This window comes from Hordeum vulgare, chromosome 2H, assembly GCF_904849725.1.
Source record: "Hordeum vulgare subsp. vulgare chromosome 2H, MorexV3_pseudomolecules_assembly, whole genome shotgun sequence".
Taxonomy (NCBI): domain Eukaryota; kingdom Viridiplantae; phylum Streptophyta; class Magnoliopsida; order Poales; family Poaceae; genus Hordeum; species Hordeum vulgare.
The window spans coordinates 491,955,355-492,027,443 of NC_058519.1; the positions used below are offsets into that span (position 1 = coordinate 491,955,355).

Consider the following 72,089-nt stretch of genomic DNA (forward strand, 5'->3'; position numbering starts at 1 on the left):
GGTTAGCCGAACATAAGGCAGGACTCACCCCGCAAGCCGAAGATTGTAAGAGCTTGAAGATGGTGAGCCTAGACTGTCGCACTCGAGGCTAGTTCGGGGGCTAGTGAGGGAGTTCGGGATTAAGGGGTTCTTCGGGCCACTTATCTATTCTTGTGGGCCGGACTCGTGGGCCATTCGACTATCGTTGAAGATACTAAGATCAAGGTGGACTCTTTCAAAGACTTGGCATGCAATCCAAGACAACGTGCGGATCCACATATCCCTTTCCTTGATGTAACTATTGTTGTATAAATTCTAGCGCCCTTGGTATCTATATAAACCAGGGGGATGTAGTTCATAGAGGACTTACGCTCATTACGATTACGGTTTTAGACCACAACATCCAATCTCAAGATAGGTAAACTCTGTACTCTCTACTACTTTATCAATATAATAAGAGCGGGATGTAGGGTTTTACCTTCATCAAGAGGGCCCGAACCGGGGTAAAACATCATCTCCTTCGTCCCTTGTTACCCATTCGATCCAAGATCCATAGTTCGGATCCCCTACTCGAGATCAGCCGGTTTTGACACCAACAGTGCCAATATCATTTAGTTTGGTAAGGTGTGCCACAACAGTCTCAATTTCATACCCATGGGAAGGATCATATTCTACTAAGGTAATTAACCAAGGACCAATACAGAATTCATAATCCTTATCGGTAATACATATAGGAGAAGTAGCAAACATATGATCACATTCTGTTTTCTCCATCATAGATTTTTCTTTCATCTTAGTTGGTAGTTTCTTAAAATCATTTCTATCATTACAAGAAACAATCTATCTAGCTATGTCCCCATCCATAACATAACCTCCAGGCACTTCAGCCATAGCAACTCTAGTAGAATAGCTAGCCATAATAGGTGAATCACAATTTTCATCAGTTTCAGCATTTTCAATTTCTTTAGATCTAGCAATATGAGCATCAGGTAATCCCGTTAGTGGAACAGTTTCAGTTTCATCTAGTGTAATAGTAGCATCATCATGAGATTCATCAAATAGAGAAGTAGCATCATTAATTACTTGTGACATATCAGATTAAATAGCAGGTGGTGGTGTCGCAAGCTTACTTAAAATAGAAGGTGAATAAAGTGAATCAATTGAAGGGCTAGATAATAGTTCCTTACCTCCCCCTCGTCTTAGAGGGTACGGTCCTCGTTCTGGAGTATTTTAGTTTATTCATAGTGGACAATATATATCCAAAGTGAACTTAGTAAATAGAGCTATGCTCCCCGGCAACGACGCGAGAAAAGAGCCTTGTTAACCCACAAGTATAGGGGATCGCAATAGTTTTTGGGGTTAATATCTGACCCCAATCAATTAACTCGACACAAGGGGATCCAAAGAATATTTATGAGTCTTAGCAGTTGAGTTATCAATGCAACCACACCTGGAATATCTTTCTGCAGAAAAATATTTAGTAGCACACGAGTTTGATACTCCCTCCATTCCTTGATATAAGTTGTATAGATTTTTTAGAAAAAATCCAAAATATGTTGTATTGCGTTGCACCACTCGTTTGGATATTTGTTTTAGGGATTTGATTAGATTTACTTATATCAGGCAAGCTCCTTTATTTTCTGATGTCAATTAGTCAGGTGTAATCTCAGTCAAAACTTGTGAAATTTTCCCTCCAAGTGCGTTCTTTATTTTCCGTGCCAAAAACAATACACCCTATATTTAGGAACGGAGGGAGTAGTTTTGCTAGTTCGGTAACAGTGGAAATAGTAATGAGAACAATAACAATAGCAATTGTGATGTTTGTAACAGCAACATCAACAGTAGTAACTTAGCAAGATCGATATGAGAAAAACGTAGGCATTGTATCAGTGATGGATTAGTATGTTGCATGACATTCATCATGTAACAGTCACAACCTAGAGCGACATATAACTAGCTCCAATTCATTAATACAATGTAGGCATGTATTCTGCATATAATCATACGTGCTTATAATAAGAACTTACATGCCATCTTTTGTCCTACCCTCCCATGGTAGCGGGGTCTATAAGGAATTCTAAGGGATATTAAGATCTCCTTTTAATAGAGAACCGGAGCAAAGCATAAACACATGGTAAATACATGAACTCCTCATATACTACAGTCATCACCGGAGATGATTCCAATTTCTATCACTTTGGGATCTACTGATCACAACACATAATAGGTGCATATAACTTGCAAGATAGGATCCAGAACAATCCCATATTCATAGAATCAAAATATGTTCAGATCTAAAGTCATGGCACTCCGACCCTAGTGACAAGCATTAAGCATAGCAAAGTCATAGAAACATCAATCTCATAACATAGTGGATACTATGGATCAAGTCCTATTAATATAACTCGATTACATGACAAATCCAATCCAACCCCATCACCGTCCGGCAAACCTACGAAGGAATTACTCACTCCCGGTGGTGAGCAACATGTAACTTTTGATGAAGAGGGGTTGGTGATGACGACAACGACAAATCCCCCTCTCTGGAGCTCCAAACAGCCTCCAGATCAGCCCTCCCAAGGAAGAACACGAGGTGGCGCCAGCTCTGTCTCTCCTTGATGTTTTCTCCACGGGACGGTACTTATGGCGTTGGATTTAGGGCAGCCGGAGTCTTGTGGGACCCACAAGCTCATGAGGGCATCCAAGGGGGCACCAAGCTTGTGGCTCCTGAGTGGTCCCCCTCTGGTAGATCTTGATGTCGGTATTTTTTATTAATTCCAAAAACATTCTCCATAAATTTTCAGCTCAATCCGAGAACTTTTATTTTTAGACAAAAAGAACACCATGGTAGTTCTGCAAAAACAACGTCAATCTGGATTAGTTTCATTCAAATCATGCAAATTAGAGTCCAAAACAAGAGAAAAAGTGTTTAGAAGAGTAGATACGTTGGAATGTATCAATAACTATGACTATTATGTCAAATTCCCAACAATAATTTGGTTACGCACCAATGTTATGCTTGTGAGAAAGATGCCTCTACTAAACCTATGCCCCCCCCCGGTCCACTCTCCATTAATACTAAAAATTTACAATTGCTCGCTATCTTATTTTTCATTTTATTTATCTATCTATCACTATCAGATTTAATCCTTGCAATTGGCGAACTAGGGTATTGACAACCCTCTTGCCTTTGTTGGGCGTAAACATTTGCTTTGTGTGTGTGCAGTTATCGTTCATGTTGTTTGGGTGGCTCTCCTATTGGTTCGATAAACCTTTGTTATTAACCACGGGAAATGCTATGTGCTACTATACTACATCACCCTTCCTCTTTGGAGAATCCCAACACTATCACAAGTAGCAATTGTGCAATCTCCACATCCTTGAATACCAGGCTATGTCACATCCGGGTGCAGAGCACAAACTTAAGCATGTCCACACAAAGTCACTCAATGGCTAGTGCGTCTAAGATTGCACGACTATAGGTTTGTACCTTACATACCCATGTCTTTACATCCTTGCATTGCAACATATATCTGATACTACGATAACATAATATAGACCAATGTGGAGGCAAAAAGAGACACACGGGCCACAGAGCTGACAGAAGAACGACAAAGGGAGGAATTGAAGAGATTGAACAGGGCGGTGCACAAGAACTTCCATGAGTAAGTAAAGGTTATTTCTTTTCCTCGCCAACAATATTACTTGCAATGCCAAGAAAAATAACTGCAGAGTCCTTTTTCCCATCACGAGGCCTAGACATCTACCGCTCCTCCTCCTCCTCCTCCACCACCGCTGCCACAAAAACCATGAGGCTGTGTCGACAAATATGTTTGTGTCCTATGGTTGTGAGATAGGCAGTGAACTTGTAAACTCGTTTGTGACAATGAACCGGCCCACAACATGGGACGTGAGCGGGGGATGAGGCCTCCGTATCCGTTTTGTGTTCTTCATTGTGTTTTCTTTGGGCTTATTGAGAAGTTACTTCAACACAACCTTGTACTCTTTGTGTGGTGTGGTATGTTTTTCGTGTTCTATGTGTGTTTGTTTGTATGAACCTTGTTTGTGGTGGTTGTTTTATATATAAAACGGGGCGGAAGCCTTTCCCGGTAGAGTGAACTTGTGATGCATGTGACATTATTGAACTTGTGATGCATGTGACTTTATTGAATTTGTTATGTATGTGTCAATTGTTATATGATGTGATATGGTATGTGTGAAATAACAAATGAATTGTGATATGTGCCTTGCTATTGCAGGGCTGGCTGCAAAATTATTTTAAAAATCTGATTGCCGAGTGTCACACTAGGACAAAATATTTTTGCTGAGTGTAGCACTTGGCAAAGGAACCACGTGTTAGCGGATGGGAGCATGGGACCATCTATAGACCTTTGTTGAGAGCTGGAGCCCAACACTCGGTAAAAGGTGGCACGTGTGTTAGCAACCGGGAGCACCCTTTATTGAGAGGCTTGTTAGAAGGCTTGACAAAAACACTTTCAGAATTTTAAAAAGGATAATGAAAAATGTTTGCCGAGTTGTCATTAGGGGCATTGGACAAAAGTGGTCCTGCCGTCATGGAGCCATCAACCATAGACGGCCGGGACACATGGCATCTTACTTGACAAGTGCCACCCTACGGGATCTCGACAAAAGGCATGTACGCCAAGTGTTTTCTTGTTGACAAGTACTTTTTTCTTCAAAAGTCCTACTCCCTCCGTCCAAGTGTATAGGGCATGCGCGTAGTTCTAGGTCGTTAATTTAACTACTTAAATATGTATTATTTATAATAAATAATATACCATTAAATTCATACGGGAATGTAGTTTCTGAATATGTAATTTTTATCGCATATAATATATATTTAACTAGTTAAATTGACAACCTAGAACTACGTGCATGCCTTATACACTTGGACGAAGGTAGTAGACAGAGTGCTGCCGACTCCCATTGTTTACCGAGTGTGATACTCAACAAACCTCGCAACTGTGAAATGGAACATGGCAAAGACAGTGGAACTCGGAAAACACCAATTTTCAGTAGTGGTGCATCCAGTGTTGAGAGCTTGGAATGACTCTTATTTTTCAAACACAAAAAAAAAAAATCATGCAACTGACTATTTGTTAATTTCTATGAACTTCCGTGTGTAAATTAAAAAAGCAGTATTGTTAACTACGTCTAGGAGATAGGGATCGTGGGATCATTTTCATGAACATGCTCATGCACAGGATTTTAGGACTAGGAAAGAGGTAGATATGACAAGATCCAATAAGAATCATAAATGAATTGGGTTCTTGTTTAACTCCTTGACCTGGCTATGGAGCACAGTATGTGGCAACTGGCATGCATGAATTGCAGGAAAAGGATTCTCGCAAAAAAAAAAATACAGCAAAGGATTTAAGTATATTATTATAGTAAAATCTGCTAAGTAATCAAGGGGTTTTCTACTCGCTTTGTATCTAAATACTTATAGTTGGAAGAACTAATTTAGTTTTTGCCAACTACAAGTATTTAGATAGAGAAGGAGTACTGCATCCGATGCAGTTCATGAAAGGTTTTATTGGAGTTATTTACAACTGAGGGGGCAGAGTTGCTACTAACTGGAGTATGTCTATGTGGCCCATAGACTTCGTTCCTAGCACCCAAAACAACCAGTCTCTCTAGGGATCGCGCGCCACACACATGCAGGCACAGTTCTCCCGAAACCTTAACTAGGGTTAATTAGATTGGAAGGATTAGTTGACATGCATCCACAGGCTGTAAACTAAGAATTCTAGTACCTCATGCACGTACATGTGTACGGCACTGCATGCATGCATGCATCAATGCATCATGCAGCCGTAGTACTACGAAAGAGCGCATAGATTCCAGTCATGCGTCAGTAAAACTTCAGCATGCATGAGACTTTCTCAAGTCAAGCGTTCGTGTTTTGCAATCATCTAGTCCTGATCAGTTGATCAGTTTACAGTTGGTTTAGTTAAAATTCACATATTTACTTGGAAAGGACAAAGATAATCTGCACTTAAACAGTGTCATGACAGTCACGGGATTAAGGATCATTGGTCTGATTGGTCAGAGAATAATGATATAAGCGAATCGAGTCCCATGTGAGGGGTAGGCTATCTACTGAGAGATATAGCCAAGAACTGCGGTGAGTCGTCGTTCTCCTCCATGGGGGCGTGCACCTTGAGTGAGATCCACGTCCAGCCCCGCCCGGCCATCACCGTGACGCGCCTCCACGGCGAGGCTCCCGATGAGGGGCTCGTGCGGACGCGGGCGAGTCGCCCGATCTTGTGTGGCGCAGAAGAAACCACCAACAGAGGACCCCCAGAATTCGCGCGGAGAGGAACGAGAGGCGCGCGCTTTGAGTGGGGAACAGTCGAGCAAATGATTAGTAGAGGTGTTCACGTACGCACGCACGCACGTAGGACTAGGACTAGGAGTGGTCTGCAAATTACAGCAATTAACCGACTCTGATTCTTACCTAGGAGCCTAGTTTCTGCTGCAGCCGCCCGCCATCGGCTGATTGCTTGCTGCTCCTGGTAATCTGCAGGTGTACGTGTGTGTTTGTGTGGTGAAACACAAGTACTTGCATGCCATGGAAGCTTGTGCCTCCAGCCTCCATTATTTTAACCTTGCCAGTGTACCACATCTCAGTTCATGCATTCAGGAATGCGCTGTTGGTCAGTTGTACTGTTTGGGTCTGGGTGCTGGCGGTTGAAAAAGAACATCCATGTGATGAGTGAAACTACTGAAGGGCCATGGTAGTAGTATGTGAGGCAGTCAAAATGGAAAACACTTGAGGCGAGCTGTCAGAGAGCGGCCGGCATAATAAGGACAGTAAAAAGACAACCTCAATATGTGGTACTCTACGGAGAGCATCGATTTGGCTACCGAGCTCCATGACATCTAGCTATTATTTTTTCGAAAATACGAAAAATATATTAAGTTTCATTCAAAAAAAACGAAAAAATATATTAAGGTCTCCAAGTAGGCAGAAGTATTTCAGTTGATCATGATATCAGTATGCGCTGCATATCGAATTTGTAGGTCATATCTGAATATTAAGAGTATGGACGGTAGACCAACTCCCCTAATAATATAATAATGCTACTAAAAAGGATTAGCTTCCTTATCAAGTGATTAAAGTGGATTCGCGTTGAAGAAGATCAAAGTTGTTTAATGGTTAACGGTGCACAAAGTCAATCATGCGAATCGCAACTGCTAGAGCGCGCCGCACGCAGTGTTCCTATGCATGCACACATGTGACGTGTGCGTGTGTATGAGCACGAATGCATGCCCTGCGTGTGTGAGAAGCACTTGACAACATCCACGCTGTAAAGGAACATATGACCAAATATATCTGAAGTTAACGGCCCGCCGCTGACTTTGCACCAGATAAATATGCTACTACAATTTTCACGCGTATCAAAGTAATCTGTAGTAAAACATAGTATTGAAGAGAGTGCAAACGAATGGAAACTGTTTCGTGTAAACTTGTCTGAATGATGTGTCTCACAATTGTACTACTAGCTAGAGAGAACCACAGTCGAAGTCGCTGTGCCTGTCTGAATTCCCTGCGAAGAGAACCGCCAGGGCAGCTCTGATCAACACCTTCATGAGCTTGGAAGTCGCGACAATGAGTTGTCCGTTGAGGAACGCCTGCACGGAGAGCCTAAGGATCCTCACCCTCCTCTCCTTCACGTATGACACGAGTGCCTTCTCGATGCCCTTGGCGCCGTCGTCGGACTTCGTCTGGGCCAAGCGCCGGGCGATCACGATGGCGTCCTCCAGGCTTGACGAGCCACCCTGCCCGATGAAAGGCCCCATGGCGTGCATGGCGTCGCCGGCGACAGTCACCGTGCCCTCCTGGAACGGCTGGAACACCAGGTGCCACGGCGGCCGGTAGCAGATCTGCGCCAGGCTCATGGTTGACAGGTCGCAGCTTCGCACCACGTCGAGGACGTCCTCAGGGTAACCCTGCATTGCCTGCAGTGCCGCGTGCCGGATGAGCGCAGGATCCCTGATGTTGGTGCGCTCTGAAACCCGAAAACATCGCAAGAGATGAGTAGAGTAACTACTACTCCTATTTGTGACAACTATCTTGATTTTCTTCTTAAGAAAACTATTATAGTATCTTAATTTCTGCCGTCGTCGTACCTTTGGGAGGTCGGCGCTGGATTGCAGCGAAGTACACGGTTTTGTCATCCATGGGTACGAGCCGAAAGCTTATACCCTCTGAGACCAAGTTCAGAAAGCGGTTCCTGAAGCTGTGCCCTTCTGGAATGGTAGTCATGGCCCGTGCTGCCCACATAGGCAGGGATCTCGTCGGCTTCAGGCCCAAGAACTTGGCCACCACTGAGTTTGCTCCATCGCAACCAATCACCACCTGTTGATATCATAAGTTCATAGCGCAAATGATGTGTTTCTGAAAATATTCGTGTGTTTGCTTTTCACTACTTGACTCGTCATCACGTTGCTAGCGTCCAGAGGAGTAGTAGGTACCTTTGCTCTGATAGTTGAGCCATCGCTGGTTGAGACGATTGGACAGCGGGTAACGGCGTCAAGAGAAATTGCTTCAACCTGGCATCCGAAGCGGATACATCCTCCTGGTAAATGTCTGGCCAGTGTTTCCACAAGGTCGCTTCTTTTCAAGCACCGGCATTCACTCTTACAGTTGAAGCCAAATAAACATTCAGACACAAAGTAGTAGTTCGATTACCAATGTCAGAAACAATCCTTAGTAATTCGACACTCTATTCATTCCCTCCTTGTTAATACAAAAGAAATTCATACATTAGTCCTAAGAAAGATGGCCGAATGTACATCCATGAGCTGTCTTATCGAGTGACACTCTTTTGGAAGAAAAACTCGGCTTTAAATTAACAAAATCATCAACTCCCGAGCAATACAAGAACACACACGATAACTCAACGCTGCTGAGAATACCATTTTTACAAGAGAATCTCATAACCATGCGTTAGAAGGACGTATATAAATTAAAGAGCTAGATAAGATAAGCAAAGCTAAGCACCAAGAGAAAAGAAGTTAGCTTGTTTCTGGCGATGATACGGGAAATTCATTTTGCCTCATAGGTGTAGATGTATTCATAGTCTAAATACACCTTTTAAAAGGTTAAAAAAGTCAAGAAAAATGTCCGCATGTACATCTGGGCATCGTACATTCGTGCATAAAGTTTTGATGAAAAGGACATTTTTGCCGTTTGTGTAAAAAAGATAATTTTTGATGCTTGAATATAACTATTCACGAGACCATCTTTATCTCTCATATTAATATGATTGTATGCATTCCTAGTTGGTGGAGAGGCTAGGAATTGAAATTCTTTCCATTTTTACCCTCCCTCCTCCACTCCCTTCGCCGCCGCCGGGGGACGCCACCGGGCTAAGCCCAAGAGCCGACGGCGGTGGCAGGGGATCTCCTCTCTCATGCGTCTCCGGATTGGGGCGGCGGATGGCTGCGGCAGGTGGCGGGTGGCCGGCCCGTCCTTGGACGACGGCGGCTAGGCGCAGCGGGCGGCCCAGTAACGAACGGGGGCGTGGGATGCAGGCGCAGCGGTCGGCCTTTTCGGGCAACGGCGGCGGCGGCCACCTAGGCTGTAGTGACGCGCAAACTGCCTTCAGATCGACAACGTCGGCGTGGAGGGCATGGTGGTCTCGTCAGCAGCACATCCGATCAGATATGTTTTGATCGATGCGACCGACGGTGGTGGTCATCTCTTCCGTCAGAGGTGGTCGGCCTGAGGCTGGGTGTTCAGATCTCCGGGTCTGTGATCCAGTACTGGCTGCGAGTATGAAAACCGAGCCGACGGCGAGCGATGGCGGCGTTCTACGTCGTTGCCTTGATGAAGGCATCGTTGCGTGACTTATGTCGACCCACTCGTACTGCTCTGGGGGAAACCCTAGGATTTGGTCTTCCAGATCGGACAATGACAGCACTGCGGTGGCGTTTCTCTCGTGGGAGCATCGTTTGTGGAGTAGTGCTGGTGGTGAGGCAGGAGGTGGCTTCGTCTTGCACGAAGCTTCGATGGAGATGTCAAGCATGCCTGGCTGACAGGTGCTACGCTTTGTCATGCCTAGTCGGCAGGTGCTACGCACGACAGATCTTCCAGAGACTTCAAGCTGTGTCGGCTGGTGGTACTTGGCGTCATGGGGCTGAGGTGTACCGGCGACAATCCCAACGTGCTCAACAGTTCGCGTGCAGGGGGGTGGTGTCGTTGGACGCTGTGGTGGCGTTGACGGCAGCTAGACCACGCAAGGATGATGTGTCACTATAGCTCTGAGGATGAAGTCGTGGCAGTTAGCGGGGCGGCCTCTGAGAGCAGGCTGGATCGGTGGGTGCCCCATACCCGGCAAGTGGCTTGGTTGTTGCCTCAGGTCTTAGATGTTAGGATTGTCTGTGAGGTATGTGGTACCAGGCATGGACTATCAGCATCCCTTCATCAGATGGATAGGAGTAACACAGTTGTCATCTAGACGGTGGCTTCAGACTTATTGATGTATTTCTTTGTAAGGTCTTTTGTGAAAAAAAAAATGGTTGCATGCATCGCTCAGATGCAGAGGCTCGGGTGATCCTCCTTCTCTAGAAAAAACTATTCACGGGACATTTCCTTATCTTTTTTATACATGCCATAAAAAATGTTTTTTCTTTGCGAAATTTTGTGTGCAAACATAGAATCTTCCGCTGTGCACATGTATATATATATATATGTATATATATATATATGTATATATATATATATATATATATATATATATATATATATAAAGTGTATCTACATCTACAAGCCAAAAAACACCTCCCGATGATACCACGTCTTCTAGGGATACATCTAAATCCACCACGAACTCGATAAATCAACTAGCATGGCGTCGCACACCTCGACGAGAAAACCCTAAACGACATCGCCTACTTCCCCTTCCACCCCCCTCTTGTCATCGGAGCTAGCCGGCTCAGCTCGTGTTGGCTCGGATGATGACTGTGTGGCGCTTTGCAGGCACACTTGATACTTCAGGTTTGGCTACTCGGAGAGCCGAAGGTGGGCTGGTGAGCGTTGCTATGGGACATGAGGGTGGAGGCTCCGGGGACGTCGACCATGGCGCTCGTGACGTTAGGCCAGTTAGGAAGGTTGTGGCCGAAAATGCTATGTATCGCTAGACTACTCCACAAGCAACTGGGTTGGCCCATTAGCGACCCTCCTGCCTTTAAAAGTAGGCGGAATGAAACAGGGAGCCCCAGGATTCGATCAAGGGTCTCCGCTAAGTCTCAATAATGCTTGCTACTGATCCAGCGTCAAATTCGTGGTACAAACTAGGACACGTCCTAGTTGAAACTAAAAGAGCCGATTTATCATTGGTTTTTCCAATTTTTGTTATGTTTTGTTCTTTTTCTTTTTCCATCAAGTTTTCTTCGTTTCTTTTATTTGTTCTTACAGTCTTTTTATTCTCTTTATTTTATCTATCTTTTTCTTTGGTTTTATTTTTATTTCTTGATTTTTAGTTTTTTCTTTTCTTTTTTACTTTTTTTCATTTCTTTCTTGCTTTCCAACAGTTTTGTCGTTTTTCCTTGTTTGTTTACCAGTTTTCACTATTTTCATTCTTTTTTTCATTCGTTTCTTTGGATCTAATTTTATATTTATTATTTCTTTTTAGTTTAGTTTAGCTTTTCATTACTTTATGGTGGATTTTATTTCACATTTTCCTATACACACTTAAATTTTTTCAAATATAAATTTAATTTCAAATATGATTTTAAAATTTCTTGCTTTACAATGTTTTTTCCTTTCCATCTGTTTATTTCTCTTTTCTTCTCTAGTGTTTCTGTTTTTCTTTCCTTTTGCATTTGTTTCTCCGTTGTATTTTTTATTTCCTTTGGTTCCTTTTTAGGTTTAAGTTTTCGGTTTCTATGTTTATTTTGGTTTTCGTTCTAAATTTTTTCTATATGTTAGCAACAATTTTATAATATAAATTTAACATTGTTTAATTACAAATTTAATATTTTTAATACATACTCAACATTTTCTCTATACACATTTTAAACAATTTTTAAATTCTTCATTAACATTTTTAAATACAAGTTTAACCTTTTTAATACATGGTTAAAATTTTCCTATACACACTTTTATTTCGTATTTTTCACATGTTTGATTAACATTTTTTAAATATAAGACTGACATTTTCTAATACACGGTGAACATTGCTTTTATGCACATTTTAACATTTTTCAAATGCTTGATTAATATTTTCTATATGTAATGTTAACATTTTTTGGTCATATGGTCAACTTATTTTCTAAAGGCATTTCAAACTTTACAAATTCTTAATTAAAACAATTCAAATACTTGTTCAACATGTTTCGAAATGCTTGACTGACATTTTTATATACATGATCAATTTTTTTCATAATTGTTTTTTATATGGTCATCATTTTTTATGTACATTGAAATTTTTTAAATACTGGTTGGAAAAAATTTCAGATGCTTGATTAACGGTTTTATATACATGACCAAATTTGTTTCATCAGTTTCTTAATAAGTGTTCAAGATTTGTTTACATACACATTTAACATTTTTTTAAATATATGATAAAATTATATCATACACATTCTGATTTTTCTTATACATTTTTAATATACATGATAAACATTTTCTCTATATACAGTTATTATTATTTAAATTATTTTCCAACATTTTTTGAATTTTTTTAATATAGATTAATCTAGAGTATTTGGATGTATAAATAATAGTAAAAAATATGAAAAATAAAAAAATGTGATAAAGAGAAAATAGAAAACAAGGTTGTTGTTTCTCGCACGCCTGGCCGGCCGAACTGGCTTGTACCCAACCAACCAAATTTTGCTCACATTATTTTATATATCACAGAATGAGAGACACAAGGGCGCCCGCTTGTATTGCCTTATGCGAGCGGTAGCGAGCGCTTGCCAATGCGACACATGCTGCGGCCCAATAAGGGAACGTACATTTTTTTGTTTTTAGTCCTTTACACAATGTGCGGATGGATAATAATGAAGGACACTTGATGGTCGCTGCTCCTATTTTACAAGATTGTCAAGAAATGTTGGGAGATTTCAGGAAGTCTGTGGCAGAACATTGTTTCGGAGAGTCTAATATGGTTGCGCGCCAATACCCCTCGATGTGGGTGGAGGCTCCGCCGGTTTTCTTTTAAAGCTTTTAGCCGCCGATTTGGGTGTGGCTCGATAACTGTGGTTTGTTTTTACTCATGTGATTTCACAAACCTATTTTATGATGTTTCTCGAAGCTTTTCATTGATATTTTTCTTTATGTTTTCTACCTTTTTAGTTGTTCTTTATTTAATTTTTGGTTTCCTTCTTTTAAAATGTGATTTTTTTTAACATTTTCAATTTTCATAATTTTTTAATTTTTTAAACAATTTTAAATTCGCAAACTTTTTTCAAACATGTGAAGTTTTTGAATTTGCAAAGATTTGTCAATTTTTATTTTTATTTTTAAAAGATAAATCATTTATATTCAAGATTTTTTTTTTAAATTTGCGAAGAATGGTTTTTGAATAATGTTTTGAACTATTTTCTATCCATGAAATTTTTAAAAATTCATTAGATTTTTAAAATTCGCCAACATTTTACAATTCATGTGTTTTCTTGAAATTTCAATATTTTCAAATTCATGATTTTTTTTGAACTCTTGAGTTTTTTCAAATTTGTGAAAAAAATTCAAATTCATGAATATTTTCCAAATTTGTTTTTTTAATAATTTTCATGAATCATGAATTTAAAGCATGGTCTATTAGCAAGAAGGTTCTACTAGCAAGGTTGTTAGCGGATTGACCCAACTTATAAGGTGAGGGACACACCTCTATAGGCGATACCAACTTTTACGATGGCTACAAGTGATGCATAGTTATACCTAGATGTGGCTTGACTAGCGAGTGTGAGCTTCGATGTGGGCCTGAAGTGGGTTTATGTGTGCTTTTGCTGTGGGTGTGGCTTTCGGAGGTCGGGGTGCTATACCTGGGCAATGACAGTGACTCCGGCAGTTGTAACCATATCAGCGACGTATCTGGACATCTAGTTATTTCTTCTCTCGAGCTTGTGGGGTCACTTGAGTGCAACCCCGTAGGTGCTTGAAGCCCAGTTGGCCCCCTTTTACGTTTCTTAGGGGGCAGAACTAGGCCCAACCAGATGTTGTGCGCATTCGATGATGGTCCAATAGAGGGTTGGTCGTCCGTGTCAGCCTGGGACTATGAGGCGCAAGGCTCGTATCGCTTGCATCGGTGTTCAACAAGGTGGTCGCGAGTAGGGTCATGTGTCAACTTTTTCTTTTGGGTTGGGCAGCTTTGCGCTCTTCCTCCACGTTCATGATCTTGATGCGGTGTCTAGGAAGGATGGCTCACATTCAAAACCCGTGCAAGGCCTTGGCCGATGCAGGCAAAAATGATGTCTACGGACATTGTTCTTCTCCTTATAGTTGGAGGCGTTGGTTCCGCACCCATCCTCTCTAGATCAGGTGATATCTTCGCCTCTATGACTCCACTTTCTCGATAACCCTTAACTGGTGTTCTTGTGTGTGCAACGATACAAAGGTTCGCTCTGTGGCCTTCCTCACGCCGACGGTTTACCCCAATGTGCCTTTGGCTTCTTTTATACGGATGGCTTTTGGTGTGCGAGGCTATCAGGGGATTTGCTAGGATCGAACAGAAGGTCGTTGGTGGTTTCATCCGTTTGCCAGTGTCTATTGGGTATGATTGATAGTTGTCTAGGATGGTACGTGGGGTGGGAGGTTGGGGTATCGACGAATGTCTTGCATGACCAAGTTCATGCCATTGACGGTTGCGGATGATATTCTTCTCATTGGAGGCTTTGTCTATTCTACCCCTCCTCATTCAATCTAGTGTTATCATCTATCGCTTGTCACAAGGTTTGCGCATTGAGAACGTTGGTCCTCTTGGTGAGGTGTATCGAGACGCTTCGGGAAGACATGTGATGATTGCCAGAATCAAGCAAGCTCCTTTACGTGCTTACCTTGGCCTCACTTGATCCTTCTTTTAGTACCTTGTTTAGCTGGTTGGAGCTCTCTTGTATAGCTAGAATCCCTAGGAGGGTTCGAATGTGTGTGTGCAACTTATGTATGTTGCTTTATCTATAAAACGAGACGAAAGACTTTTTCCGTAAATAAACTTGTATAACATATGGACGCCAACGGTGCACACACAACCACTAGGTTTAGAGGCACATTAATAGTCGTTGTTTGAAGGATGGACAACAGAGGCAGCACCTCCAAGGAGGGAAGCAGTGTCCGATGACGCCCTCGTCACCGACATCTTTACATGGAAGGCTTTGGCGAGTGTCGCATCCCCCAATCATGAAGGTCGAACTCAATACCAACCAATCACCAACAATGGCACATGCCATGAGAAACAAGCATAGGAAGCTACCTTGGAATGACACAACCCCAACACCCATGGGTTCGGGAAACAACGCCAAATCAGAAAACAATCGTCTAAATGAAGCCAGGAAAATCCATCACAGTAAGTCAATGTAGTCGAAAATAAGAACGGAGTGAAAATCACACATGGCGAACCAGCGAAGAAAACTACGAGAGGAGGTGCTGGAAGAAGTAGGGAGGTAGAACATTTGGAAAACGCCTACAAGTAGGGAAACAACATCCACAAACATCATCATCACGGGCCTGTTTGCATGCTGCTGGAGCGAGCCCTACTAATTGCGGGTGCACCAGAGTTTTGGCAGGGTAAACGGTCGCCCGCTTCTCGCCAAATAATTAACGTGGAAATTAACTGGGAAATGGAGCTAGCCTCGGCACACCAAAGAATCAGTATCCATCCAAACCAATGTTGAGGATATCGCTTATCGTTAGTGTCTTAGTGAGCTGGGGATTAGAGATTAATCGGAAATTAGATGAACCAACTTTTGAACCGAAGCCACCATCTCCAGCTACCCACTGGGCAACCGACCGCAAGAGTGCAAACCAGCCCGACTACCACAATGGCGCTTCTCCACCACCTTCTACATTCGACCTCTAAGTAGAGGCAGACGCCAACACCCAAGGCATGCAACATTGTATTAAACTTGTCCAAATATGAAAGTGTTACAGACTCTGACGATAGGTAGGAGTCCAATCGCCGGATTTGGCAAAGCATCAGCGGGCGTGGGCGAGTGTAGGTCTGTAGCTTCCCACCAACCCATTGTAGCATGTCACACCAATTACCAACCGAAACACACAATGCCACATGGGACAACCCTGTGGGACCTTCCCAAGAGAGTCACCCTAACTCGGCCGCCATGATGGGCTTGCCAAGACTCTACCGCGAGAGAGGTGGAAGTCGCCAAAGAGAGAGCATCAAAGAGGGAGACAGAGGTGGAAGAGTGCTATGTCGCCACCACATGTAGGTCGAGGACCGTCAACGGTGGAGGGAAGGGAGGAGAATGTAGGGGGAGGAGGCTGAAGATGTGGCGACAAGGAATCACCCCGTGAGTCGCGATAGCAACCCATGTGATGGGATCGAAACATCATAGAGCTGACACTCATCTAACATAACCATAAATTCTAAGTGATGCATAGGAAAAACATTTTGAAGGCCCAACCTTCTCTCAGTACTCAATGCCTCGTGTTCTCATGGAGTGTTATTGTGGGTAGTCTGGTGTGCGATCTCGAGGCTAATGTTGAAGCCGAAACAATGGCTCTCGAGATCGCTTCTGTGATGCACGACGCCTGAGTTGACCGCTTGGGTAGCACCATCGATGGTTTGTCATGTGTGCGGATTCAGGATTGGTGTGGATGTCGGAGCGGGGCTCCGGAGATCGCCTTTGTGTGGCTCATTGTACCGGTTTCAGCCAATTTTCTGTATAAAAAGTTAGAGCTTTTGCCGGTTGCTTGAGAAAGAAAATGCATTCTTTAATGGAGTGCGGAGTGCGGCGTTTCGGTGCCGAGGCTCATGTGCACCCGTTTAGTAAAAAAATAAAAAAATACTAAAAAAAAATTAAAAATGTAAAAAAAATTGATGATATAAAATTTGATGCGTGAGGTCCGTTTGAATTTTTGTAAAATTTGAACATATGAGCAGCTCTTGGTAAAAAAGACAAATCGAATCAAAATGATGCATGTACACTAAACTTTTTTAAAGATCCTGAATTTGTCTTTTTATCGAGAGCTGCTCAGATGTTTAAATTGTATAAAATTTGGAGCGAACCTCACGCATCAAATTCTCTATTATCCAAAAAAAATTAGACTTTTTTGAATCTTTTTAGTATTTATTTTGATTTTTTTATTCAACAGGGTGCAGATAAGTCTGAACTCAGAAATGGATTTCGTTCTTTAGTGAGCCTATGTTACTAAACTAACATATTGTCAATATCTTCATTACCAAAGAGAATTTGCAAAATGAATTGCACTATCTGTGTGAGATGAGGATCGGTCCATTTTTACGGCCCAACTGTGTGCATCAACGTGATACCCCGTGCAAATGCCATGCTGATGACTAGGTGCTGGCTAAGCAAAATATAGTCTCTTTTTTTAGAATCTAATTCATCATATATGTACTCACCTGTATGATACCTTCTTCACCCTGTCATCATGAATGTCCTTCCTATCCATTCTACAGCAGCAAAAACCAGAGTTATCAGCATGAAAACAACAGAACAAGAATTAGCTTCTTTTGCCCTTTTTGGAAAGGAGGTTGCGACCCCGGCCTCGTGACACAAAACCATAGTAGCTTAGAAACATAAATTCTGCTCGACAGCATTGTACCTGTGACCTGTCAAGCACGGCCATTGTCTGTCTCCCATAAATGGTGAGTTGGTTCCTAGCTAGTTAAAAGTTTATAGCAACAGCAAGAAGCAAACGCAATCAAGGCTCAGACATACCCAGTAAGATTTACGGCCAGTTTCCGCAGCTCCTCGCTAACCTTCAGTTGCTCAAGCGCACGCCATCCATTGACTTTTATGCTGATTCCTGCCCCTGTCGCCCTCAAGCTCTCAGCCTTCTCGAGAACAAGGCTGTCTATGCCTTTTCTGCATTGACATTTTCGGCTAAGCTACTGAAATACAGTACAACACTATTTTCTAATTGAACTCGCTGTGTAAAAGGACCATACATGTGAAGAGCAAGCGCAGTTGCAAGGCCACAGATTCCGCCGCCGACGATTAGAACGCCGTGAAGCTCCTCTTCTCCGGTTGCCATCTCCTTCCTCACTGCCATACAAGCTTCAGGCGAATCAAGAAAATTAATGGAGTTCGTAGGTGGGCAGTGGACATTCTGTAGTGCAGCACAGCTTCAGACTAGCTGTGAATGATGCAAAAATGGGGAAAATTGCATGCTTCCTTGAACCCCTGATGGGGTCAACTACGGATCGACCGCTGTGAGCCTGTGACCATAGGTTGCTGTCATCTCAAAGGATTCCGCTACTTACACAAAGCTACCAATCTTAACCAACTAATGGCCCATTTTGGTTGAATGCAGTGCCAAAGCCAGAACGAGGCAACAGCGTTTCTCCACTATTGCGAACCCAAGAACAGACTACAAATTCAATAGCTTACTTGGATTTTTTATTTCTAATCATCAAAGCCAAATGGCTCGAACTAAGCAGTACAGTACAAGTCGACAATAATACTAACCGAAGGAAAGCTGCTCTCTCTGGCCGAGGTCCCGGCTGCTCTCTCTCTATCTCTATCTCTATCTCTATCTCTATCTCTATCTCTCGGGTGGCCCGCCGCGCGCCTTCCTCTCCCCAGCTCCGGTAAAAATACACACTTAACCAGGCCACTGGCCACCCCCGGCTTCCACGCGCAGGTCAGATCCCCCTCGTCTTGCTGTACTCTATATCTTTTTTCTAAGAAAGATATAACCTGAATTTTAAATTTTAAAGTGTAGAGAGCATGGGCATGCACGTTGGATTTGATGTTTTAGGCTGTCGGGAGTATCATAGCTAGTATCATGCATGTCAACTATGTTAGGTTTATCACTAATTAATTTTAATGAGCTGGCATAAAATTAAATGAAGAAAGAGAGAGTTGAGTATCATATTATGACATCGTATCATATTAAATGATGTATTATTATGTGTCTTGCATGAAAATAAATAAACTACCTTATGATACTACTTCCTCCGTCTCGGTGCATTAGCAATCTTACGAAAATAAAATAATTTCAAAACACTAAGGCACATTACAATAGTACTAGTTGCATGTATATTAATTAGACTCCATCTATTAATTGAAGGACCAATGCTTGTAACTTATGCGGCATTTTTTTTGATTTTGAAGAGGTCTCCTAATTAATAGCACATTTTTAATTAAGAAAGCAATAATGTGATTGGCTTCCTTTGTAATTCAGTTTCTTCTTCTATCCAATCTCTCTGTGCCTAGTTTGCAGCGCGTCTTTTAAGATACCTAATGCACCGAGACGGAGGAAGTAACATATGATAATATGCATTACAAATGTGGTAGTATCATACATTAGTATCATATACATGATACTAGTATATGATACTAACCATTACAACCAGGATGCAGACTGCTTTTGCGGTAACGAGGGACCGTTGGAGCATCTATTTGTTCGCTGCCCACTTGCCAAGCTATTATGGTGATCTATCGATATAAGTTTTGATCTAACTTTCCCCGAGAATAGTACGAATATGTTTGGACATCGAAAATTGCTTTTGAAGCTCAGCCTCTACGTTGACCTTTAAATTTGAAATCCAAGTTCTCGGTAAGTACGAAGTACATGACTTTACTTTATCTGTTTAGGTAAACAATAATAATAGACATGGAGGGGGTCTGGGAGATATCGAGATCTAAGATGCATGCTAATTGATAAGTGTATATATACGGAGTTGGTAGATAGGACGTGTATCTGGCAATTGCACCTAACATTTTCTGTCACAAACAGACACTTGATCACTAACAGATCCAGCCTGCGGTTCCGCTGAGACACGTTTGGGTTGCTCATCTTCAAGGTTGATAAAAGCATCATAATGTAAAAAATATAGTACAAAGTTGATCCTCAAACAAAGTGGTGGTCAGAAAAGATACGATCTAGATAGAATAAAGGTAAAGACACCGGTAGTCATAAAACTTGCAGGTGACAGTCAGTTTGGTGCACAAATTTATAAATACGTGTTTTTTTTTCATCAAACTTGCACGAGCGTGCAAATATGATCATATTTCGCGTATATGTGCGTATCCGTGGCATGTGTGGCATGCCAGCATAGGTATGGCCCGTTGTCAGCCGTTGTTGCATGGTAGATTCACAAAAAAGCTCTTTTAATTTTTTATTTGTGTATTAAGATCCTAAAATGAAAAGGAAAACAAGGAATGAGGGTGGTGTTTCGAAACCATGACGTGATGTTAGTATGCTCGGGTGCACAACCATCGAACCGACAATGATTGATTTTAGGATGCACGAACATACTTTATATCGTATGGACATATATCAAAAAATTAAAGAAAAAACCTAACAAAAAACACGGAGACTCGCGGCTATAACGTGTGACCTCACGGAGTGTAAAAAAATGTAACATTTAAAAAAATATAGGGTATACAAAAATGTTTGCATAGTTTAAGAGATACTTTGTACCATCCAAAAAAACTTAAATGTATATGGAAAATGATAATCATGTATTTGATAAAGGTATACGTCAAAAACATTTTTATACACATTCAACATTTTCCAAATACAGTGTTCACTTTAAATACGGAGTATATGTTTTGATGTCTATTTTTTCATACACATTATCAGTTTCAGTTATACATCTATAAAAAATGATACATGTTTAATAGATTTTAAACACGTGATTAGCACTTTCTCAAATACAAGTTTTTGAGACTTTGTCAAATACACATTAAATATATTTTGGATGCTATAAAATATTTTGTGAACTATACAAACATTTTTTAAAATTTTATAAACATTTGGAAAATGTTATATATTTTTTAAGTACGTGAACATTTTCAAAACGCAACTTACATTTTTAACTAAACAAATATATTTTTACAATACGTAAATAAATTTTCAAATACAACGCACCTTAATGCTTGAATATTTTTTAAATCTCACAAACACCAGAATTTAAGTTGTTTTCTTACATAGAAGAAGAAGAAACAACAACAAAAAAATGTTTATTCATTCTCAACATGATATGGTGTGGTTGTGTGGTGGACTCTTAGTTAAGAGTGATCATCACTCCACGAGGTAACATGTTCGAGCTGTGAGTCTTCATTTTCTCTTGTTAGATTTTTTTCAATTTTTCAGTACATGTTCATACTACGCATAGACTATTCGTGCATACTAAGCATCAATTATCATCTGTTTGGTGGCTGTGCATCCGAGCATACTAGAGACATGTCATGGATTTGAAACACCACCCTCGTCCCTTGTTTTCCATTTTATTTTAGGGTCTCAATACGTAAATAAAAAATCCGATGGCTTTTGTGCAAACCTATCATGTGACAGTGGCATGCAGTGGGCCTTGGCCGCACTGGCATGCCACACAGGCCCCTGATACGCCCGTGTACACGAAATGTGACCGTATTTGCATGCTCGTGCTGTTGAGGAACGTTGCATGGGAAACAAAAAAATTCCTATGAACACGAAGACCTATCATAGTGATGTCTATCTACGAGAGGAGATTTGGATCTACGTACCCTTGTAGATCACACAGCAGAAAGCGTTAAGAAACGCGGTTGATGTAGTGGAACGTCCTCACGTCCCTTGATCCGCCCCGCGAACCTCTCCACGAACCGTCCCGCGATCTGCTCCGATCTAGTGCCGAACGGACGGCACCTCCGCGTTCAGCACACGTACAGCTCGACGATGATCTCGGCCTTCTTGATCCAGCAAGCAAGACGGAGAAGTATATGAGTTCTCCGGCAGCGTGACGTCGCTTCGGTGGTGGTGAAGGATCTACTCCTGTAGGGCTTATTTCGTGCTCCGCAGAAATACGATCTAGAGGTAAAACTATGGTGTCTAGATCTGAGTTGCATATGGCAAAAGTTGTCTCAAATCAGCCCTAAATCACCACTATATATAGGAGGGAGGGGGAGGAGGCTTGCCTTGAGGGTCAAGCCCTCAAGGGTGCGCCGTCTAGGGAGGAGGAGGAGTCCTACTCCAATCCTAGTCCAACTAGGATTGGAAAGTGGAGTCCTTCCCTTCCTTCCCACCTTTCCTTTTTTTCTTTCTCTATGGTTTTTTCTTTCCTTGGCGCATAGGCCCTCTTGGGCTGTCCCACCAGCCCACTAAGGGCTGGTGCGCCACCCCTAGGGCCTTTGGGCTTCCCGGGGTGGCTTGCCCCCCTCCCGGTGAACATCCGGAACCCATTCGTCACTCCCGGTACAATCCCGGTAATGCCCGAAAACCTTCCGGTAACCAAATGAAGTCAGCCTATATATCAATCTTCGTTTCCCGACCATTTCGGAAACCCTCGTGACGTCTGTGATCTCATCCGGGACTCCGAACAACATTCGGTAACCACACATAAAACTCAATTATACTAAAACATCGACCTTAAGTGTGCAGACCCTGCGGGTTCGAGAACTATGTAGACATGCCCCAAGTTACTCCTCGGTCAATATCCAATAGCGGGACCTGGATGCCCATATTGGATCCTACATATTCTCCAAAGATCTTATCGGTTGAACCTTAGTGTCAAGGATTCATATAATCTCGTATGTCATTCCCTTTGTCCTTCGGTATGTTACTTGCCCGAGATTTGATCGTCGATATCCGCATACCTATTTCAATCTCGTTACTGGCAAGTCTCTTTACTCGTTCCATAATACAAGATCCCGTGACTTACACTTAGTCACATTGCTTGCAAGGCTTGTGTGTGATGTTGTATTACCGAGTGGGCCCCGAGATACCTCTCCGTCACACGGAGTGACAAATCCCAGTCTTGATCCATACTAACTCAACGGACACCTTCAGAGATACCTGTAGAGCACCTTTATAGTCACTCAGTTACGTTGTGACGTTTGATGCACACAAGGTATTCCTCCGGTGCCAGTGAATTATATGATCTCATGGTCATAGGAAGAAATATTTGACACGCAGAAAACTATAGCAATAAAACAACACGATCAATATGCTACCTTCATAGTTTGGGTCTAGTCCATCACATGATTCTCCTAATGATGTGATCCAGTTATCAAGCAACAACACTTTGCACATAGTCAGAAAACCTTGACTATCCTTGATCAACTGGCTAGCCAACTAGAGGCTTGCTAGGGACTTTGTTTTGTCTATGTATCCACACATGTATCTATGTTTTCATTCAATACAATTATAGCATGGATAATAAACGATTATCTTTAAACAGGAAATATAATAATAACTATTTATCATTGCCTCTAGGGCATATTTCCAACGGACTCCCACTTGCACTAGAGTCAATAATTTAGTCCTCACATCGACATATGATTTAAATTGTAATAAATCGAACACCCATACAGTTTTGGTGTTGATCATGTTTTGCCCATGGAAGAGGTTTAGTCAGCGGGTCTGCTGTATTCAGATCCATGTGCACTTTGAAAATATTCACGTCCTCTCCTTCGACGTAGTCGCGGATGAGGTTGAAGTGTCGTTTGATGTGTCTGGTCTTCTTGTGAAACCTTGGTTCCTTTGCTAAGGCAATGGCACCAGTGTTGTCACATAACAGATTTAAAGGATCTAGTGCGCTCGGCACAACTCCAAGATCTGTCATGAACTGCTTCACCCAGACACCCTCCTTTGCTGCCTCCGAGGCAACCATGTACTCCGCTTCACATGTAGAATCTGCTACGACGCTCTGCTTGGAACTGCACCAGCTTACCGCACCCCCATTAAGAATAAATACGTATCCGGTTTGTGACTTAGAGTCATCCGGATCGGTGTCAAAACTTGCGTCGACGTAACCCTTTCGACGAGCTCTTTGTCACCTCCATAAAAGAGAAACATTTCCTTAGTCCTTTTCAAGTACTTCAGAATATTCTTGACCGCCGTCCAGTGATCCACTCCTGGATTACTCTGAAACCTACCTGCCATACTTATGGCCAAGCCGACGTCTGGTCTAGTGCACAACATTGCATACATGATAGAACCTACGGCTGAAGCGTAGGGGACGAAACTCATTTGTTCTATATCTTCCGCAGTTGCTGGGCACTGAGTCTTACTCAATTTTATACCTTGTAATACTGGCAAGAACCCTTTCTTGGACTGATCCATTTTGAACTTATTCAAAACTTTATCAAGGTATGTGCTTTGTGAAAGTCCTATCAGGCGTCTTGATCTATCCTTTAGATCTTAATGCCTATAATGTAAGCAGCTTCTCCTAGGTCCTTCATAGAGAAACTTTTATTCAAGTAATCCTTTATGCTCTCCAAAAGCTCCAGGTTGTTTCCAATCAGCAATATGTCATCCACATATAATATTAGAAACGCCACAGAGCTCCCACTCACTTTCTTGTAAATACAAGATTCTCCAACCACTTGTATAAACCCAAATTAATCACCTCATCAAAGCGCTTATTCCAACTCCGAGATGCTTGCACGAGTCCATAAATGGATCATTGGAGCTTGCATACTTTGTTAGCATTCTTTGGATCGACAAAACCTTCGGTTTGCATCATATACAACTCTTCCTTAAGAAAACCATCAAGGAACGCCGTTTTGACATCCATCTGCCAGATTTCATAATCGTAAAAGGCAGCTATTCCTGACATGATTCGGACGGACTTAAGCATTGCTACCGTGAGAAAGTCTCATTGTAGTCAACTCCTTGAACTTGTGAAAAACCCTTTGCCACAAGTCGAGCTTTATAAATGGTCACATTACCGTCTGCGTCCGTCTTCTTCTTATAAATCCATTTGTTCTGAATAGCCTTGCGGCCTTCAGGTAGTACTTCCAAAGTCCACACTTTGTTCTCGTACATGGATCCTATCTCGGACTTCATGGCCTCCAGCCATTTGTTGGAATCCGGGCCCACCATTGCTTCTTCATAATTCGCAGGTTCATTGTTGTCCAACAACATAATCGTTAAGACAGGATCACCGTACCACTCAGGAGCAGTACGTGATCTTGTCGACCTGCGAGGTCCGATAGCAACTTGATCCGAAGTTTCATGATCATCATCATCAACTTACTCCTCAACTGGCGCCGCAGCAATAGGGGTTTCCCCTTGCCCTATGCCACCATCTAGAGGGATTAGAGGTTCGACAACCTCATCAAGTTCTATCTTCCTCCCACTCAATTCTTTCGAGAGAAACTCCTTCTCAAGAAAAGCTCCGTTTTTAGCAACAAACACTTTGCCCTCGGATTTGAGATAGAAGGTATACCCAACTGTCTCTTTTGGGTAACCTATGAAGACGCACTTTTCCGCTTTGGGTTCCAACTTTTCAGGCTGAAGCTTTTTGACATAAGCATCACATCCCCAAACTTTAAGAAATGACAATTTTGGTCTTTTGCCATACCACAGTTCATATGGTGTCGTCTCAACAGATTTTCATGGTGCCCTATTTCAAGTGAATGCAACTGTCTCTAATGCATAACCCCAAAACGATAACGGCAAATTGGTAAGAGACATCATAGATCGCACCATCTCTAATAAAGTACGATTACGACGTTCGGACACACCATTACGCTGTCGTGTTCCAGGCGGTGTCAACTGTGAAACAATTCCACATTGTCTTAAGTGAGCACCAAACTCGAAACTCACATATTCACCCCCACGATCAGACCGTAGGAACTTGATCTTGTTGTTACGATGATTTTCAACTTCACTCTGAAATTGCTTGAACTTCTCAAACATTTCAGACTTGTGCTTCATCAAGTAGACATAACCATATCTACTCAAATTGTCAGTGAAGGTGAGAAAATAACGATATCCGCCGCGCGCCTCCACACTCATCGGACCGCACACATCGGTATGTATGATTTCCAACAAGTCACTTGCACGCTCCATTGTTCCGGAGAACGGAGTCTTAGTCATCTTGCCCATGAGGCATGGTTCGCACGTGTCAAGTGAATCAAAGTCAAGTGACTCCAAAAGTCCATCGGTATGGAGTTTCTTCATGTGCTTTACATCAATATGACCTAAGTGGCAGTGCCATAAAAACATGGCGCTAACATTGTTAACTCTAACTCTTTTGGTCTCAATGTTATGTATATGTGTATTATCGCTATCAAGATTCAATATGAACAATCCTCTCACATTGGGTGCATGACCATAAAAGATATTACGCATAGAAATAGAACAACCATTATTCTCTGACTTAAACGAGTAACCGTCTCGCAATAAACAAGATCCTGATATAATGTTCATGCTTAACGCAGGCACTAAATAACCATTATTTAAGTTCATAACTAATCCTGATGGTAACTGAAGTGAAACTCTGCCGACGGTGATTGCATCAACCTTGGAACCATTTCCCACACGCATCGTCACTTCATCCTTCGCCAGCCTTCGCTTATTCCGCAATTCCTGTTTCGAGTTGCAAATATGAGCAACGGAACCGGTATCGAATACCCAGGCACTACTACGAGAGCTGGTTAAGTACACATCAATAACATGTATATCGAATACACCTGATTTTCCTTGGCCGCCTTCTTATCAGCCAGATACTTGGGGCAGTTGCGCTTCGAGTGACCCAGACCCTTGCAATAATAACACTCTGTTTCAGGCTTAGGTCCAGATTTGGGTTTCTTCGTCGGATTGGCAACATGCTTGCCGCTCTTCTTTGAATTACCCTTCTTTCCTTTGCCGTTTCTCTTGAAACTAGTGGTCTTATTCACCATCAACACTTGATGCTCTTTACGGAGTTCTGACTCTGCGACTTTCAGCATCGCGAATAACTCGCCGGGTGACTTGTTCATCCCTTGCATGTTATAGTTCAACACAAAGCTCTTGTAGCTTGGTGGCAGTGATTGAAGAATTCTGTCAGTGATAGCCTCTTGCGGGATTTCAATCCCCAGCTCAGCTAGACGGTTTGAGTACCCAGACGTTTTGAGCACATGTTCACTGGCAGACGAATTCTCCTCCATCTTGCAAGCATAGAATTTATCGGAGGTCTCATACCTCTCGATCCGGGCGTTCTTCTGAAAGATAAACTTCAACTCCTGGAACATCTCAAATGCTCCATGACGTTCAAAAGCGACGTTGAAGTCCCGGCTCTAAGCCATACAAGACTTCACATTGAACTACTGAGTAGTCCTTCTTGCGTGCTAACCAAGTGTTCTTAACATCTTGGTCAGCCGCGGCGGGTGGTTCATCTCCTAGCGCAGCATTAAGGACATAATCCTTCTTCCCAGCTTGCAGGAGCAACTTAAGATTACGAGCCCAGTCTACAAAGTTGCTTCCATCATCTTTCAACTTAGCTTTCTCTAGGAACGTATTAAAATTCAGGGTGACTGTCGCGTGAGCCATTGATCTACAACACAAGTATTTTCAAAGTGGACTTAGACTATGTTCAAGATAATTAGAGTTTAACTAATCAAATTACTTGCTAAACTCCCACTCAAAAAGTACATATCTCTAGTCATTTAAGTGGTACATGATCCAAATTCACTAACTCAAGTCCGATCATCACGTGAGTTGAGGATAGTTTCAGTGGTAAGCATCTCTATGCTAATCATATCAACTATACGATTCATGCTCGACTTTCGGTCTCATGTGTTTCGAGGCCATGTCTGTACATGCTAGGCTCGTCAAGCTTAACCTGAGTGTTCCGCGTGTGCAACTGTTTTGCACCCGTTGTATGTGAACGTTGAGTCTATCACACCCGATCATCATGTGGTGTCTCGAAACGACGAACTGTAGCAACGGTGCACAGACGGGGAGAACAAAATTTCGTCTTGAAATTTTAGTGAGAGATCACCTCATAATGCTACCGTCGTTCTAAGAAAAATAAGGTGCATAAAAGGATTAACATCATATGCAATTCATAAGTGACATGATATGGCCATCATCTTGTGCTTCTTGATCTTCATCACCAAAGCACCGACACGATCTTCTTGTCACCGGCGCCACACCATGATATCCATCATCATGATCTCCATCAACATGTCGCCATCGGGGTTGTCGTGCTACTTATGCTATTACTACTAAAGCTACGTCCTAGCAATATAGTAAACGCATCTGGAAACACAAACGTTAGTTTAAAGACAACCCTATGGCTCTTGCCGGTTGTCGTACCATCGGCGTGCAAGTCGATATTAACTATTACAACATGATCATCTCATACATCCAATATACCACATCACGTCATTGGCCATATCATATCACAAGCATACCCTGCAAACGCAAGTTAGACGTCCTCTAATTGTTGTTGCATGTTTTACGTGGCTGCTATGGGTATCTATTAGATCACATCTTACTTACGCAAAAACCACAACGGAGATGTGCAAATTGCTATTTAACCTCTCCAAGGACCGTCTCGGTCAAAACCAATTCAACTAAAGTTGAAGAAACCGACACCCGCCAGTCATCTTTATGCAACGAGGTTGCCTGTCAAGCGATGAAACCAGTCTTTCGTTAGCGTACGAATAATGTTGGTCAGGGCCGCTTCAATCCAACAATACCGCCGAATCGAGAAAAGACTAAGGAGGGCAGCAAATCAAACATCACCGTCCACAAAACCTTTATGTTCTACTTGAGATTACATCTACGCATGAACCTAGATCATGATGCCACTGTTGGGGAACGTTGCATGGGAAACAAAAATTTCCTACGCACACGAAGACCTATTATGGTGATGTCCATCTACGAGAGGAGATTTGGATCTACGTACCCTTATAGATCGCACAGCAGGAAGCGTTAAGAAACGCAGTTGATGTAGTGGAACGTCTTCACGTCCCTCAATCCACCCCGCGAACCGTCCCGCGATCCGCTCCGATCTAGTGCCGAACGGACGGCACCTCCACGTTCAGCACACGTACAACTCGACGATGATCTTGGCCTTCTTGATCCAGGAAGCAAGACAGAGAAGTAGATGAGTTCTCCGGCAGCGTGACGGCGCTCCGGTGGTGGTGAAGGATCTACTCCTGCACGGCTCCGCTCGAGCTCCGCAGAAATACGATCTAGAGGTAAAACTATGGTGTCTAGATCTGAGTTGCACGTCGCAAATGTTGTCTCAAATCAGCCCTAAATCACCACTATACATAGGAGGGAGGGGGAGGAGGCTTGCCTTAAGGGCCAAGTGTAGGGGAACGTCGCATGGGAAACAAAAATTTCCTACGCGCACGAAGACCTATCATGGTGATGTCCATCTACGAGAGGGGATGAGTGATCTACGTACCCTTGTAGATCGTACAGCAGAAGCGTTAGAGAATGCGGTTGATGTAGTGGAACGTCCTCACGTCCCTCGATCCGCCCCGCGATCAGTCCCACGATCTAGTACCGAACGGACGGCACCTCTGCGTTCAGCACACGTACAGCTCGACGATGATCTCGGCCTTCTTGATCCAGCAAGAGAGACAGAGAGGTAGAAGAGTTCTCTGGCAGCGTGACGGCGCTCCGGAGGTTGGTGATGATCTCATCTCAGCAGGGCTCCGCCCGAGCTCTGCAGAAACGCGATCTAGAGGAAAAACTATGGAGGTATGTGGTCGGGCAGTCGTGAGAAAGTCGTCTCAAATCTGCCCTAAAAGCCCCATATATATAGGAGGAGGGAGGGGGACCTTGCCTTGGGGTCCAAGGGACTCCCAAGGGGTCGGCCGAGCCAAGGGGGGGGGGGGGGGAGGACTCCCCCCCCCAAACCGAGTTGGACTTGGTTTGGTGGGAGGAGTCCCCCTCCCTTCCCACTTCTTCCCCTTTTTTTTTCCTTTGATTTTCTTTCTCTTGGCGCATAGGCCCCTTTGGGGCTGTCCCACCAGCCCACTAAGGGCTGGTGTGTCTCCCCAAAGCCTACGGGCTTCCCCGGGGTGGGTTGCCCCCCCGGTGAACTCCCGGAACCCATTCGTCATTCCCGGTACATTCCCGGTAACTCCGAAAACCTTCCGGTAATCAAATGAGGTCATCCTATATATCAATCTTCATTTCCGGACCATTCCGGAAACCCTCGTGACGTCCGTGATCTCATCCGGGACTCCGAACAACATTAGGTAACCAACCATATAACTCAAATACGCATAAAACAACGTCGAACCTTAAGTGTGCAGACCCTGCGGGTTCGAGAACTATGTAGACATGACCCGAGAGACTCCTCGGTCAATATCCAATAGCGGGACCTGGATGCCCATATTGGATCCTACATATTCTACGAAGATCTTATCGTTTGAACCTCAGTGCCAAGGATTCGTATAATCCCGTATGTCATTCCCTTTGTCCTTCGGTATGTTACTTGCCCGAGATTCGATCGTCGGTATCCGCATACCTATTTCAGTCTCGTTTACCGGCAAGTCTCTTTACTCGTTCCGTAATACAAGATCCCGCAACTTACACTAAGTTACATTGCTTGCAAGGCTTGTGTGTGATGTTGTATTACCGAGTGGGCCCCGAGATACCTCTCCGTCACACGGAGTGACAAATCCCAGTCTTGATCCATACTAAATCAACTAACACCTTCGGAGATACCTGTAGAGCATCTTTATAGTCACCCAGTTACGTTGCGACGTTTGATACACATAAAGCATTCCTCCGGTGTCAGTGAGTTATATGATCTCATGGTCATAGGAATAAATACTTGACACGCAGAAAACAGTAGCAACAAAATGACACGATCAACATGCTACGTCTATTAGTTTGGGTCTAGTCCATCACGTGATTCTCCCAATGACGTGATCCAGTTATCAAGCAACAACACCTTGTTTATAATCAGAAGACACTGACTATCATCGATCAACTGGCTAGCCAACTAGAGGCATGCTAGGGACGGTGTTTTGTCTATGTATCCACACATGTAAATGAGTCTTCATTCAATACAATTATAACATGGATACTAAACTATTATCTTGATACAGGAATTATAATAATAACTATACATTTATTATTGACTCTAGGGCATAATTCCAACAGTCTCCCACTTGCACTAGAGTCAATAATCTAGCCCTCACATCACCATGTGAATTACATTGTAATAAATCTAACACCCATACAGTTCTGGTGTCGATCATGTTTTGGCCGTGGAAGAGGTTTAGTCAGCGGGTCTGCTACATTTAGATCCGTGTGCACTTTGCATATATTTACGTCCTCCTCCTCGACGTAGTCGCGGATGAGGTTGAAGCGTCGTTTGATGTGTCTGGTCTTCTTGTGAAACCTTGGTTCCTTTGCTAAGGCAATGGCACCAGTGTTGTCACAGAACAAGGTTATTGGATCCAGTGCACTTGGCATCACTCCAAGATCCGTCATGAACTGCTTCATCCAGACACCCTCCTTAGCCGCCTCCGAGGCAGCCATGTACTCTGCTTCACATGTAGAATCTGCTACGACGCTTTGCTTGGAACTGCACCAGCTTACTGCACCCCCATTAAGAATAAATACGTATCCGGTCTGCGACTTAGAGTCGTCCGGATCTGTGTCAAAGCTTGCATCGACGTAACCTTTTACGGCGAGCTCTTCGTCACCTCCATACATGAGAAACATCTCCTTAGTCCTTTTCAGGTACTTTAGGATATTCTTGACCGCTGTCCAGTGATCCACTCCTGGAATACTCTGGAACCTACCTGCCATACTTATGGCCAGGCTAACATCCGGTCTAGTGCACAGCATTGCATACATGATAGAACCTATGGCCGAAGCATAGGGGACGGAGCGCATATGCTCTCTATCTTCATCAGTTGCTGGGCACTGAGTCTTACTCAATCTCGTACCTTGTAACACTGGCAAGAACCCTTTCTTGGACTATTCCATTTTGAACCTCTTCAAAACTTTATCAAGGTATGTGCTTTGTGAAAGTCCTATCAGGCATTTTTATCTATCCCTATAGATCTTAATGCCTAGAATGTAAGCAGCTTCTCCTAGGTCCTTCATAGAGAAACTTTTATTCAAGTAACCTTTTATGCTCTCCAAAAGCTCTACGTTGTTTCCAATCAGTAATATGTCATCCACATATAATATTAGAAACGCCACAGAGCTCCCACTCACTTTCTTGTAAATACAAGATTCTCCAACCACTTGTATAAACCCAAATGCTTTGATCACCTCATCAAAGCGTTTGTTCCAACTCCGAGATGCTTGCACCAGTCCATAAATGGATCGCTGGAGCTTGCACACTTTGTCAGCATTTTTAGGATCGACAAAACCTTCGGGTTGCATCATATACAACTCTTCCTTAAGGAAACCGTTAAGGAACGCCGTTTTGACATCCATCTGCCAGATTTCATAATCGAGAAATGCAGCTATTGCTAAAATGATTCTGACGGACTTAAGCATCGCTACGGGTGAGAAGGTCTCATCGTAGTCAACTTCTGGAACTTGTGAAAAACCCTTTGCCACAAGTCGAGCTTTATAAACGGTCACATTACCGTCAGCGTCCGTCTTCTTCTTAAAGATCCATTTGTTCTGAATAGCCTTGCGGCCCTTAGGTAGTATCTCCAAAGTCCACACTTTGTTCTCATACATGGATCCTATCTCGGATTTCAAGGCTTCTAGCCATTTGTTGGAATCTGGGCCCACCATTGCTTCTTCATAATTTGCAGGTTCATTGTTGTCTAACAACATGATTGATAAGACGGGATTACCGTACCACTCTGGAGCAGCGCGTGATCTCGTCGACCTGCGTGGTTCAACAGAAACTTGAACTAGAGTTTCATGATCATGATCATCAACTTCCTCCTCAACCGGCGTCGCAACGACAGAGGTTTCCCCTTGCCCTGCGCCACCATCCAGAGGGATGAGAGGTTCGACAATCTCGTCAAGTTCTATCGCCAGCCTTCGCCTATTCCGCAGTTCCTGCTTCGAGTTGCAAATGTGAGCAACAGAACCGGTATCGAATACCCAGGCACTACTACGAGAGCCGGTTAAGTACACATCAATAACATGTATATCAAATATACCTGAATTTTCTTTGCCCGCCTTCTTATCTGCCAGATACTTGGGGCAATTGCGCTTCCAGTGACCCATACCCTTGCAATAGAAGCACTCTGTTTCAGGCTTAGGTCCAGCCTTGGGTTTCTTCGGCGGATTGGCAACAGGCTTGCCGCTCTTCTTCGAATTGCCCTTCTTGCCTTTGCCGTTTCTCTTGAAACTAGTGGTCTTGCTCACCATCAACACTTGATGCTCTTTACGGAGTTCAGACTCTGCGACTTTCAGCATCGCAAACAACTCGCCGGGAGACTTGTTCATCCCTTGCATGTTGTAGTTCAACACAAAGCCTTTATAGCTTGGCGGCAGTGATTGAAGGATTCTGTCAGTGATAGCTTCTTGCGGGAGTTCAATCCCCAGTTCAGCTAGACGGTTTGAGTACCCAGACATTTTGAGCACATGTTCACTGACAGACGAGTTTTCCTCCATCTTGCAAGCATAGAATTTATCGGAGGTCTCATACCTCTCGATCTGGGCGATCTTCTGAAAGATAAACTTCAACTCCTGGAACATCTCAAATGCTCCATGACGCTCAAAGCGACGTTGAAGTCCCGGTTCCAAGCCATACAAGACTGCACATTGAACTATTGAGTAGTCCTCCTTACGTGCTAACCAAGCGTTCTTAACATCCTGATCAGCCATAGCGGGTGGTTCATGTTCTAGCGCAGCATTAAGGACATAATCCTTCTTTCCAGCTTGTAAGATTAGCTTAAGATTACGAGCCCAGTCTACAAAGTTGCTTCCATCATCTTTCAACTTAGCTTTCTCTAGGAACGTATTAAAATTCAGGATGACACTTGCGTGAGCCATGATCTACAACACAAATATATTCAAAGTGGACTTAGACTATGTTCAAGATAATTAGAGTTCAACTTAATCAAATTATATGCTAAACTCCCACTCAAAAAGTACATCTCTCTAGTCATTTGAGTGGTTCATGATCCACTTACACTATCCCAAGTCCGATCATCACGTGAGTTGAGTATAGTTTCAGTGGTAAGCATCCCTATGCTAATCATATCAACTATATGATTCATGATCGACCTTTCGGTCTCATGTGTTCCGAGGCCATGTCTGCACATGCTAGGCTCGTCAAGCTTAACCCGAGTGTTCCGCGTGCGCAACTGTTTTGCACCCGTTGTATGTGAACGTTGAGTCTATCACACCCGATCATCACGTGGTGTCTCGAAACGACGAACTGTAGCAACGGTGCACAGTCGGGGAGAACACAATTTCGTCTTGAAATTTTAGTGAGAGATCACCTCATAATGCTACCGTCGTTCTAAGCAAAATAAGGTGCATAAAAGGATTAACATCACATGCAATTCATAAGTGACATGATATGGCCATCATTACGTGCTTCTTGATCTCCATCACCAAAGCACCGGCACGATCTTCTTGTCACCGGCGCCACACCATGATCATCCATCAACGTGTTGCCATCGTGGTTGTCGTGCTACTTATGCTATTACTACTAAAGCTACATCCTAGCAAAATAGTAAACGCATCTGCAAGCACATATGTTAGTATAAAGACAACCCTATGGCTCCTGCCGGTTGCCGTACCATCGACGTGCAAGTCGATATTTCTATTACAACATGATCATCTCATACATCCAATATATCACATCACATCGTTGGCCATATCACATCACAATCATACCCTGCAAAAACAAGTTAGACGTCCTCTAATTTTGTTGTTGCATGTTTTACGTGGTGACCAAGGGTATCTAGCAGGATCGCATCTTACTTACGCAAACACCACAACGGAGATATATGAGTTGCTATTTAACCTCATCCAAGGATCTCCTCGGTCAAATCCGATTCAACTAAAGTTGGAGAAACCGTCACTTGCCAGTCATCTTTGAGCAAAGGGGGTTACTCGTAACGATGAAACCAGTCTCTCGTAAGCGTACGAGTAATGTCGGTCCAAGCCGCTTCAATCCAACAATACCGTGGAATCAAGAAAAGACTAAGGAGGGCAGCAAAACGCACATCACCGCCCACAAAAACTTTTGTGTTCTACTCGATAAGACATCTACGCATGAACCTAGCTCATGATGCCACTGTAGGGGAACGTCGCATGGGAAACAAAAATTTCCTACGCGCACGAAGACCTATCATGGTGATGTCCATCTACGAGAGGGGATGAGTGATCTACGTACCCTTGTAGATCGTACAGCAGAAGCGTTAGAGAACGCGGTTGATGTAGTGGAACGTCCTCACGTCCCTCGATCCGCCCCGCGAACAATCCCGCGATCAGTCCCACGATCTAGTACCGAACGGACGGCACCTCCGCGTTCAGCACACGTACAGCTCGACGATGATCTCGGCCTTCTTGATCCAGCAAGAGAGACGGAGAGGTAGAAGAGTTCTCCGGCAGCGTGATGGCGCTCCGGAGGTTGGTGATGATCTCGTCTCAGCAGGGCTCCGCCCGAGCTCTGCATAAACGCGATCTAGAGGAAAAACTGTTGGGGAACGTCGCATGGGAAACAAAAATTTTCCTACGCGCACGAAGATCTATCATGGTGATGTCCATCTACGAGAGGGGATGAGTGATCTACGTACCCTTGTATACCGTACAACAGAAGCGTTAGAGAACGCTGTTGATGTAGTGGAACGTCCTCACGTCCCTCGGTCCGCCCCGCGAACAATCCCGCGATCAGTCCCACGATCTAGTACCGAACGGACGGCACCTCCGCGTTCAGCACACGTACAGCTCGACGATGATCTCGGCCTTCTTGATCCAGCAAGAGAGACGGAGAGGTAGAAGAGTTCTCCGGCAGCGTGACGGCGCTCCGGAGGTTGGTGATGATCTTGTCTCAGCAGGGCTCCGCCCGAGCTCCGCAGAAACACGATCTAGAGGAAAAACTATGGAGGTATGTGGTCGGGCAGCCGTGAGAAAGTCGTCTCAAATCTGCCCTAAAAGCCCCATATATATAGGAGGAGGGAGGGGGACCTTGCCTTGGGGTCCAAGGGATCCCCAAGGGGTCGGCCGAGCCAGGGGGGAGGACTCTCCCCCCCCAAACCGAGTCCTACTTGGTTTGGTGGGAGGGAGTCCTTCCCCCTTCCCACTTCTTCCTTCTTTTTTTTTCTTTCCTTTGATTTTTTCTTTCTTGGCGCATAGGGGATTGGTGGGCTGTCCCACCAGCCCACTAAGGGCTGGTGTGACCCCCCCAAATGCCTATGGGCTTCCCCGGAGTGGGTTGCCCCCCTCCGATGAACTCCCGGAACCCATTCGTCATTCCCGGTACATTCCCGGTAACTCCGAAAACCTTCCGGTAATCAAATGAGGTCATCCTATATATCAATCTTCGTTTCTGGACTATTCCGGAAACCCTCGTGACGTCCGTGATCTCATCCGGGACTCCGAACAACATTCGGTAACCAACCATATAACTCAAATACGCATAAAACAACGTCGAACCTTAAGTGTGCAGACCCTGCGGGTTCGAGAACTATGTAGACATGACCCGAGAGACTCCTCGGTCAATATCCAACAGCGGGACCTGGATGCCCATATTGGATCCTACATATTCTATGAAGATCTTATCGTTTGAACCTCAGTGCCAAGGATTCGTATAATCCCGTATGTCATTCCCTTTGTCCTTCGGTATGTTACTTGCCCGAGATTCGATCGTCAGTATCCGTATACCTATTTCAACCTCGTTTACCGGCAAGTCTCTTTACTCGTTCCGTAATACAAGATCCCGCAACTTACACTAAGTTACATTGCTTGCAAGGCTTGTGTGTGATGTTGTATTACCGAGTGGGCCCCGAGATACCTCTCCGTCACACGGAGTGACAAATCCCAGTCTTGATCCATACTAACTCAACTAACACCTTCGGAGATACCTGTAGAGCATCTTTATAGTCACCCAGTTACGTTGCGACGTTTGATACACACAAAGCATTCCTCCGGTGTCAGTGAGTTATATGATCTCATGGTCATAGGAATAAATACTTGACACGCAGAAAACAGTAGCAACAAAATGACACGATCAACATGCTACGTCTATTAGTTTGGGTCTAGTCCATCACGTGATTCTCCCAATGACGTGATCCAGTTATCAAGCAACAACACCTTGTTCATAATCAGAAGACACTGACTATCATCGATCAACTGGCTAGCCAACTAGAGGCATGCTAGGGACGGTGTTTTGTCTATGTATCCACACATGTAAATGAGTCTTCATTCAATACAATTATAGCATGGATAATAAACTATTATCTTGATACAGGAATTATAATAATAACTATACATTTATTATTGCCTCTAGGGCATAATTCCAACAAAAACTATGGAGGTATGTGGTCGGGCAGCCGTGAGAAAGTCGTCTCAAATCTGCCCTAAAAGCCCCATATATATAGGAGGAGGGAGGGGGACCTTGCCTTGGGGTCCAAGGGACTCCCAAGGGGTCGGCCGAGCCAAGGGGGTGAGGACTCCCCCCCCAAACCGAGTTGGACTTGGTTTGGTGGGAGGAGTCCCTCTCCCTTCCCACTTCTTCCCCTTTTTTTTTTCTTTTCCTTTGATTTTCTTTCTCTTGGCGCATAGGCCCCTTTGGGGCTGTCCCACCAGCCCACTAAGGGCTGGTGTGTCTCCCCAAAGCCTATGGGCTTCCCCGGGGTGGGTTGCCCCCCCCGGTGAACTCCCGGAACCCATTCGTCATTCCCGGTACATTCCCGGTAACTCCGAAAACCTTCCGGTAATCAAATGAGGTCATCCTATATATCAATCTTCGTTTCCGGACCATTCCGGAAACCCTCGTGACGTCCGTGATCTCATCCGGGACTCCGAACAACATTCGGTAACCAACCATATAACTCAAATACGCATAAAACAACGTCGAACCTTAAGTGTGCAGACCCTGCGGGTTCGAGAACTATGTAGACATGACCCGAGAGACTCCTCGGTCAATATCCAATAGCGGGACCTGGATGCCCATATTGGATCCTACATATTCTACGAAGATCTTATCGTTTGAACCTTAGTGCCAAGGATTCGTATAATCCCGTATGTCATTCCCTTTGTCCTTCGGTATGTTACTTGCCCGAGATTCGATCGTCGGTATCCGCATACCTATTTCAGTCTCGTTTACCGGCAAGTCTCTTTACTCGTTCCGTAATACAAGATCCCGCAACTTACACTAAGTTACATTGCTTGCAAGGCTTGTGTGTGATGTTGTATTACCGAGTGGGCCCCGAGATACCTCTCCGTCACACGGAGTGACAAATCCCAGTCTTGATCCATACTAAATCAACTAACACCTTCGGAGATACCTGTAGAGCATCTTTATAGTCACCCAGTTACGTTGCGACGTTTGATACACACAAAGCATTCCTCCGGTGTCAGTGAGTTATATGATCTCATGGTCATAGGAATAAATACTTGACACGCAGAAAACAGTAGCAACAAAATGACACGATCAACATGCTACGTCTATTAGTTTGGGTCTAGTCCATCACGTGATTCTCCCAATGACGTGATCCAGTTATCAAGCAACAACACCTTGTTCATAATTAGAAGACACTGACTATCATCGATCAACTGGCTAGCCAACTAGAGGCATGCTAGGGACGGTGTTTTGTCTATGTATCCACACATGTAAATGAGTCTTCATTCAATACAATTATAGCATGGATAATAAACTATTATCTTGATACAGGAATTATAATAATAACTATACATTTATTATTGCCTCTAGGGCATAATTCCAACACCAAGCCCTCAAGGGTGCGCCGGCTAGGGAGGAGGAGGAGTCCTACTCCAATCCTAGTCCAACTAGGATTGGAAAGTGGAGTCCTTCTCTTCCTTCCCAACTTTCCTTTTTTCCTTTCTCTTTGTTTTTTTTCCTTGGCGATAGGCCCTCTTGGGCTGTCCCACCAGACCACTAAGGGCTGGTGCGCCACCCCTAGGGACTTTGGGCTTCCCCGGGTGAGTTGCCCCCCTCTCGGTGAACATCCGGAACCCATTCGTCACTCCCGGTAATGCCCAAAAACCTTCCGGTAACCAAATGAAGTCATCCTATATATCAATCTTCGTTTCCCGACTATTCTGGAAACCCTCGTGACGTCCGTGATCTCATCCGGGAATCCAAACAACATTCGGTAACCACACATATAACTCAACTATACTAAAACATCATGGAACCTTAAGTGTGCAGACCCTCTGGGTTCGAGAACTATGTAGACATGCCCCGAGTCACTCCTCGGTCAATATCCAATAGCGGGACCTGGATGCCCATATTGGATCCTACATATTCTCTGAAGATCTTATCGGTTGAACCTTAGTGTCAAGGATTCATATAATCCCATATGTCATTCCCTTTGTCCTTCGGTATGTTACTTGCCCGAGATTTGATCGTCGGTATCCGCATACCTATTTCAATCTCGTTACCGGCAAGTCTCTTAACTCGTTCCGTAATACAAGATCCCGTGACTTACACTTAGCCACATTGCTTGCAAGGCTTGTGTGTGATGTTGTATTACCGAGTGGGTCCCGAGATACCTCTCCGTCACATGGAGTGAAAAATCCCAGTCTTGATCCATACTAACTAAACGGACACCTTCGGAGGTACCTGTAGAGCACCTTTATAGTCACCCAGTTACGTTGTGACGTTTGATGCACACAAGGTATTCCTCCGATGCCAGTGAGTTATATGATCTCATGGTCATAGGAACAAATACTTGACAAGCAGAAAACTATAGCAATAAAACGACACGATCAATATGCTACCTTCATAGTTTGGGTCTAGTCCATCACATGATTCTCCTAATGATGTGATCCAGTTATCAAGCAACAACACTTTGCACATAGTCAGAAAACCATGACTATCCTTGATCAACTGGCTAGCCAATTAGAGGCTTGCTAGGGACATTGTTTTGTCTATGTATCCACACATGTATCTATGTTTTCATTCAATACAATTATAGCATGGACAATAAACGATTATCTTTAAACATGAAATATAATAATAACTATTTATCATTGCCTCTAGGGCATATTTTCAACACGTGCAAGTTTGATGACCAAAAACATGTATTTTACAAGTTTGTGCACAAAACTGACCGTCGCGTGCAAGTTCTATGACTATTGGTGTATTTACCTCAATGGAATACTACAACGTCTGCATCTAATATTTAATGTAAGATGTTTGTGAAAAGAATCAGATCCATTATAAAAGTTAATGATAGATCTGGAGTACACTCGTAGGAGTCTTCTGAAGCGACAAGGAGTCATCGTCGTGCAACTATCGTTGCACGAGCACGTCCTCATGTACAACTGCTGCAGATCGGGGCAGTGTGAAGCATTGTGAGATTTCCTGCAACGCAATGATTTTTGCTTGCATGGACACCGGGAGAGACAAGACATGTTTTTCAATGAATTGATCAAAATACCAGATGAGCATCACATCGACATCCAAGAAAGTTCGAGATCAAAGGAGGCCGCAAAAGGGACTCCATGGGACACCTGACAACTGCCATCATAGACCGCTCGTACAATGACATGAAGACATCATTAACGAAGACAAGCATGACTACATCTTAGTGTGCACAAAGGGTGAAGATCAAGTCTTTAGACACCCCATGCGCATGGGGTATTTGACTTCAGTGCGTGTGTGCTAGTGCCCTCGCCTTTAGACACCCCTGTGTAGGTTTTTTTTACCTCTGTCTCCATGTGGTAGTGTTGTGTGATATGTCTCCAACGTATCTATAATTTTTGATGGTTTCATGCTATTATCTTGTCAAACTTTGGATGTTTCATATGCCTTTTATATCTTTTTTGGGACAAACTTATTAACTCAGCACCAAGTGCCAGTTCCTGTTTTTTCCGTGTTTTTGACCCTTTTCAGAGGAAGATTTGAAACGGAGTCCAAACAGAATAAAATACCCGAAAAGATTTTTTCCGAAACAGAAGAAGATCGGGAGACTTGAGAACCAAGGCAGGGGGTCCCTAGGGACCCCACAAGCCCCCCCAGCCCCGGCCAGGGGGGAGGCCGGGCCTCACGGGCTTGTGGCCCCCCTGGACATCCTCTACCCTAGGTTTTGCGCCTATATATTCCCTAAAATCCCAGAAAAAATTAGGAGATCATCGAAAATACTTTTCCGCCGCCGCAAGTTTTTGTCTCCACAAGATCCCATCTCGGGCACGTTCTAGTGCCCTGCCGGAGGGGGGATTCGGACACAGAGGGCTTCTTTATCAACACCATGACCTCTCCGATGATGCGTGAGTAGTTCACCATAGACCTACGGGTCCATAGCTAGTAGCTAGATGGCTTCTTCTCTCTCTTGGATCTTCAATACAAAGTTCTCCATGATCTTCATGGAGATCTATCCGATGTAATCTTCTTTTGCGATGTGTTTGTCGAGATCTGATGAATTGTGGATTTATGATCAGATTATCTATGAATCTTATTTGAGTTTCTTCTGATCTCTCTTATGCATGATTTCATATCCTTGTAATTCTCTTCGAGTTGTGGGTTTTGTTTGGCCAACTAGATCTATGATTCTTGCAATGGGGGAAGTGCTTGGTTTTGGGTTCATACCGTGCGGTGACCTCACCTAGTGACAGAAGGGGTAGCGAGGCACGCATCATGTTGTTGCCATCATGGGTAAAAAGATGGGGTTTTCATCATTGGTTTGAGATTATCCCTCTACATCATGTCATCTTGCTTAAGGCGTTACTCTATTCGTCATGAACTCAATACACTAGATGCATGTTGGATAGCGGTCGATGTGTGGAGTAATAGTAGTAGATGCAGAAAGTATCGGTCTACTTGTCTCGGACGTGATGCCTATATGTATGATCATTGCCTTAGATATCGTCATGACTTTGCGCGGTTCTATCAATTGCTCGACAGTAATTTGTTCACCCACCGTAATACTTGCTATTTTGAGAGAAGCCTCTAGTGAACACTATGGCCCCCGGGTCTACTCTGTTGGAATTATGCCCTAGAGGCAATAATAAATATAGTTATTATTATTATAATTCCTGTATCAAGATAATCGTTTATTATCCATGCTATAATTGTATTGAATGAAGACTCATTTACATGTGTGGATACATAGACAAAACACCGTCCCTAGCAAGCCTCTAGTTGGCTAGCCAGTTGATCAAAGATAGTCAGTGTCTTCTGAATATGAACAAGGTGTTGTTGCTTGATAACTGGATCACGTCATTAGGAGAATCACGTGATGGACTAGACCCAAACTAATAGACGTAGCATGTTGATCGTGTCATTTTATTGCTACTGTTTTCTGCGTGTCAAGTATTTATTCCTATGACCATGAGATCATATAACTCACTGACACCGGAGGAATACTTTGCGTGTATCAAACGTCGCAACGTAATTGGGTGACTATAAAGATGCTCTACAGGTATCTCCAAAGGTGTTAGTTGAGTTAGTATGGATCAAGACTGGGATTTGTCACTCCGTGTGACGGAGAGGTATCTCGGGACCCACTCGGTAATACAACATCACACACAAGCCTTGCAAGCAATGTGACTTAGTGTAAGTTGCGGGATCTTGTATTACGGAACGAGTAAAGAGACTTGCCGATAAACGAGATTGAAATAGGTATACGGATACTGACGATCGAATCTCGGGCAAGTAACATACCGAAGGACAAAGGGAATGATATACGGGATTATATGAATCCTTGGCACTGAGGTTCAAAGATAAGATCTTCGTAGAATATGTAGGATCCAATATGGGCATCCAGGTCCCGCTATTGGATATTGACCGAGGAGTCTCTCGGGTCATGTCTACATAGTTCTCGAACCCGCAGGGTCTGCACACTTAAGGTTCGACGTTGTTTTATGCGTATTTGAGTTATATGGTTGGTTACCTAATGTTGTTCGGAGTCCCGGATGAGATCACGGACGTCACGAGGGTTTCCGGAATGGTCCGGAAACGAAGATTGATATATAGGATGACCTCATTTGATTACCGGAAGGTTTTCGGAGTTACCGGGAATGTATCGGGAATGACGAATGGGTTCCGGGAGTTCACCGGGGGGGGGGGGGGGGCAACCCACCCCGGGGAAGCCCATAGGCCATAAGGGTGGCGCACCAGCCCTTAGTGGTCTGGTGGAACAGCCCAAAAGGGCCCTATGCGCCATACAAAGGAAAATCAAAGAGAAAGAAAAAAAAGGGAGGTGGGAAGGAAGGGAAGGACTCCCACCCACCAAACCAAGTCCAACTCGGTTTGGGGGGGGGGAGCCTTCCCCCCTTGGACTCGGCCGACCCCCTTGGGGCTCCTTGAGCCCCAAGGCAAGGTCCCCTCCCTCCCACCTATATATACGGAGGTATTGGGGCTGATTTGAGACGACTTTCTCACGGCATCCCGACCACATACCTCCACGGCTTTTCCTCTAGATCGCGTTTCTGCGGAGCTCGGGCGGAGCCCTACTGAGACAAGGTCATCACCAACCTCCGGAGCGCCGTCACGCTGCCGGAGAACTCTTCTACCTCTCCGTCGCTCTTGCTGGATCAAGAAGGTTGAGATCATCGTCGAGCTGTACGTGTGCTGAACGCGGAGGTGCCGTCCGTTCGGTACTAGATCGTGGGACTGATCGCGGGATTGTTCGCAGGGCGGATCGAGGGACGTGAGGACGTTCCACTACATCAACCGCGTTCACTAACGCTTCTGCTGTACGATCTACAAGGGTATGTAGATCACTCATCCCCTCTCGTAGATGGACATCACCATGATAGGTCTTCGTGCGCGTAGGAAATTTTTTGTTTCCCATGCGACGTTCCCCAACAGTGGCATCATGAGCTAGGTTCATGCGTAGATGTCTTCTCGAGTAGAACACAAAAGTTTTTGTGGTTGGTGATGTGCGTTTTGCTGCCCTCCTTAGTCTTTTCTTGATTCCGCGGTATTGTTGGATTGAAGCGGCTTGGACCGACATTACTCGTACGCTTACGAGAGACTGGTTTCATCGCTACGAGTAACTACGTTGCTCAAAGATGACTGGCAAGTGTCAGTTTCTCCAACTTTAGTTGAATCGGATTTGACCGAGGAGGTCCTTGGATGAGGTTAAATAGCAACTCATATATCTCCATTGTGGTGTTTTCAAAAGTAAGATGCGATCCTACTAGGTACCCTTGGTCACCACGTAAAACATGCAAGAACAAAATTAGAGGACGTCTAACTTGTTTTTGCAGGGTATGCTTGTGATGTGATATGGCCAATGATGTGATGTGATATATTGGATGTATGAGATGATCATGTTGTAATAGAAATATCGACTTGCACGTCGATGGTACGGCAACCGGCAGGAGCCATAGGGTTGTCTTCATACTAACGTGTGTGCTTGCAGATGCGTTTACTATTTTGCTAGGATGTAGCTTTAGTAGTAATAGCATGAGTAGCACGACAACCCCGATGGAAACACGTTGATGGAGATCATGGTGTGGCGCCGGTGACAAGAAGATCGTGCCGGTGCTTTGGTGATGGAGATCAAGAAGCACGTGATGATGGCCATATCATGTCACTTATGAATTGCATGTGATGTTAATCCTTTTATGCACCTTATTTTGCTTAGAACGACGGTAGCATTATGAGGTGATCTCTCACTAAAATTTCAAGACAAAATTGTGTTCTCCCCGACTGTGCACCGTTGCTACAGTTCGTCGTTTCGAGACACCACGTGATGATCGGGTGTGATAGACTCAACGTTCACATACAACGGGTGCAAAACAGTTGCGCATGCGGAACACTCGGGTTAAGCTTGACGAGCCTAGCATGTGCAGACATGGCCTCGGAACACATGAGACCGAAAGGTCGATCATGAATCATATAGATGATATGATTAGCATAGGGATGCTTACCACTGAAACTATACTCAACTCACGTGATGATTGGACTTGAGCTAGTGTAAGTGGATCATGAACCACTCAAATGACTAGAGAGATGTACTTTTTGAGTGGGAGTTTAGCGAATAATTTGATTAAGTTAAACTCTAATTATCTTGAACATAGTCTAAGTCCACTTTGAATATATTTGTGTTGTAGATCATGGCTCACGCGACAGTCATCCTGAATTTTAATACGTTCCTAGAGAAAGCTAAGTTGAAAGATGATGGAAGCAACTTTGTAGACTGGGCTCGTAATCTTAAGCTAATCTTACAAGCTGGGAAAAAGGATTATGTCCGTAATGCTGCGCTAGGAGATGAACCACCTGCTACGGCTGATCAGGATGTTAAGAACGCTTGGTTAGCACGTATGGAGGACTACTCAGTAGTTCAATGTGCAGTCTTGTATGGCTTAGAACCGGGACTTCAACGTCGCTTTGAGCGTCATGGAGCATTTGAGATGTTCCAGGAGTTGAAGTTTATCTTTCAGAAGAACGCCCGGATCGAGAGGTATGAGACCTCCGATAAATTCTATGCTTGCAAGATGGAGGAAAACTCGTCTGTCAGTGAACATGTGCTCAAAATGTCTGGGTACTCAAACCGTCTAGCTGAGCTGGGGATTGAACTCCCGCAAGAGGCTATCACTGACAGAATCCTTCAATCACTGCCGCCAAGCTATAAAGGCTTTGTGTTGAACTACAACATGCAAGGGATGAACAAGTCTCCCGGCGAGTTGTTTGCGATGCTGAAAGTCGCAGAGTCTGAACTCCGTAAAGAGCATCAAGTGTTGATGGTGAATAAGACCACTAGTTTCAAGAGAAACGGCAAAGGCAAGAAGGGTAATTCGAAGAAGAGCGGCAAGCCTGTTGCGAGTCTGACGAAGAAACCCAAAGATGGACCTAAGCCTGAAACGGAGTGTTACTATTGCAAGGGTATGGGTCACTGGAAGCGCAATTGCCCCAAGTGTCTGGCAGATAAGAAGGCGGCCAAAGAAAAATTAGGTATATTTGATATACATGTTATTGATGTGTACTTAACCGGCTCTCGTAGTAGTGCGTGGGTATTCGATACCGGTTCTGTTGCTCATATTTGCAACTCGAAACAGGAACTGCGGAATAGACGAAGGCTGGTGAAAGATGATGTGAAGATGCGCATAGGAAATGGTTCCAAGGTTGATGCAATCGCCGTCGGCACAGTTTCACTTGAGTTACCATCATGATTAGTGCTGAACTTAAATCATTGTTATTTAGTGCATGCGTTGAGCATGAACATTATATCTGGATCTTGTTTATTGCGAGACGGTTACTCTTTTAAGTCAGAGAATAATGGTTGTTCTATTTCTATGAGTAACATCTTTTATGGTCATGCACCTAATGTGAGAGGATTGTTCATATTGAATCTTGATAGCGATACGCATATACATAACATTGAGACCAAAAGAGTTAGAGTTAACAATGATAGCGCCATATTTTTGTGGCACTGCCGCTTAGGTCATATTGGTGTAAAGCGCATGAAGAAACTCCATGCTGATGGACTTTTGGAGTCACTTGAATTTGATTCACTTGACACGTGCGAACCATGCTTCATGGGCAAGATGACTAAGACTCCGTTCTCCGGAACAATGGAGCGTGCAAGTGACTTGTTGGATACATTCCGATGTGTGTGGTCCGATGAGCGTGGAGGCACGCGGCGGATATTATTATTTTCTCACCTTCACTGACGATTTGAGTAGATATGGTTATGTCTACTTGATGAAGCACAAGTCTGAAACATTTGAAAAGTTCAAGCAATTTCAGAGTGAAGTGGAAAATCATCGTAACAAGAAGATCAAGTTCCTACGGTCTGATCGTGGGGGTGAATATCTGAGTTTCGAGTTTGGTACTCACTTAAGACAATGTGGAATTGTTTCACAGTTATCACCGCCTGGAACACCACAGCGTAATGGTGTGTCCGAACGTCGTAATCGTACTCTATTAGAGATGGTGCGATCTATGATGTCCCTTACTGATTTGCCGTTATCGTTTTGGGGTTATGCATTGGAAACAGCTGCATTCACTTTAAATAGGGCACCATCAAAATCCGTTGAGACGACACCATACGAACTGTGGTATGGCAAAAGGCCAAAGTTGTCGTTTCTTAAAGTTTGGGGATGTGATGCTTATGTCAAAAAGCTTCAGCCTGAAAAGCTGGAACCCAAAGAGGAAAAGTGTGTCTTCATAGGTTACCCAAAAGAGACAGTTGGGTACACCTTCTATCTCAAATCCGAGGGCAAAGTGTTTGTTGCTAAAAACGGAGCTTTTCTCGAGAAGGAGTTTCTCTCGAGAGAATTGAGTGGGAGGAAGATAGAACTTGACGAGGTTGTCGAACCTCTCATCCCTCTGGATGGTGGCGGAGGGCAAGGGGAAACCTCTGTCGTTGCAACGCCGGTTGAGGAGGAAGTTAATGATGATGATCATGAAACTCCTGTTCAAGTTTCTGTCGAACCACGCAGGTCGACGAGACCACGTGCTGCTCCAGAGTGGTACAGTAATCCCGTCTTATCGATCATGTTGTTAGACAACAATGAACCTGCAAATTATGAAGAAGCAATGGTGGGCCCAGATTCCAACAAATGGCTAGAAGCCGTGAAGTCCGAGATAGGATCCATGTATGAGAACAAAGTGTGGACTTTGGAGGTACTACCTGAGGGCCGCAAGGCTACTCAGAACAAATGGATCTTAAGAGGAAGACGGACGCTGACGGCAATGTGACCGTTTATAAAGCTCGACTTGTGGCAAAGGGTTTTTCACAAGTTCAAGGAGTTGACTACGATGAGACATTCTCACCCGTAGCGATGCTTAAGTCCGTCAGAATCATGTTAGCAATAGCTGCATTTTTCGATTATGAAATCTGGCAGATGGATGTCAAAATGGCGTTCCTTAACGGTTTCCTTGAGGAAGAGTTGTATATGATACAACCCGAAGGTTTTGTCGATCCTAAGAATGTTAACAAGGTGTGCAAGCTCCAGCGATCCATTTATGGACTGGTGCAAGCATCTCGGAGTTGGAACAAACGCTTTGATGAGGTGATCAAAGCATTTGGGTTTATACAAGTGGTTGGAGAATCTTGTATTTACAAGAAAGTGAGTGGGAGCTCTGTGGCGTTTCTAATATTATATGTGGATGACATATTGCTGATTGGGAACAACGTGGAGTTTTTGGAGAGCATAAAGGATTACTTGAATAAGAGTTTCTCTATGAAGGACCTAGGAGAAGCTACTTACATTCTAGGCATTAAGATCTATAGGGATAGATCAAAACGCCTGATAGGACTTTCACAAAGCACATACCTTGATAAAGTTTTGAAGAGGTTCAAAATGGAACAGTCCAAGAAAGGGTTCTTGCCAGTTTTACAAGGTACGAGATTGAGTAAGACTCAGTGCCCAGCAACTGATGAAGATAGAGAGCATATGCACTCCGTCCCCTATGCTTCAGCCATAGGTTCTATCATGTATGCAATGCTGTGCACTAGACCGGATATTAGCCTGGCCATAAGTATGGCAGGTAGGTTCCAGAGTAATCCAGGAGTGGATCACTGGACAGCGGTCAAGAATATCCTGAAGTACCTGAAAAGGACTAAGGAGATGTTTCTCATGTATGGAGGTGACGAAGAGCTCGCCGTAAAAGGTTACGTCGATGCAAGCTTTGACACAGATCTGGACGACTCTAAGTCGCAAACCGGATACGTATTTATTCTTAATGGGGGTGCGGTAAGCTGGTGCAGTTCCAAGCAAAGCGTCGTAGCAGAGTCTACATGTGAAGCGGAGTACATGGCTGCCTCAGAGGCAACTAAGGAGGGTGTCTGGATGAAGCAACTCATGACGGATCTTGGAGTGGTGCCAACCGCACTGAATCCAATAACCTTGTTCTGTGACAACACGTGTGCCATTGCCTTAGCAAAGGAACCGCGGTTTCACAAGAAGACGAGACACATCAAACGACGCTTCAACCTCATCCGCGACTACGTCGAGGGAGAGGACATAAATATATGCAAAGTGCACACGGATCTGAATGTAGCAGAACCGCTGACTAAACCTCTTCCACGGCCAAAACATGATCAACACCAGAACTGTATGGGTGTTAGATTTATTACAATGTAATTCACATGATGATGTGAGGGCTGGATTATTGACTAGTGCAAGTGGGAGACTGTTGGAATTATGCCCTAGAGGCAATAATAAATATAGTTATTATTATTATAATTCCTGTATCAAGATAATCGTTTATTATCCATGCTATAATTGTATTGAATGAAGAATCATTTACATGTGTGGATACATAGACAAAACACCGTCCCTAGCAAGCCTCTAGTTGGCTAGCCAGTTGATCAAAGATAGTCAGTGTCTTCGGATTATGAACAAGGTGTTGTTGCTTGATAACTGGATCACGTCATTAGGAGAATCACGTGATGGACTAGACCCAAACTAATAGACGTAGCATGTTGATCGTGTCATTTTATTGCTACTGTTTTCTGCGTGTCAAGTATTTATTCCTATGACCATGAGATCATATAACTCACTGACACCGGAGGAATACTTTGTGTGTATCAAACGTCGCAACGTAACTGGGAGACTATAAAGATGCTCTACAGGTATCTCCGAAGGTGTTAGTTGAGTTAGTATGGATCAAGACTGGGATTTGTCACTCCGTGTGACGGAGAGGTATCTCGGGGCCCACTCGGTAATACAACATCACACACAAGCCTTGCAAGCAATGTGACTTAGTGTAAGTTGCGGGATCTTGTATTACGGAACGAGTAAAGAGACTTGCCGGTAAACGAGATTGAAATAGGTATACGGATACTGACGATCGAATCTCGGGCAAGTAACATACCGAAGGACAAAGGGAATGATATACGGGATTATATGAATCCTTGGCACTGAGGTTCAAACGATAAGATCTTCGTAGAATATGTAGGATCCAATATGGGCATCCAGGTCCCGCTATTGGATATTGACCGAGGAGTCTCTCGGGTCATGTCTACATAGTTCTAGAACCCGCGGGGTCTGCACACTTAAGGTTCGACGTTGTTTTATGCGTATTTGAGTTATATGGTTGGTTACCGAGTGTTGTTCGGAGTCCCGGATGAGATCACGGACGTCACGAGGGTTTCCGGAATGGTCCAGAAACGAAGATTGATATATAGGATGACCTCATTTGATTACCGGAAGGTTTTCGGAGTTACCGGGAATGACGAATGGGTTCCGGGAGTTCACCGGGGGGGGGGGGGCAACCCACCCCGGGGAAGCCCATAGGCCATAAGGGTGGCGCACCAGCCCTTAGTGGGCTGGTGGGACAGCCCAAAAGGGCCCTATGCGCCATACAATGGAAAATCAAAGAGAAAGAAAAAAAAGGGAGGTGGGAAGGAAGGGAAGGACTCCCACCCACCAAACCAAGTCCAACTCGGTTTGGGGGGGGGGAGCCTTCCCCCCTTGGACTCGGCCGACCCCCTTGGGGCTCCTTGAGCCCCAAGGCAAGGTCCCCTCCCTCCCACCTATATATACGGAGGTATTGGGGCTGATTTGAGACGACTTTTCCACGGCAGCCCGACCACATACCTCCACGGTTTTTCCTCTAGATCGCGTTTCTGCGGAGCTCGGGCAGAGCCCTGCTGAGACAAGGTCATCACTAACCTCCGGAGCGCCGTCACGCTGCAGGAGAACTCTTCTACCTCTCCGTCTCTCTTGCTGGATCAAGAAGGCCGAGATCATCGTCGAGCTGTAGGTGTGCTGAACGAGGAGGTGCCGTCCGTTCGGTACTTGATCGTGGGACTGATCGCGGGATTGTTCGCGGGGCGGATCGAGGGACGTGAGGACGTTCCACTACATCAACCGCGTTCACTAACGCATCTGCTGTACGATCTACAAGGGTACGTAGATCACTCATCCCCTCTCGTAGATGGACATCACCATGATAGGTCTTCGTGCGCGTAGGAAATTTTTTGTTTCCCATGCGACGTTCCCCAACATACTCCACACCATATTTTCAGCCTTACACTTTTACTTCGTTGCACTTTCCGCCTTCAGATCTCACTTTGCAATCAATCTTGAAGGGATTGACAACCCCTTTATAGCATTGGGTGCAAGCTCTTTTGTGTTTGCCCAGGTACTCTGGACTTGACGAGATTCTCCTACTGGATTGATACCTTGGTTCTCAAACTGAGGGATATACTTACTGCTCCTGTGCTGCATCACCCTTTCCTCTTCAAGGGAAAAACCAACACAAGCTCAAGAGACGACAGAAGGATTTCTGGCACCATTGCCAGGAAAGGACTTTTGTTGCCGTAGCATTGTGCTCTCTGGACACCTTGTGTGATGGGTCTCATGACCATACGCAAGAGATTGTGGCATTGTCTCTGGACACCCCGTGTAAACATGATCAACTTGGACTTGGCCATGGGCATGGGATCTATCAGCAGGCAAGAGTCACTTGGTGGGTTGGACTTTATAAGAGCCCTTCTTCCTTCTCCAAACCAAATCCTTCAAGCCTTGTGAGTAACCATCAATTCCTAACCTTCATTTTCTCAATACTATATATGCCTCAACTTAAACACTTGATTCTTTGGGTATAGAGGGAGTAAGGCCCAATCTATAACATCACGAAAACGATTTGTTCTCGCGGTCTATTTCTATATCAACACACGTTGTCTTGGGGCTTCGACACTTAGGCGGTTAGGGTTCCTCCGAAAGTTTTCACGTGTGTAGCTTGCTCCGAGGATGTATATAAAGGTGTGGTGGTCACCTTCAAAACCAATACAAGTGATTCGAGGCTCATATGTTGGGGCTGACTCGAGAAGAATATAGTGAGTTACTCGGTGGCGTTTCGGCGCCTTTGTTCACACACCATCGCAATAGAGATTAGCAGTTCCCCAATGAAATGTGAACTCTGGGATAAAATATGCGTCTCCGACTCACCTGCAGTTAATTCTTTCTCGCATTTTACTTTGCTTGTATGTTTGTGGGCTTGTTAATTAGACTTTTTCCTAGCTTGCATTACTTTGAGCCTGATTGTCATATAGGTTGTCATCATCTAGTTGTATTTCTAGAGAACCTACTTTACCCGAAAATCCCAAAAAATGGAACTAAGCTTACAATTTGTAATCTTCTACACCTTCTAGTCGACCACTTCGATCCTTTCGACTACACCGATGGCGGTGAAGCAACAATTCATAATGCATTGTCTCACATGCCCCTATTTATCACTTGAATTCACTTGCATTGGAATCATGGAGGCGTCTCTAGTGTGGGATTATGATGGTATCATATCCTCTCGTCATTTTGATCTGCGACTAGCGTCACATGTGGATCGACGGATGTTCTTGGCTCTGCAAATGGTTCTTTGCTCTTGGAATTCTTGCATGGTTGTTTGTGGTTTCAATTTGTGTGATTTTGTCCACATTCACATTGTGTGTTCTTGTGTCGTCCTCGTTGGCTCAACAGTTGTTCGGCGTGTGTCATCGTTACTATGTTTTTCCTTAATTTTTTGTATTTTAACTCTCCCTCCACCTAGGCATATAACTTTGGTCTTGTATGATATTGGTCGTTACATGTGTGATCATTGCGTGAGAACATTAGTGTTGGTTGTGTCTTTTGAATCGTCCAGAGGTTGGTGTGTTCTCACTGTATTTATATCTCCTTGATATTTTCAAAACAAAATGTTAGTTGGTGACCCATCAGCATCCTTTGTAAGGATAGAAATTTTATCCATGGGTATCCGCCCGAGGTAGGTAGTTTATGGGCACATTTCTGTGTCCTCTTTTGGTACACTATTCGACTATTCATTTATATGGCGGGGACACAACTATGTGCCAATGGGTATGCCCAAAATCAGACCCGATGATCTTATAAGTGGGTCATATGCATCATAACCCTAAGCTACCTACTCTATGTATATAAATTGTGAAACACTAGACATCACTATCATAGTCCACCTCCACCATCTAGTCACATCACTAGTAGAGTAATCGCTAGCCATAACTTTAGTTGATGGTGCCCAACCTTCAATCAACACCGTCACTATAATTTTAAAATTGTAGTAGCATTGGACTATTTCTTACGACATAACTAAGACGATAGCGGTGGTATTGACAAACTATTGAATGTCACTTGTAGGTGGGACCAACAGTTTGTACAAGGAGTCATATAGTAGTGACGTGCCATAACATCAAACACCGCCACTATTATGTTTACTTGTGGTTTGTCATGTGTTGCCACGTCATCACTATATGATGTGGAGTCTTTTTTTTGCAATTACTTTTATTTGTACTATTTATTATTAATTGATTAAAATGTGGTTAATTGTTTCTTAAATATTTTAGAAAAATGCAGAACTTAAAATTATTATATTAATAAAATTATTTGGTAAATGGTGAACATTTTTATATTATATTTTAGATAATTAATTCTTTACCTTTTTTGGTAAATGGTGAATATTTTTATATTATATTAGTATTTTTTTTACTTTTATTAAATGAAGAATATTATAATTGAAAATTGTGAAATTTTTATAATATATTTCAAGGCTTTTTATTGTCTTAAAATTTTGTTTATTTTAAATGGTGGCGAACATTTTAATATTATATTAGTCAAAAAATATTGTAGTTACATCTATGAAAGTAAGAATATTTGAAATTGAAACTCTCACATTTTTATAAAATATATTCATTCTTTTAATTACTTTTATTAATGTAAACATATTTTATTATATTTTTTTAAAGTATTAATATTATTTTGAGTCTTTTAATAAACTAAAGAATTATAATTACTAGCCCAATGGCTTATTGAGCCTAGCCCAAGAGTGCATGTGAAGCACTCGGTCAAACGGAGGGGCAATGACCCCCTCGTCCCAATTATCAATCTCTGTGCACGCACTCTCTATCTCAGTCGATCCCTTTCGCCGTTGTTTGTCACACGCCAATTCCGACGATTTTCCGGTTGTCTTGGCTACTGATGTAAATTTCTGTAGCTCCCCTCTTGGTGTCCTATCTCGTAGGCCCATCCGATTGGTTTTTTGTGCTCACTTTGGTAATCCCAGTTTGATTCCCACACTAGGGTTTAAGTGACTCTGAGGGAGACAAGGGTGATGAGATCAGCCTCAGCTACAAACCCGACATGATGAGCCCATGTTGTTGTGATTTTGTGCTTGGTTTAGGGTTAAAGATTATGTTGTGGTGATTTTTGTTGGAAATATGTCCTAGAGGCAATAATAAATTAGTTATTATCATATTTACTTGTTCATGATAATCGTTTATTATCCATGCTATAATTGTATTGATTGGAAATTCAAATACATGTGTGGATGCATAGGCAAACATAATGTCCCTAGTGAGCCTCAAATGGACTAGCTCGTTGATCAAAATATGGTCAAGGTTTCCTGGCCATAGACCTGAGTTGTCATTTGATAACGGGATCACATCATTAGGAGAATGATGTGATCGACAAGACCCAAACTATGAACATAGCATATGATCATGTCAGTTTATTGCTACTGTTTTCTACATGTCAAGTATCTGTTCCTATGACCATGAGATCATGCAACTGTCGAACATCGGAGGAATGCCTTCTGTGTACCAAACATCACAACATAATTGGGTTATTATAAAGGTGCTCTACACGTATCTTCGAGGGTGTGTGTTGGGTTGGCGTGAATCGAGACCGGGATTCGTCACTCCGTATGACGGCGAGGTATCTCTAGGGCCCACTCGGTAATACAACATCACAACAAGCTTGCAAGAAATGTGACTAAAGAGTTAGCCACGTGATCTTGTATTATGGAACGAGTAAAGAAACTTTCCGGTAACGATATTGAACTAGGTATACAGATACCGATGATCGAATCTCGGGCAAGTAACATACCGATGGACAAAGGGAACAATATACGAGATTGATTACATCCTTTACATCGGAGTTCGACCGATAAAGATCTTCGTAGAATATGTAGGAGCCAATATGGACATCGAGGTCCCGCTATTGGTTATTGACCGGAGTGTGTCTCGGTCATGTCTGCATAGTTCTCGAACCCGCAGGTTCTGCACACTTAAGGTTCAGTGACGATTTGGTATTAACGAGTTATGTGTGGTGATAATAGAAAGTTGTTCGGTGTCCTAGATGAGATCCCAGACATCACGAGGAGCTCCGAAATGGCCCAGGGGTAAAGATTAATATATGTGAAGTTGGTATTAGGGTTCCGGAAAGGTTCGGGGACTTACTGCTTTTGTGACGGGAGTGCTGAAGTGTTCCGGGGTCCATCGGAAGGGTCCACGTGCCCCAGAGGGGCCCATGGGATGTGAGAGGGGGCACACCAGCCCCTGGTGGGCTGGCCGCCCCTCCCACCTAAGGCCCATGCAGATAGGGCAAGTGTTGGGCCAAGAGGGGAGGCGCCCCACTTGCCTTGGGGGACAAGGCACCCCTTGGCCGCCACCGCACCCCTAGGAGAAACCCTAGGGCTCCGTCGTCCTCCTCTCCTCCTATATATATGTGAGGGGAGAGAGGGCTACGACAACACAAGCCATGGTGTAGGCTCACCCTCTTTCGGTAGTGCTTGGCAGAGCCGTGCCGGGACAGCTACACGACCACCATCGTCACAACGTCGCGCTGATGAGGAACTCATCTACCACTCCGCCTTCGCTTGCTGGATCAAGGAGGCGGAGGCGTCATAAAGTTGTACATGTGCTAAACGCGGAGGTGCCGTCCGTTCGGCACTAGACCGGGACAGATCGTGATAAGATCGCGACACGGATTGCGATTTTGATCGCGAAGACGTTCGACTACATCAACCACGTTATATACGCTTCCGCTTAGTGATCTACCAGGGTATGTATATGCACTCCCCCTCTTGTAGATGTTAGTCTCCATAGACTTATCTTGGTGAGCGTAGGAATTTTTTTTGTTTCCCATGCAATGTTCCCCAACACTGGCATCATGAGCTAGGTCTATGCATAGATGACATCACGAGTAGAACACAAAGGAGTTTGTAGGCGTTGATATTCAGATTACTTCCCTCCTTGGTATTTTCTTGACTCAACGCTTTTGTGGGATGAAGCGACCCAGATGAACCTTACTTGTCCACGTACGAGAGACCGGTTCCATCGACTGACTTGCAACTTGTTGCATAAAGATGGCTGGTGGGTGTTTGTGTCTCTCATTTTAGTTGAATTGGATTCGACACAGGCGGTCCTTGTAGAAGGTTAAATAGCAACTTGCATATCACCATTGTGGCTTTGCGTAGGCAAGGAGCGCTCTTACTAAGATACCCATAGCAGCCATGTAAAACATGCAACAACAAATTAGAGGACGTCTAAGTTGTTTTTGTAGGGTATGTTGTGATATGATATGGCCAAAGACATGATGATATATATTTGATGTATGAGATGATCATGTTGTAATAGTTAATATCAACTTGCATGTCGACGCGTACGGCAACCGACAGGAGCCATATGGTTGTCTTTTATTATTGTATGACATGCTGTCAATCATTAAGCGCTATGTAATGCTTTACTTTATCGCTAAATGGTAGCAATAGTAGTAGAAGCATGGTTGGCGCGACAACCTTGATGGCAACACGATGATGGAAATCATGGTGTTATGCTAGTGACGATGGAGATCATGTCGGTGCTTTGAAGATGGAGATCAAAAAGCACAAGTTCATGGCCATATCATGTCACTTATGATTTGCATGTGATGTTAATCCTTTTGATGCACCTTGTTTTTCTTAGGACGATGGTAGCATTATAAGGTGACCCCTCACTAAAATTTCAAGGTAAAATTGTGTTCTCCTCGAGTGTGCACCATTGTGAAAGTTCGTTGTTTCGAGACACCACGTGAAGATCGGGTGTGAGAGACTCTACGTTCACATACAACGCGTGCAAGAAAGTTTTGCACATGCGGAACACTTGGGTTAAACATGACGAGCCTCGAATGTACAAACATGGCCTCGGAAACATAGGAGACCGAAAGGTCAAACATGAGTCATATAGTAGATATGATCAAAATGGAGATGTTCACCATTGAAACCACCTCATCTCACGTGATGATCGGACATGGGTTGGTGGATTTGGATCATGTCACACTCGAACAACCTGAGGGATGTTGAGTTGAGTGGGAGTTCTTAAGTAATATGATTAACTGAACTCATTATCATGAACATAGTCAAAATGTCTTTGCAAATTATGTTGTAGATCAATAGCTTGCGTTGTAGCTCCCTTATATTTTGATATGTTCCTAGAGAAAACTAAGTTGAAAGATGATAGTAGCAATTATGCGGACCGGGCCCGTAAACTAAGGATTGTCCTCATTGCTGCACATAAGGCTTATGTCCTTAATGCACCACTCGGTGTGCTACCCCCCCCCCCCCCCGCCCCCCTAAACATCGGATGTGGATGTTGTGAACATATGGCATACATGTTTTGATGACTACATGATAGTTTCGTGTGTCATGCTTTACGACTTAGAATTGAGGCTCCAAAATGTTTTTGAACGTCACAGAACATTTGAGATGTTCCAAGAGATGAAATTTGGATTTCAGGCTCGTTCCGTGTTGAGAGGTATGAGACCTCCAACAAGATGCTTTGCCTACAAAATGAAGGAGAAAAGCTCAATTAGTGAGCATGTGCTCAGATTGTATGGGTACTACAATCGTTTAATCAAGTGGGAGTTGATCTTCTAGATAAGATAGTGATTGACATAGTTTTCCAAAGTCACTGCCACGAAGCTATTGAAGCTTCGTGATGAAGTATAGCATATCAGGGATGGAGAAGATGATCCCTTAGATGTTCGCAATGTTTGACACCGCGAAGGTAGAAATCAAGAAGGAGCATCAAGTGTTGATGGTTAGTAAAATCACTAGTTTCAAGAAGGGCAAGGGCAAGAAGGGAAACTTCGAGAATGACAAGACATTTATCGCTCCAATGAAGAAACCCAAGGTTGAACCCAAACCCGAGACTAAGTGATTCTATTATGAGGGGAACGACCACTGAAGGGGAACTGCCCTAGATACTTGGGAGATAAGAACGCTCGCAATGTCAACAAAGGTATATTTGATATACATGTTATTGATGTGTGCCGTAGTAGTGCTCGTTCTAGCCTTTGGGTATTTGATACCGGTTCATTTGTAATATTAGTAACTTGAAATAGGAGTTGCGTAATAAATGAAAACTAGCTAAGGGAGAGGTGTCGATGTGTGTTCGAAGTGTTTCCAAGGTTGATGTGATCACCATCGCATGCTCCATCCACCTTCGGGATTAGTGGTAAACCTAAATAAATGTTATTTGGTGTCTGCGTTAAGCACGAATGTAGCGACCCGACTTAAGACGAGTCAAGCCTCTGGTGTTTCCGTACCATCCCAAGATCGTGCTGGTACACACTCAGTACATAATGTATATATTCAAGAGTTCAATCACACAGCTTTATTAATCGAAATCTCATAAAGAGTACTTTATTACAATAAAGGATTACAATAAAGTGGCTGAAGGCCATCTCATGAGATATCTAACGAAGACTAGCGGAAGCATCAGGTAGACGAGTCCATCCGACTCCAGGGCATGTCGCTGAGCGTAGATCGTAGCCTCACTCCTGGTCGGAAAAGTACTCTACAACATGATACGTTGCAGCCGTGTAGGTCAGCATATTGAATATGCCGGCAAGTCATCAAAGAGAGGAGTAAAATAAAAATCAACTATCTCTACATGCATATTTGGCCGGTGGGGCTATAAGTTTTGCATAAAGCCAGTTTTATCCTACGACAAGAGGGGCTGGAAGCAAAATATTACTACATTGTTTGTTGTAAACGAGATGGTTCCGCCAACCAATTCTCGTACCCGAATAGTTGTTAACACCCACATCATTATTATGTCGTGTCGAGAGTTCAGGGGAATTTCAATGCCTTCGGCTCAAGTCGTCCATGACCGTGGACACGGCTAATCGATTAGGTTGGGCACTGTGCAGAGTTTTGCACACGTTCCCCACAAGATTTGATCGCCTCCGTGTTTGTCCTCGCACTTCAGGGTGTTTGAAGACCGGATGATCAAAACATGGTGTTTCAACGGGTCCCTCTGAATCCCTGTCGGTGCCCATCCATTCCTACCGTTCTTCTACATCTGCTAGCACCGCCTGTCCAGAGTTGCTGCGTTGTCCAACCAAGCCAGAGCCCATAATGACTTGTGGCTGTGCAGGTAAGCCTTGGGTCTTGAAGTCTCCGTCCGTCCCTTCGAGCCTGGGTGAAGCTTTCCGCAGGATGTCATGGCCATCTCCAGCATCCCGGGTCATCCACTGGTTTCTCCAGGGCGCCGATCAACCGTCCTTCACCCAGAGTTGCATTGCGTCCGAGGTCTTGAAAATCTTGTCTTAACCGGTCTTGATTATTTAATCAACCTCGCATCACTCGTGTTATGCACTCAACCGAAAACCCGTCTACTCAAGCATAGCAATAAGAAATTTGTCGTCCCGGGCCAAGTGTCGGGGTTGTTGTGTGCCTACCACATGATACCACAACCTATACAAAAATTTCCAAGTACCTAAGCAGCATGCAATTGGGCAAAGAAAGGTGAAACTACCATGCATCGAAAAAACATAGGAAAATAGCATGATCAAAATGACTTGCCTTGATGATAGTTGTCTTGATCGAGCGCTTCTAAGTAACAAGCTTCGCACTCCGGGTGATCTACCGATACAAACAAATACACACCATAAGCACTACAATCAATCAACAAGTAAAAATAACATCACAAGTAAGAATTTGCTAAGGCCTAAGTGAAAGAATTCAATACATGTCACTAAGGCAGAAACTTGTTTCTGATAAAAACCCCAGTAAAAATACTTTAAAATTTTTGAAACTTCTACCACGGTAAGATATAATCACTAGGAAGCAGTAGCAAAAAGAATCAACTCAAAATCATTTTTTAAACTCCTGGAATAAGCAAAACAATGTTTAAACTAAATCTGATCTAATTCATATTTAAAAATTTCAAACATAGACAAATTATATGTTTTCAAAAACTACAGAAAAATTGAGATCTACTGGAACGATAATCAACATCATTGGACTTCGGGATCAAAAGCTATGGTCAAAACAAAACTGAAACTTTGCTGTTTTTGGAACTAAACAGAAAAAGAAAAATAATTGCTAACAGACAGGGGGGTACACGTGGCGCTCTGTGAATGGCTGCGGGGGTGTGTGTTGCTGGTGTTAGGAGCAAACGACCGAAGCCTAACAAGAACTCACTGGCTAAATAGTTAAGTGAAATAAAAACCGAGCGGTTTTGTTAGAAAACCGAAGGGGTATCTAGGAGCTAATCTAACGCGTACGTGTTAGATCCAACGGTGGAGGAGGGGGATGGAGGTGCTCACCGTGGAGATGAACTCCGGCAGGAGCTTGACGGCGGCCGAAGGTGGTGGAGGTGGCTCCGGTGCGTCCCGACGGCGGCCGAAGGCTTGGGGAGGCGGCGGTGAATGTCCCGCGTCGAGTGGCGGCGTCGACGAGGCGAGGGGTGGCCGGAGGCGGCTGCCTCGGGTGCGGCCGAAGGTGGTGGAGCTCGGGTGCTCGCCGGCGAGGTGCAGCAGGGGGCTTGGTGGGCGGCGGGACGGCGTGGCGATGGGGAACGGGGTGCGGGCGGCCGGGGCAGCTTTTATAGGCGGGGTGGGGGCTCGGGAAGGGAAGGGGCAGGGGATCCGGGGAGATCCCGGCGAACTGGGAGGGGCTCGGGGTCGATTTCAGTTTTAGGAAAGGGGAGGAGGAAGATGACCGAGGGGAGGGGCAGGTCGGGCGGTGGGGCCTACCTGGAAGTGAGAGGGAGGGGGCGCTGGGGGGTGCGGCCACCCGATCCGAAAGGGAATCGGATCCCGGGTCTTGTGGGATTCGGCCCACTGTTATAAAGCGCCGCTGCGGTTTCCTTTAAAAAAATCCTTTCCTAATTTTAGTCTTTTTCCGAAACAGAAAATAAAAGGGAATAAAAAGGAAACAAATAAAACATTTAATATGGGGTATTATATACCAAAAAAATCAGAAAAATATCCTCTACTCGAATAACATTTTTCCAAAGCAAAAATAAAAACTTAAAAAAAATGTTTTTTTCAGAAATTCCCTAAATGCTTTATTTTCTTTTTGCAAATATTTTCGCAAATAAACTTTGGATTTCTTGGCTCCAAATATTTCAGAAATGCCCGCACTTTGGAGGGTCATTTTCCTCCGTTCTCTCTCTTGCGTGCAAGAGATTATTTTCCCGGCATTTCTCGTGTGAGGAAAAATAGAAAAACAAAAACAAAAGTCGAAAGAATTCAAATGCCAACTTTATTTCAATCAATATGCATAGATGCTTAGCTACGATGTAAAACATTCCCAATTAGGAAAATTGGGATGTTACAACGAACATTATATTCATTTTATTTATTGTGAGACGATTATTCACGTAAGTTAGATAATAATGGGTTGTTCTATTTACATGAATAATATCATTCATGATCATGCACCCAATGTGAATGGTTAAGTAAATCTCGATTGTAGTGATACACACGTTCATAGTATTTATGCCAAAAGATACAAAGTTAGTAATGATAATACCACTTACTTGTGGCATTGCCGCTTAGGTCATATTGGTATAAAATGCATGAAGAAACTCCATGCTGATGGATCTTTTGGACTCACTTGATTTTGAATTGCTTGAGACATGGAAACCATGCCACATGAGCAATATGACTAAAGGCCTCGTTTTAAAGTGAGATGGAACGGGCAAGTGACTTATTGGAAATAATACATTTTGATGTATGTAGTCCAATGAGTGTTGAAGCATGCAGTGGATAACATTATGTTCTTACTTCACACATGATTTGAGTAGATACGGGTATATTTACTGGATGAATCACAAGTCTGAAATATTGAAAAGTTCAAGCAATTTCAGAGTGAAGTTGAAGATCGTCGTGACAAGAGGATGAAATGTCTACGATGTGATCGTAGAGGTGCATATACGAGTTACGATTTTGGTATACATTTAATACAATATGGAAATCGTGTCACAACTCATGCCACCTGGAACACCAGAGTGTGATGGTGTGTCCGAATATCGTAGTCGTGCCCTATTGGACATGGTGCATACTATGATGTCTCTTATCGATTTGCCTTTATCATTTTGGGGTTATGCATTAGAGACAACCACATCCACTTTAAATAGGGCACCATATAATTCCATTGAGATGACACCGTATGAACTATGGTTTGGCAAGAAACCTAAGTTGTTGTTTCTTAAAGTTTGGGGTTGTGATGCTTATGTCAAAAGGCTTCAGCCTGATAAGCTCGAACCAAAACGGATAAATGTGTCTTCATAACAGTTGGGTATACCTCCTATCTCAGATCCGAAGGCAAAATGTTTGTTGCTAACAACGGGTAATTTCTCGAGAAAAAGTTTCTCTCAAAAGAATTGAGTGGGAGGATGGTGGAACTTGATGAGGTTATTGAACCTTCACTTCAACCAAAGAGTAGTAGGGCGCATGAAGATGTTCCTGTGGCGCCTACAATAGTTGCAGAGAAAGCTAATGATGGTCACCATGAAGCTTCAGGTCAAGTTACTATGAAACCTCGTAGGTCGACAAGGACAACTACTTCTCCAGAGTGGTACGATAATCCTGTCTTGGAGGTCATGTTGTTGGACAACAATGAAACTACGAGCTATGGAGAAGCGATGGTGGGCCTGGATTCCGACAAATGGTTGGAGGCCATGAAACCCGAGATAGGATCCATGTATGAGAACAAAGTGTGGACTTTGGAAGAACTACTTGATGGTCATAAGGCTATTAAGTAAAAATGGATCTTTAAAAGGAAGACAAACGATGATGTTAAATGTCACCACTTAGAAAGCTCGACTTGTCGCAAAGAGATTTCCGACAAGTTCAAGGAGTTGACTACGATGAGACTTTCTCACCCATAGCGATGCTAAAGTTTGTTGGAATTATGTTAGCAGTTGCTACATTATTCGATTATGAAATCTGGCACATGGATGTCAAAACATTGTTTCCTTAACGGTTTCCTTAACGGTTTCCTTGAGGAAAGGTGGTATGTGATACAACCAGAAGGTTTTGTCGATCCTAAGGATGATAAAAGGCATGCGAGCTCTAGCGATCCATTTATGGACTGGTGCAAGCATCTCGGAGTTGGAATAAGTGCCAATGAGTGATCAAAGATTTTGGTTTATACAGAGTTTATGAAGAAACTTGTATTTACAAGAAAGTGAGTGGGAGCACTATAGAATTTCTGATAAGTATATGTGGTTGACATATTGTTGATCGTAAATGATGTAGAATTTCTGGAAATCATATAGGGTTGTTTGAAAGGAGTTTTTTCAAAGGAAAACCTGGATTAAGCTACTTGAACATTGGGCATCAAGATCTATAGAGATAGATCAAGATGCTTGATAAAACTACCAATGAATACATACCTTGACAAGGGTTTGAAGGAGTTCAAAATGGATCAGTCAAAGAAGGATTTCTTGCCTGTATTGTAAGGTGTGAATTTGAGTAAGACTCAAAGCCCGACCATGACAGAAGAAAGAGAAAGGACGGAGGTCGTCCCCTATGCCTTAGCCATAGGCTCTATAGTATGCCATGTTGTGTACCGCACCTGGTGTGTGCCTTGCCATGAGTCTGTCAAGGGGTAGAAGAGTGATCCAGGAGTGGATCACTGTACAACGGTCAAAGTTATCCTTAGTACCTAGTGGAGTAAGGAATTTTTTCTCGATTATGGAGGTGCTAAAAGAGTTCGTCGTAAAGGGTTACGTCGATGCAAGCTTTGACACTAATCCGTATGACACCGAGTAGCAAACCGGATTCGTATAGTGGAGCACACGGTTGGAATTCCAAGTGGCGTGTGGTAGCAACATCTACAGTATGACATAGAGATTTGTAAAGTACACACGGATCTGAATGTTTCAGAGCCGTTGACTAAAATCTCTCGCAAAACATGATCAAACCCCAGAACTTTTTGGGTGTGAATCACATGGTGATATGAACTAGATTATTGACTCTAGTGCAAGTGGGAGACTGTTGGAAATATGCCCTAGTGGCAATAATAAATTACTTATTATCATATTTCCTTGTTCATGATAATCATTTATTATCCATACTATAATTGTATTGATTGGAAACTCAGATACATGTGTGGATGCATAGACAAACCCAATATCCCTAGTGAGACTCTAATGGACTTGCTCGTTGATCAAAAGATGGTCAAGGTTTCCTAGCCATGGACATGAGTTGTCATTTGTTAACGGGATCACATCATTAGGAGAATGATGTTATGGACAAGACCCAAATTTTGAACGTAGCATATGATCGTGTGAGTTTATTGCTACTGTTTTCTGCATGTCAAGTATGTGTTCCTATGACCATGAGATCATGCAACTCTCGGACACCGGAGGAATGCCTCGTGTGTATCAAACGTCACAATGCAACTTGGTGACTATAAGGGTGTTCTATAGGTATCTCCGAGGGTGTGTGTTGGGTTGGCGTGAATCGATACTGGGATTTGTCACTCCGTATGACGGAGAGGTATCTCCCGGGCCCACTCGATAATACAACATCACAACAAGCTTGCAAGACATGTGACTCAAGAGTTAGCCACATGATATTGTATTACCGAACGAGTAAAGAGACTTGCCGATAACGAGATTGTACTAGGTATGCACATACCGATGATCGAATCTCGGGCAAGTAACATACCGATGGACAAAGGGAACATTATATGGGATTGATTGAATCCTTGACATCATGGTTCGACCGATAAAGATCTTCATAGAATATGTAGGAGCCAATATGGACATCCAGGTCCCGCTATTGGTTATTGACCGGAGAGTGTCTCGGTCATGTCTGCATAGTTCTCGAACCCACGGGGTCTGCACACTTAAGGTTCGGTGATGATTTGGTATTAACGAGTTATGTGTGGTAATAACCGAAAGTTGTGTGGAGTCCCCTATGAGATTCTGGACGCCGCGAGGAGGTTCCGGAAAGGTTCGGGGACTTACCAGCTTTGTGAAGGGAGTGCCAAAAGTGTTCCAGGGTTCCACCTGTCATGGAGGGCCCCACGGGCTGTGAGAGGGGGTGCACCAGCCCCTGGCGGGCTAGCCTCCCCTCCCACCTAAGGCCCATGCGACTAGGGCAAGGGTTGGGCCAAGAGGGGAGGCGCCCCACTTTCCTTGGGGGAGAAGGTACCCCCTTGGCCACCGCACCACCCCTAGGGGAAACCCTAGTGCGTCTCCCTCCTTCTCTCCTCCTATATATATGTGAGGGGAGGGAGAGCTGCAGAAACACAAGCCACGACGCAGCCTCTCCCTCTTCCTCTAGATATTCTGGTAGTGCTTGGTGAAGCCCTGCCGGGACAGCTACACCACCACCACTGTCATGCCGTCACACTAACGCGGAACTCATCTACCACTCAGCCCTAGCTTGCTGGATCAAGGAGGCGGAGATGTCATCAAGCTGTATGTGTGGTGAACGCGGGGGTGTCTTCCGTTCGGCACTAGATCAGGACGGATTGTGATGGAATCACGGGACGGATTGCAATTTGGATCGCGAAGATGTTCGACTACATCAACCGTGTTATATATGCTTCCACTTAGTGATCTACAAGGGTATGTAGATGCACTCCTCCTCTCGCAGATGCTAGTCTCCATAGATTAATCTGGGTGAGCGTAGGATTTTTTTGTTTCCCATGCGACGTTCTCAACAATTTTATGTTTAGGGTTAATGTCATGGCTTTGGCCACTTTGTGTTTATGGTTAAAGCCTATGGTCGTGGCAATTTTGTGCTTGGCTTAGGATTAAAGCTTATGTTATGACGATTTTTTGTTTAGGGTTAAAGCCTATGGTCATGGAAATTTTGTGACTGGTTAAAGATGCCCTATTAAACTCCATTTACTCAATTGACTAGTGTTTAGGGTTTGAGTCATATCGTTGGACTTGCTATTGTGCAATGGATCCTACGAATTTAATTGGTCATGTGATTCCAAAAGCTTTGAGAGTGCCAAATCTTTACTTAATTTTGTTAGTTCCAAACTAGCGTTCATTTTTTGCCAAAGCTTTGATAGTGCCAAAACTAGTGTCAAAAGCTTTGGTAGTGCCAAAGCTTTACTTAATTTGACATTGCCAAAGCTTTACTTAGTTTGGCAGCAATAAATTAGTGTTATTTTTTTGCCAAAGCTTTAGAAGTGCAAAACTAGTGTCAACAGCTTTGACAGTGCCGAAGGTTTACTTAATTTCACAACTCCAAACTAGTGTTAATTATTTTTGGCCAAAGATTTGACACTGCCAAAGATTTACTTAATTTGACAACTCCAAAATTCATAAATTTTCTTCAGAATGTACTAGGAAGTAGGAGTAGATGCAAAATTCATAAATTGTCTTCAGTTTGAAGATTTGATATATGTAGATTTTTTATTATACATTGCTAGTACATTGCCATGATCTCTTATATACACGCATAACAACTACAAATCCGACTTATTATTTTTTAATTTGCAATGATTAGTTCATTCAACAACCACTATAGATCTTCATGTAATTTCGTTGCGTATGCCGACGATGACGATGCAAGCAGCGGACGAGTAAGAACTCTTCTTCTTATTTGACAAACTCATTCATGATGGTTGCATACACATGCATATCTCACAATTTCAAACATTGGAATTGGTAGGGATACATACATTCGACCCAAGTTCAAGAACATATCTATGATGGGGACATGCTCAACCATTAGCTTCTAGATTCTCATGAAAGTACCATCAAGACCATGAAGGAGGTTAATGCCACGCTAAAGTGGGACTATCCTAATTGATGAGAAGGTTGATATCTTTGATAAGAATCTTATGTTGAAGGAGCTGAGCGATCAGCTGATAGAGGAGAGGAATCGACTAAATATGGAGAGAAAGCTCCTTGAGGCGAAGAGAAATGAGCTCAAAATGCTAGAAGCTCATTTTCTCAAAGAGGGAGAAAGCAATAGGCACAAGATTTGATAGATCAAGGCAATCCTTGATCAAGTGTGATCGAACACCTAGGCTATCTAGTTTATTAAGTTGTTGATGTGGTACCTATATAGCGCTTGGCTCGTGAATTGCTAATTATTGTATAGTTTGTTAAGTTGATGATGTAGTACCCATCTAGTTTGTTAAGTTGAACTAGTTTGTGCAATAGTATCTTAAATTAGTTGATTGATTACCTACCGCATATATAATTTTTATAAGTGAAACATCTAATTGGTGGTGTGACGCCAATAAGGCATGTCAGTAATAACATATACTTACTGCTGGCGATGGCCACATGGAACACCATCAACACACAAATACTACTGACGTGTGCTTCAACGTCACAAGTAAATTTTATCACTAGCACCATATTGATGGCGTGGGCACCCAATGCCAGCAAGGCCAATTTTGCCACATCATAGCTAAACTTTTCTGCACTGCTACACCCGTCCAAGAATACCCCTAGAATCATGCTGGTGCCATCAATGGACCAAGAAATTATGCAACCACCCTTTCCCCATCTTTCTCACAATCACCATTTCCCCATCCCTATAATCATGTCGGTGCTCCATGGACCAACCAACTACGGAACTACCCTTCAGTGATGCGTTGTTATACCGAAATGGCATCCATCGGGCATGGATACCCGTTGGGTACGGACACGGGCATGGATTTGTGCCTGATGGGTATGGTATGGGTAGAATTTTATGCCACGATAAAAATGAGTATCGGTATGAGATTATTGTATCCGCACCATAACATACCATTTCCATCCTATCCTTAGAGCATCTCCAACTTATCCCCTTTCCCAATAAAATATTAAAGATCACACATAAAACAACCCATCTTCCATTATATAGAGTATGGAGGGAGGTTGACGCTCTTGCAATAACCTCCACAATACTAACATACCCACGTCGGACAATTGTGCCACCGCATGGTGCCAAACCGCTACCATGCTGCCGCCCCTCGCTACCCACACCACATCGAGTTACCGCCAACCACAAGTTGCTATCGTTGTGGCGTCGCTTCGCTACCAGCAGCGTGTATCCCCGCATGTTAGACTGATAAATGGGTCCCATATGTCAAATTGCTTATTAAGGATCTATCAGAGCACCCATCCCTAATATCTAGAAAAGTGATTTTTTTTTTCTTTTTAAAATGTAGAAATATGTTATTGGGAAGGTCCGGTTTTTTGAGCCGTTGGAGATGCTCTTTGGCCTTGTACAATGTTAGGCGCTTAGGAAGGTACTTAGAAAAATAAACCTGTTTTTAACCATGAGTATCTATTTCTACATAGAAGACCCTAATTAAGTGTCTATCATGTATAAATTTTTGGGCTAAGTCCCTCCACATGAAGGCGTGTTGCTAGCCCAACATCAACCCAAAAGTCCAACATATGTTAGCCGTTGATCTTCGTTGCATCCGATGATTGTGAGTGCTCCTTGGTGAAGGGAGCAAGGAGAAAACCCGAGCCATTCCGCCACCGCTGGTGGTGGCAGCCATCATGAGAGTGATATCACACATAAGAGAGGAACACAATCTGAGAGAAGAGAGGAAGAAGCAGAAGTGGAGGTTTTGTCCAGATTTGTTGCATGTGACTATACAGTGTTCAAGCTAGTGATTGGCGGCTCAAACCTGCTTCTATTGACCCCAAATTTGGTGAGCTCGTTCCTTACTTTGAGTATTTTGATCTGGTTAGACGGTTTGGGGATTGAGTCAGTGGAACATCATATTTAAGAGTGGTTTTGTAAGCTCTGGCTACTGCAGTTTCAGAACATGGTAGTTTTGGGAGACGAATAATTTGGGTAGGCAAACGATGTCCAATTGAGCCGAAATTTTAAGGGGATTTGAGGAACTCGTTTGTCTACTTGTCTGCCAAATTTGGTGTTATTTGGTTCAACGGTTTAAAAACAGTTTGCACAACACTAAAGGGGAGAGAAGTTGTGTAAACTCTGCTTTGCTGAAGTCTTGCCTCTTGTGCTTATTATTGTTGTTTCTGGTTGGCAACATGGAGAGTGTGATGTAAATATCTCTAGAAGTTCTAGAAAAGAATTTGTACTCACCAGCATTCTCATAGTAAAGGTTTGTGGATCGATCGGTTCATAGCTGTGGTTTTTTACTCCTCAACTTAAAAAGCTTTTTCCAGGTTGTCACATGTGCATGTTGTTTGTGTTATTCCGCTGTTTATTTGTTGGTTGAAACTATTCTCAAAGTTCATCACAAGTGAAGGGGTTGTATAGTTTGCATATTTATCATGTCGATGAATTTCTGCAACTCATTGTTGATGTCGAGTCCTAGCACAAATAAACACCGATGCTTAAAGAAACACCAGTTTGTTTATCTATAAGCTCCTTAGAGCATCTCCAACAGGTGCGCAATGCGCGGCGCGCTAAAATATCCTTTACTGTGCCAAAATAGGAAGTTTTACCGTGCAACATAGCACTGGCTCCAGCGCCCGCTGCAAAATATAGCGTGCACGAGCCGCTCGAGCAGGCGCTGCAAAAAAACGACACGCGCTCAGCACAAACAACATTTGACACTTCAAACAAAACCAAGAAGATCAAATACATAAAAAATAAACGAACAATAAATAGTTCAATTTTATTACAAATAGTTTATTTTCTAATACAACAAGTAGTTCAAAAATACAACATCAAACATACAAATCACTCGTTTTGTCAGCCATACCATGCCCACCACTCCTCGATTAGATCCTTTTGAAGATCGTCATGCGTTTCGGCACGACGAATGGCATGATAGGAGGCAACAAGTCGGGTCACCCGAGCAGTCCTACACCGCACTCGCACGAGATATCCCAAGAGCTCATATTGAGAGTAGTCTAAATCTTGACCACGCTCATTCTCGATGATCATGTTATGCATGATCACACAAGCGTGTATGATGTACCAAAGGATCTTTTGATATCAAAATCTAGCCGGTCCTCTCGCAATAGCAAATTGGGCTTGTAAAATCCCAAAAGCTCTCTCCACATCTTTCCTAGCTGTCGCGTGAGCATTGTGGAAATCTAGATTTTTCTTACCTTTTGGTTCTTTCAATGACTTCACAAATGTTTGCCACTTTGGATAGATGCCATCCGCAAGATAGTAGCCATAGTTGTATGTATGGCCATTTGCTACAAACTGCATCAGTGGCAGTTCACCATTTGCATTCTTATTCATGAGAGATGACTGATTAACAACGTTGATGTCATCCAAAGAACCATGCATTCCAAAAATACATGTCAAATACAAGTCTCTTGATCGGCCACCGCTTCAAGGATTATAATAGAACCGTTTTTTCGCCGTGAAATTGTCCATGACATGCCTTAGGATTATAGTAGAGGGGGGTGGAGGAAGCAGCGGCGGCGCGGGGATAGCCGGGGAAGCGCCGACCGTCGGGGCGCCAGCGCCTAGATATGGCGGTAGGTGGAAGTCGCGACGCGTGCGTTTGAATGTGCAACACGTGGGAGTGGGCGCATGAAATAAGCGGTGTGCTATGCCGTTTCGCTCCGCGCGCTGAACCACTTATGCCACATGCGTTTTTTACGTCTTCGTTGGAGCGCTCGAAACGCGTGCGCGCGCTCAAAAAATGCAATTTATCTATTGAAGATGCTCTTACTAAACGTCTTGCATTGTGGGAGGCCTTATTTAGGCTGAAAATAAGGAGTATCGGTCAGCCCGGGTGTTTGAGGTCGGCTTGAGAGGAAAACGTTTTAAATCAAACGACTGATTTCTAGACGAAATCACCCAAGTCATGCTCGCGCCACGCGTCATTGTTATCAGATGATTTTTTTCCTCTCTTAAACTAGCACACGTCCCGTGACTGGCCACCCACCACTCCAGCACATCCTTATCTCCTCACAATCGTTCCTCTCCATTCTTTTTTTCTTAATTTTCCTCTTTCTACCTCGTTGGTAACTAGAGGAGAGGTCGAATCCACCACAGCTCGGAACCAGGAGGCACCGCCACCGAAGACAGTTGCATCCGCCATTGCCGTTGCATGCTGCATCGCAGCCTGCTGCCGGCGTCGGTGCTGCCATGGAGCATCGCCAGGGGTGGCCGGAGCTGCATTGAAACGCCACGGCGTCATTGAAGCCTCCACCAGGTTGCTATGAAGTGCCGCCAAAAGCCTCCACCGGTGCTGCGACGAAGGCGCCGATGCTACAATGAAGCTCTCACCATTGGCTGCCGATGCTACAGTGAAGCTCTCGCCGTCGGCCGCTGATGCTACAATGAAGCTCGCGCCGCTGGCCGCCGGTACTACAATGACGCCCTTCTCGTCAGTCGCAGGTGCTGCAATGAAGCCTCGTCTTCGGCCGCCGGTGCTGCAGTGAAGCCATATCGTCACCGGTCATGGGGTGGTTTCTCCTACTGTGCAACAATGCTGGAGGGACAACGATGAAAAGGTCTCTTGCGAGCATTTCGTTTGCTGGGTCGGAAGGAGAAAGCCGGGAGCAAGGTGATGCGTTGACTTCATCTACGGTTACACTAGGATGAATCATATGGTTACGGACCCTAATTAGCCGGTTGATTTGTAGCAGTCATCGAATATTTGTGACCAACAGTGACCATTTGAAAAAGGTTTGACGGGTCTCGGCTGTACCTGCTCTAAGATTTCGGTGACTAAAAAACTCCCGCTCATTTGCGAATATGGCTTTCTCTATCTGGTTACGCGCGCAACGCGAATCGGCGCCGTCGCGTTGCCTTGTGGATCAGCGCGAGCCTGTCCCCACCTGGACCCACCTTATTCGGCCTTCTTCGGTTATTCAAGCGAATACGAGAGAAATACTGTCTTATCGTATCTGGAGGACTGCCGTACTAGCTACGCCCGCCTCGCGCATAGCTCGTACCTGGCCTAAATCGCCCCGTCGTCCAGTACCTCATGACCATGCTGGCCCATCCACGAACCCGGACGCCATTCAAATTTCAAAACCACTCACGCAGTCGCAGCTGCATCCAGCGGAGGAACCAAGCCCTCCGGGGCCCCTCGCCTGGATCATCAGATTTCTCAGAAAATCGCCAATAGATCTTGGTCCCGGGTCATTCACCGATCTCCTGTTCAGGTTTCCCCTATCAGAGATTCTTCTTGATATTTCTTAACATTTGGCCGGCGCTGAATCATCAAATTTGGGATATTGGAAGATTTTCTTCGGCTCCTTCCCAACAGAAATCGCCCCAGATCTGAGCGAGCTAGAGGAGGAGGAGGCAG

At 43.8% G+C, this 72,089-nt stretch overlaps 2 protein-coding genes across 5 annotated transcripts in view; one reads left to right on the forward strand and one right to left on the reverse strand.

Annotated features, from left to right (window-relative positions):
- Window positions 1–7,381: 7,381 nt before the first annotated feature.
- On the reverse strand, window positions 7,382–18,699 carry LOC123430321 (monooxygenase 1-like). Of its 3 annotated transcripts, none has more exons than XM_045114189.1 (7): window positions 18,622–18,699; window positions 18,102–18,198; window positions 17,872–18,018; window positions 17,553–17,603; window positions 8,482–8,647; window positions 8,137–8,365; window positions 7,382–8,015 (listed from the first exon to the last, which is right to left on the reverse strand). In XM_045114189.1, exons 2-7 carry the CDS (start codon window positions 18,185–18,187, stop codon window positions 7,510–7,512), a joined length of 1,185 nt encoding a protein of 394 aa, XP_044970124.1. In that variant the 5' UTR covers window positions 18,188–18,198; window positions 18,622–18,699; the 3' UTR covers window positions 7,382–7,509. The 3 variants fall into 3 exon arrangements, with proteins under 3 accessions (XP_044970124.1, XP_044970122.1, XP_044970123.1); XM_045114187.1 differs by having other exon boundaries at window positions 18,102–18,210; XM_045114188.1 differs by lacking the exon at window positions 18,622–18,699 and having other exon boundaries at window positions 18,102–18,582.
- Window positions 18,700–71,527: 52,828 nt separating this feature from the next.
- The window catches only part of LOC123426808 (protein FAR1-RELATED SEQUENCE 7-like), a 4,797-nt gene continuing 4,235 nt past the window's right edge, over window positions 71,528–72,089 (forward strand). For both annotated transcript variants that reach the window (XM_045110704.1, XM_045110703.1), the window contains exons 1-2: window positions 71,528–71,943; window positions 72,023–72,089. The exon at window positions 72,023–72,089 is cut by the window's right edge and continues 214 nt beyond it. The gene's annotated coding sequence lies outside the window, so the exon portion shown is untranslated. The remainder of the gene's footprint in view (window positions 71,944–72,022) is intronic.

Excerpts from the sequence above, each read along its gene's own strand:
- LOC123430321 (XM_045114187.1), bottom strand. The coding sequence starts at position 18,205 with ATGGCAGTGAGGAAGGAGATGGCAACCGGAGAAGAGGAGCTTCACGGC. Across the intron at positions 8,366-8,481 it reads GCTCAACTATCAGAGCAAAG|GTGGTGATTGGTTGCGATGG; the intron begins GTACCTACTACT and ends TGATATCAACAG. Across the intron at positions 8,016-8,136 it reads CCAGCGCCGACCTCCCAAAG|AGCGCACCAACATCAGGGAT; the intron begins GTACGACGACGG and ends TTCGGGTTTCAG.